The sequence below is a fragment of the Erpetoichthys calabaricus genome, chromosome 15, assembly GCF_900747795.2.
Source record: "Erpetoichthys calabaricus chromosome 15, fErpCal1.3, whole genome shotgun sequence".
Taxonomy (NCBI): domain Eukaryota; kingdom Metazoa; phylum Chordata; class Cladistia; order Polypteriformes; family Polypteridae; genus Erpetoichthys; species Erpetoichthys calabaricus.
Window position 1 is genome coordinate 1,431,923 of NC_041408.2, and position 72,089 is coordinate 1,504,011.

At 44.3% G+C, this 72,089-nt stretch overlaps 2 protein-coding genes across 2 annotated transcripts in view; one reads left to right on the top strand and one right to left on the bottom strand.

Moving 5' to 3' along the window:
* Nucleotides 1-21,773, top strand: part of LOC114665877 (tyrosine-protein phosphatase non-receptor type 14-like) — an 88,328-nt gene extending 66,555 nt beyond the window's left edge. Inside the window, exons 10-19 of the mRNA XM_028820526.2 lie at nt 555-637; nt 1,539-1,596; nt 2,928-3,006; nt 3,897-5,374; nt 8,053-8,196; nt 8,572-8,790; nt 10,849-10,977; nt 11,909-12,143; nt 12,471-12,634; nt 13,552-21,773. Coding sequence (XP_028676359.2) covers nt 555-637; nt 1,539-1,596; nt 2,928-3,006; nt 3,897-5,374; nt 8,053-8,196; nt 8,572-8,790; nt 10,849-10,977; nt 11,909-12,143; nt 12,471-12,634; nt 13,552-13,680 — 2,718 coding nt within the window. The 3' untranslated portion in view covers nt 13,681-21,773. The remainder of the gene's footprint in view (nt 1-554; nt 638-1,538; nt 1,597-2,927; nt 3,007-3,896; nt 5,375-8,052; nt 8,197-8,571; nt 8,791-10,848; nt 10,978-11,908; nt 12,144-12,470; nt 12,635-13,551) is intronic.
* A 5,496-nt stretch (nt 21,774-27,269) lies between these two features.
* LOC114665878 (N-lysine methyltransferase SMYD2-like) lies at nt 27,270-57,295 on the bottom strand. Its single transcript, XM_028820527.2, has 12 exons — nt 56,887-57,295; nt 49,721-49,784; nt 45,830-45,940; nt 43,762-43,822; nt 43,390-43,514; nt 42,582-42,649; nt 40,582-40,684; nt 38,935-39,045; nt 37,882-38,002; nt 29,928-30,102; nt 28,843-28,951; nt 27,270-28,670 (listed from the first exon to the last, which is right to left on the bottom strand). Exons 1-12 carry the CDS (start codon nt 57,060-57,062, stop codon nt 28,590-28,592), a joined length of 1,305 nt encoding a protein of 434 aa, XP_028676360.1. The 5' UTR covers nt 57,063-57,295; the 3' UTR covers nt 27,270-28,589.
* Between the last annotated feature and the right edge of the window lie 14,794 nt (nt 57,296-72,089).

The window sequence follows — 72,089 nt, forward strand, 5'->3', positions numbered from 1 at the left end:
ATCATGAATTTTGTGATTGCCATGAATACGAGGTGTTAAAATTTTTGGTTCAGCCATTACAGATGCAAACATAATCATTTTTAGGTACAGTATTCGTTTAAGGTGGAAAAAAAAAGGTCACTAAGTTTATTTTGTTTTTAGTGCAGAAAATGCAGAAAACCGCCAAGTAAGGTAGCATGAGAAAATAAGACTGCGTTCTCAGTTTGGAAAATTGAATTATTTCAAATAACAGCACCAGTTTACACACAATCTCAGTTTTGTGTCGTCATCACTGACATGACGCCAACTCCTTATACTTCTTCCACAAGTCTGACTTGTGATATTCTCAATTATTAAATGTGATGATCTTAAGATTTACAGAATCAAGTGTTGCATTAAATTAACAGCAGTAACGTACCGATTGATCGAGTCATTTTTTTTTTTTTTATGTCATGGCTGGGATGCAGTATCATATTTATGACTTGCTTGTTAATGTGTATTTATTTGTTTTTTAATCTTTTACTTTTGGCCTACCTTATCCTACTTATTTCTGTCTTTCTCTTTTTTTCCTTTAGGAAGACATTGAAATGGCAAAATACCTGTCAAGGTTGTTTGCAGCACGACAAAAATTTGTCAAAGAGAACAAAATTTGCACCGAGTGAGTATCGGTCAGTGTGTATGGAGCATTGTAACGAGTCAGACCCAATACGTTGAAAGTGGGCCGCTTCACCGCCGCTCACCTTCCTAAAATGTTGGGCAACTCATAGGAGAATAGGGCAATATCGCTGTACACCCCCTTTCAATGTCATCAATTTTAAACGGTCAAAGTCTTTATAATGTGTGTGTATATATTGCATAAATTTGGAGGATAAAGATGTTCACGGACCCAGACACGACCACTCGAACATCCTGCATATTGTCTTTTGCTCCTTTCAGCAATACCAGCGCACCAAAGCTGCCGTTGTCCAATAGTGGAGCACTACCTCGGCTGCTGGGAATTGACGTCCATACTAAGTAGCACTGCTACGCACTCCTGATTTTGTTGCCTCTTTACCTCTTGTTCCCCTCTCCTTTTTCAAACTTGACGTCCTGGTGATTATCCACTCCTTCTTGAATTGGACTGATTATTAATCGGTTCTTTCCCATCCTACATCCTTTTTAATAAAATCAAACATTTGCCACAGATACAATTTAACGAAACATAAAAGTTAGAGTAAAGTGAAGACAACATCAGCACTTGTGACCTGCAACATCAACATTCCTCCCTTTGTTCCCCTCAGCCTGTGGTTAGGCCCCACACCGGAGTGCTGCCAGGATTTGACAGCAGAACGCGCTCCATGACAGCAACGCAATGGCAATAGTTTTGCACAGTTCCCTACAGCCTGCCGTTCTGGGGCTCCTGTACACGACTCCATGAGATAAGGTGCTCCTTACAACCTGGGGGTCCACTGCCATCACTAGATGTCATCAAAGCAAGTTTGTTTAGTGCATTAAAACAGGTACAAGTGTGGACGATTTGAAGAGGCTCAGTGTGACTGCTTTCTTTTGTTTCTTTGCAGACTCTCCCATTCGCCTGTGCCGATCAGAAGAAGGCCGACTTGCAGCAGGTCTTCCTTGGTAAGTGCAAAGCCGTGGATGGGGACAAAATATTTTGAAACTGGATTCTCTGTCAGGTGGCATGTTCAGGCAGGAGACGTTGAATTATTGCACATTTTTCTGCACAGCTCATGTCTTTTGTTCATTGTCCCGCTTCTTACAGCACAGCCCCCCCCCCCCCCCCCCTTCTTCTATTGTCCAACGCAAAAGCCTGGCTTCTTGCTTCAGCTGTAAATGGCCTGCTTTGTACGAGCAAGACGGAAGGTCATAGATGCCCAGAGCCAAACTTATCTGAATGAAAATCGGATTCTAAAAATTGAAAGCTTTGCTGTTTTGCTAGAACAATGGATCTAAATGTGGAACAATCCTGCATTTGAGTGTAGACGTCATGAAAAAAGAACATTTATGGGAATGATATTTTTAACTGTGCTTGCAGGGGTGGTGTGTTGGCCACAATGCTCGTGAGCAGTGGGTTTAAATCCTGGTCTTGTCCCTTTTGGTGGGCTGGTCTGGTTTCCCCTCTCATATCCCAAAGATGTGCTTCTAAGTTTAACTCTCAATTAGCCTTTAAATGAGTACATGAGTGTGTCATGCAATGGTCTAGAGCCCCCTCCAGGATTATATTCCTGCTTGTAGAAGTAAGAAGGGGTGACCAGCCATGCATTAAAATTAGAAAGGTAATCTCCTCCTCCTTCTTTATCCTTTTCTTTATGTCCCACAGTGTGGGCACTTCAGACTGAACCTCTTTTATGCCATCTGTGCAATGGCAGACGCCCCAGTGGTTTCTTTCCCTCACTGCCTGTATGTTTATCCCTTTAGTTAGGGGTGGTCTGATTGCTACACCAGATCTATCCCCCTCAAAGGCACAGAAGGGGGCTTTGCTGTCAGAACTCTCTGATGCTCGCCAGTATTTCCAAAGAAGGCCTATCAGCCTCGGCCTTCTTCCTGCTGCTGGTTCAGTCAGTTACCTAAAAGATAACATGTTCCCTAAAAACACAAGCTGTTAAATGCATTAACTTTGTTGGTGTTAACCCTGAGTGTCTCTCGGGCTGGGACTTGTGTAAATATTGTTAAGCCCGACTCACGTGAAACTCTTATAATCTGATCCGATATTCAGCGTTAACCCAGAATAATGCTTGGGACGGTATTCTGCTGCCATCTAGTGGATAAAATAACATCATGCTCCAAAAATGCATGAATATTTCTGTGTGTTTTGTCACTTTTTGGTAACTCATCAATATTCATGAGAGGTGTGAAACCTTCAAAAACAAAAAGGCGTGTAAACGAGGAGCTGTGACTCCACTTCTAGAGCTCTCACCACCAGATTGACAGCTTTTTATTTTTTCTTGTAGTCAAGGCATCAGCCATTCATTGTGACGTCGATGCATTCCCAGTATGGAGATCATCACCAAGAAACTCACACTTCACAAGGTATGCTTTCATTTTGCTTAATTTATGTCTCTAAATTACGCATTTAATTTATTGAACAAACTTCCAATTCTGTAAAGTACGCTTTCTCCCTCATTGTATTTGTATCGAGGCATAGTGGCTCAGTGGATAGAACTGATGCCACACCGCTCCAGAGTCCTGGATTGCATTCTGGGCTGACGGCTCTTAATATATGATGATCTTCATATGGTCATGTGGGCAGGCAGCCTTTAAAGCCCAATATTAGGGTTCAGGCTTGGGGGACAGCAGCAGCCACTAGGTGGAGCTCCAGTTGTCCCAAAAATGGGTGCCATAGGGTGGGCGTACACCATGCGATTTTCTTATGTGTTACAACATTGGGAGACTGGGTGCCCACTCCCATTTAAGGGAGTTAGTGGCAGGTGTGCAGTTATTTCATTGTTCACGTCAGAAGCGTTCGGAACGATCCCTTGGTCACTGGGCGAGACTTTAAGTAACTTTTGCAACTTGACAGCATGAAGAAGCGCTGTCATAATTGGCAAAGTGGGCACCATACCCATAGATCAACCACAATGCACAGCTCTCCAGAATGTCCCATACGGAGCAGGAAGCGAGTTTGGTCATTTTTGATTTTTAACTACGGAACTTTAAATAGTAAATGTCAGGCAGTCACATGCAGACTCAGCACAAGGAAGAACAGTTCCAGGCAGGAGCAAAGTGCCTTTCTTCCTGTGGCAATAGCTCACTTTTTTTTTTTTTTGGATTATAAAATGCCATTTGTTTTGTGAATTTGTTTGTAAAATTGAAACTCTCCGGTTTGTTGTGAATTCAACTCTTTGCAAATCGCTGGTTTGTTACTAATCATGGACATCACAGAAAGTGATACTAACTATGTTCCTCTTTTCCTTTTGCAGACAGTATTTATCATGAAGATGGCAGCTTGTACTACAGATCTCAAACGAGCCTTGACCGATGCCCAGTTGACTATAACCACATCAATGGAAAAGTTCCCAACGGCAGCGTGTACAGCGCGTCAAGTATGAACTCGCTCAATCACTCTCATAACTTCATGCAGGCCTCTCCGGTGTCGTCGAATCTCAGCATACCTGGCAGCGACATCATGAGGCAGGACTACATTCCAAGTCACCGCCACAGCGCTATCATCGTACCCTCCTACCGGCCAACTCCAGAGTACGAAACTGTCATGCGACAGAAGAGGGGCATCGTAGCCATGGACTGTCACAGTCAGTCGCTGAGGAACCTCAACATCGGCAACACCTGTGCTTACAGCCAACCGGAGGAAATGGTGTACAGTCAGCCGGAAATGAGAGACCGCCAACCTTACTTCAATCACTATGGGGTCCCAGTTAACTACAGTAAACCTGTGGTACCTTCAGCGCAGACAACTCCCGGCGGCTCCTCTCAGGGCTATTCGGCCGCCAGTGCCATTTCTCACACGGTCAGCACTCCTGAACTGGCCAATATGCAACAACAAGGAACTCAGAAGTACAGCACAACTCACATGCTCAGGAACCATTTCTTCCGACCGCCGCCTCCCTACCCGCGTTTCCGCCCTGCTACCAGTACCCCTGATCTGGCTAGCCACCGACACAGATACGTTAGCGGGAGCAGTCCAGAACTGATCACTCGCAAAGTTCAGCTGTCTGTGAAGACGTTTCAGCAGGACAGCTCACCCGTTGTGCATCAGTCCTTACAAGAGGTCAGTGAGCCGCTCACTGCTGTCAAACATCATCAAGTTGCGCAAAAAAGGCATAGCCTGGAGGTTATTAGCAGTATGGTTCGCGGAATGGAGGCCATGGCTCTAAAGACGCTAAACGCGCCACTGCCTCGCAGGAATACGCTCAGAGAGCAGGTCCAAGCAGGAGATCCTATTCAGAAGGTCCAAGAGGCCCCCCAGCATTCCCAGTATCAGCACTCCAAGACCTTTTCTGATGCCACCATGGTGATACATGGCAGTGAAAGTGAAGAGGAGGACTATGCTCCCGACTATGATGTACTGATACCAGCGTTCAATGAAAATATTGCTATTCACATGCAAACAGCTTGGCCAAAAATGCCCAATAAGCCTCCACCCGAGTACCCTGGGCCAAGAAAGACTGTGAGCAATGGGGCCATAAGACAAGAACAGCTGACTCTCGTTCCAGTGGACACCATCCAAGCCAGAATGGTGGGAGCAGGGCCCAATCATGCAGCCAACCCCTCTCGCAGTGAGCAAGTTTCCCTCAATGGACCCTCACTGGGACCCTCCCTATCAGAGCCCGATCTGACAAGCGTGAAGGAGCGTGTAAAGAAGGAGCCCGTCAAGGAGCGTCCCGTATCTGAACTCTTCTCCATAGAGGACAGCATCGTGGAGCGAGAGATCGTGCTAAGGGTAAACTCTCATTTTGCAATTTGCCAGTTGTTTGCCGATTTGTACTTTTATGTTGTTGTCTGGTGGGCTTATAATCATTTAGGACAATGACAACTAAAGTGTTTTTGCAGCCCGTTTCATTCGTATAAAGTAGGATGCAGTCGAGGGGGCCGTGCTGATGTGACTCTCCATTTGATGAGAAGCCTTAACTAAGACCTTTAGAGAAGGTTGGATCACGTAATGAAAAGACAGTTCTGTTCAGACGGGGCAACGCAAAACCGTAGTCCGATTATCAGGCAGACATTCAGTAAGCGACTGTCGAGAGCAACAGTTGGCCCCAAATGACTGAAATCTCTGTTACTCCATAAAACGTTTTCCTCGAGGTTTTTTTTTACCCAAGTCCCCTCCTGAACCACGGTCTCCATAAATGACAGTCTGAATACGGTAACTGGACCGGTGGTGATATTCACAGGAAACAAATACACCTTCTCGTTTAATAAATACACACAGTATAAAGTTACATTACACATAAGAAAATGTCTGCGACAATACGGAACAATAAATTGTTCAGTTCTGTCACTGCCTTATTCACCTTAATGAAAGGATACGCGTCTGTCTGTGTCTCCGTCACTCCAAAAATCACAAACATTTGTAGTAATCAAATGCACTGTATTTGGCATTCCAACAGTTGATGCATCAGAAACCTTAACACTACTTTTACAATTCCCATACCAAATGGCATTTAACAGAGACGTGCATTGAATTTGTCATTCGAACAGTTGGTGCATCACAAGCATCAACACTGCTTTTATGACTCCCATTAGAAATGGTGTATTAACTGTGACGTATGCATCGCCAAGGTCGATGTTGATGACTTGGATGTTGTTTTAGAAGAATTAAGTGGATAGGACTGGCGGGCTTTGTTGGGCTGAATGGCCCGTTCTCATCTGGATTGCTCCAATTTTCTTAGATTTCAAACCATCATCAAGGGGTAGCACAGCTCAAGGAAAGGTGATTTTGTGAACTTACTGGCCAAAAGTAAATAAAACATCAGGATCCCAAAATTAAGAATCTTTATAGCTCACTAGTCCACCAGGCAGATGTACCTTAGATTATTACCCAGTGACTACTGAACGACCAATTGTTGTGATCCTTAGAAATGAGACATTTTTTTTTGTTCGGCTCCTAATGAAATTTGTGATTTGTTGTATGCAGCGTATGGGGTTTCAACGCACAGAGAACCTGAATTTAAGGTTTGTTTTTATTGTATCTTACTCTGTTAAAACGTTTAGAACTTGTTGGCAAACTGAGCCCACCATTTTAGGCTTTTATTATGACAGTCTCTATAGAAGACGAGTTCCCCACAGTGTGCTCATCAGCTAGTTGACAGGTTAATTCTCATAATTCTCGGCTGTTCTGGGGTATCCACGCCTGATGGATTACTCCGAGATCACAATTTAAAAAAACTGACTTCCTAACCCCTGAACCTCTTGCTCTTTTTTTTTTTGGATTGTGTCACCGGCTTTGACAAACGATGTATCGGACTCTCAGTTTGGACTTTAACTGCCACATCTTGGAGCCTACAGTTTTTCTGCTACTGTCTCTCGTATACGTATTTAAGGAACCCTCCGCACGTACTGTAATGTTCACAGGCAAAGTCAATCCACATCTGAAATTGGCCGCCGCCACCATTTCTCCTCAAAGGGCTCAAATACCATTTGTCTGCCAGCCCGTATTTAAGTGAATTGTGTGTGATGGAAAACTTCAGTGGCCCTTTGCAACCAAACCTCGTTAGGAGACCCTGACTGAAGACTTGCTATACACTTAAAACAAGCATAACGTCCTAAAAGACAAAACTGCTACATGCAACAAGTAAACGTATACTAAAGCGATCGAAAGATATGAACTAAGATACGGAAACTAAGTTTAAAATCGTAGTGACAAGTAAAAGAGGCAAGTTTAGGTTTGCCTATGAAACTGACGCTAAAAATCAAATTGTGAAATATGAAACACATCAAGAATGCCCTAACTAAAATACACTGAAGCACAAGCAAAAGTTCATTTTTTAAAAGAATATTCAAAAGCTAGGATAGGCAAAGTGCCAGGACTCAAATAGTCATTTTGTGATGACGTCATACCAATCATGGCATAGCAACGAGGACACAATTGTCAGAAAATACTGAAAAATACCGCAGGAAACAGTAAAAAAAACAAAAAAAAACTGCCATTGCAGTGACATCCTCATCTTAATGATAAAAAGAAGTAAACGAGACAAAAAATAAATGAAAATAAAACAATGATACGTGGGATTTACACAGTTAATCAAACGGATAAGATTCCCCAAAATATAATGTATACAAAAAATGTAAGAAAAGGCAGAAATAAAAAGTTTCATAGCACTGCTGTTGGATGGATGGATGGAAGCTGCTGGAAGTAACAGCACCTCTGTGTGGTGGCTCCTCCCCTCAGTGTCACAGCTCCTCCCCTTGGTATTGAGGCTCCTCCCTTCAGTGTCACACTTGTCTGTGCACCTTGTTATGGTGGGGCCAATATAAAGACTGCTTGGTGGACCTCACAACCTGCTCTTTTGAATTCCATTTCTTGAAATTTGTTTTTAGATGTTTATGACTTTTCTCCTGCCATTTCATTTTCAATTTCAGTTTAACAGAGTTTTTTTTTTTTTTTCTTTTTCTTCTTAGAATTTAGAGAAGCAAAAGCTGGCAGCTATGGACTCCCTCAAGAGGCCACTGATGTTGGCGGCACTCAGTGGACTTTACACAACAAGGGTCCCGTCTCCTCGGGACAAGGAGGACGATGCCATCAAGATGTCAACAGATGAGAGGGTGAGAAATGCTAACATTTTTACTTCCATGGATCCCCGAATAGGCCTGCTGGGGTCCAAAGGTCAGAGAAAATTAAACCAAGTTTCACAACCCTGCACTATCCATACATTCAAAACTCCTGAAGAAGTTTGGGGTGGGGGGCTCAGCCCCTTTTCTCCCTCATGTGGCTTTTTTGCCATATGAACCCCTGCTGTAGCCTTCAATGCTGAATTCTCCTTGATAATCAACTTGCATGTAAGAATTCTGTTACAAGCCACCCAAGGGACAATACTGACCCTCTAAACCTCTAATGTGGCGTTCCCTCTAAGGTGGGCCTCCCATTTAACACAAGCTGGTCTTACTTTAATGAAATGTTTAAATTTGGCTCTTTTGTAGTGCAAGGCTTTAGAAAGAAAGCTGGAAGAAGAAATGGTGTTTACGGAATACGAGCAGATCCTCAAGAAGAAGACTGACGGTGACTTCTCCACAGCCCTGCTGCAGGATAATGTCGAACGAAACCGCTTCCGGGACGTTATTCCCTATGACGAGAACCGAGTGGAGTTGGTTCCCACCAAAGAAAACAATACGGGATACATCAACGCCTCACATATCAAGGTGATGAGGAAACTGCACGCTTTACAAGGTGCCGGACTTGATAGCATGAGGTTGCTGCTCCGGACTCCACATTGGATGTCCTGGAGTGGTTTATTTAACCCACCTGTACTCCAGATTTTAAAGATCAGGATAATGTAATACTTCCCCCCCAAAAAATGCCCCCGTTATTTGTAGTGATGGACAAAAAAAAGTTTTAATTGCATGTTTTCATGATATAAAAAGTTTAGGAGATAACGCGAGCCAATGGCGACCAGTGCTGTATGTCGGCAAACGATATAAAAAACGCATATATTTGAAATCTCGTGTTAGTTGTGGCCCATAATCCACATGTTGGTTATCCAGTCGAAACTTCACACATGCATTTTTTAACTAATAATATATCATCAAATTGGTACTTCTGGAAATCTCTGCGCACTTTATAAACAGGGAATACAAGTCACGTGGCGGCAGGGGGGGAGATAAAGTTGTAGTGATGGCACATAAAAGGTTTATTTTTGATTTTTGTACATCCTGTGTAAAGTTTATTTTCACTTAAACTGAATTAACCCCAAATTATTTTAGAAATCTAGTTCTTTAAGCAGGGCATTGTGGGTATTGTAGTTTGGTAGGTTTATTGGTTCAGCAGTATAAATTCCTGGGGAGGGCTGCCGGGGACATCTTTATTTATTTATTTAGTTTAAATTTTCAATGCACCCATTTAGAAATAGTAAGAAGAAATTTCTAGCTAGAAAACAAACCGACAAAGTGAGCATCAGTGAAGGACGGTGGAGTGCATTTCATCGTACTTACCTGTTCACCGCTGCTCATCCTCCAGAGGAGGCGCGCCTGCCGAGCTTTCATACACTTTGGGATTTTCCAGTTGGACTGTTGATTTGTTTCTTTTAGGGGAAGCTGTTTTGGCAGAGGAATGCTAACCGCCATCCATCCACAAGTGTTCTTCATTTACATCTAAATTACACGTCACAGCTGCTGTCCTGGACTTGTTTGGGGACGTAAAGCTTGATGTTTGCGTTTGTCTTGTCATTGTTTGTTGTAAATATTTTGTGTTCCTGTGATATCATCATCATCCAGGGTTGAGTATTGTTCTTCTGTATTATTCCGTTTTCTTGATTGGCACTCGGTTCATCATGGCCTTCAATGTCGGTCCTTTTCAATTCAGTGACACAAACCTGTGGCTTTCTCAGTACTTCTAGAATTCTCGAGGTCCGTTAACGGGGTTTTTGAACTGAAGACGAGACTCTTGACCAATGAATGAGGGGAGCGGCAGAACTTCAGTTCAAACAGTCAATCCCAAGTGACTTGCGTTTGCAGTTTCTGAAATGTGTGGACATTTCCGGAAGTATCTGACAATATTTTAGTTTAAATAAAAAAATGCAGGTGTTTTGCATGTTGTGAACAAGCGACTGAATAACGGACTTGTGGCTTATGACGCAAGAAACAGGTGGTTTTTTTTTTTGTTTTTTTTTAATGGAAGTCTTTTTCATTGGTTTCCATTGTACTGTGTTGGTCACCATTGGCTTGCATTCTATCAAACTTATTTAATCTCAGGTTTTATTCAAAATGGAGATACAATTTTTCTTGACCACCACTACATATTACATGGGTTAAGTAACTAATACAAAAGTGTTTATTTTAGGAGGACTCTTCCTTTAAGTTTTCTTAGATGAACGCATATAGTAGTAGTAGTAGTACTAATTTCTCTAACTTCTGTCCCCCCTGGCCATCAGACCTTACTCCTTTCTATGTTAACTAATGTTGTCTTACTTTAATTTCTTATTTTGTCTTTTATTTTTCTTCTCTTCATTATGTAAAGCACTTTGAGCTACTTTTTGTATGAAAATGTGCTATATAAATAAATGTTGTTGTTGTAATTATTCAGTCAGTACTCTGCTTCCTCTGTGTACAGCTATGACTGGCACTCTTTCCAGGGATGGTTCCTACCTTGCACCGAGGCCACTTGGATGGGCTGAAGCCCCCTGAAATTCAGTGCGTTTGGAGTGTTCTTTTATTTTATTGCTTTACAGCTCAAACGCCCCACACTCTCTCTTTATATTTTAGGTCAATGTTGGAAATGAGGACTGGCACTACATCGCCACCCAGGGGCCACTCGCTAACACATGCCAAGATTTTTGGCAGATGGTCTGGGAGCAGGGAGTGAACGTCATTGCCATGGTCACGGCCGAGGAGGTAAGGCTTATTTTTGCAGTAGACTTTCTAACTCCTCTGGACTGTTTCTAGATACGCTTTCTGAGTCTTTGCTTGACGGCACATATTCACCTTTCATCCTAAGGACTTACAATAAACTCTACACCCAATGCCGACGGCACCCACATTGTATGCATTGTACTTCAGATCACACATTTATCGGTAGTCGGATCTCTCACACACACACACACACACACACACCAGCCTGTCCCAACAACTTAAGACAAAATCAAATCTGTTTGACAAGATGCGGCCTTATCCTGTCCTCTCAATTCTCTGCATTTCAATATGGACACACTGTCAAACTGCACAGCACCATGGGAAATATTCTGAAAAGCATTTCCTTGCTTATCACACAGATACGTACAAATCTAAAGACATTACCTTCAAGGTACTAACACCCCAACATAAATCCACAGTTCCTGTTTTGTATGCATTGATTTTCACGTCTTTTATGTTAATCGTTAGCATATCGTTCATTTTTTTTTATCAGAACAATAACACAATTAGGATCTCCTCTGGCATTCCGGCTCAACTGGTACAATGCCAACTCCTAATTTGAGGCATTCTAGAATGCACAGAAAATCACCCAAGTGTGGCCTTTGTAAAGACGACGTGAACAGGAATCATTCCACCTGGAAATCGTGAATAAAAGGGCACTGGACGAGGGCTGGTGTGCTTGGGAATTTTTCCTTATGGATGGGCAAAGGCTCTGAAACAAACATGAAAGGGCACCAGCCGGAATGAGAGTTTTACCATTCCAGAAAATATGGCCTCTCTTTCTGTCAGTATACTGTATTTTAACACCCTTCCTCATGAGGAGCAGACACAATAGAAGTCATAAAGGAAAGCAATGTCCATGTGTCACGTGTGGCAGGCCATTTCAGACCCCAATGTTTCTCTTTGCTTGCAGGAGGGAGGCAGGACAAAGAGTCACAGGTACTGGCCGAAACTGGGATCGAAGCACACCTCGGCCAACTACGGCAAGTTCAAAGTGACAACCAAATTCCGCACGGATTCGGGCTGCTATGCAACCACGGGGTTAAAGGTCAAGCATCTCCTCCTCGGGCAGGAGAGAACGGTTTGGCACCTGCAGTACACCGACTGGCAGGACCAGCGTATTCCTGAGGACGTGCAGGGATTCTTGTGTAAGAGGAGGTTTTCTGTTTTTCTGCTTTGATTGTGTTTTTAGGTATCGCTTGATGTCATGTCATCCTTCATTCGTATGAATCTTGGATCTGTGAAACGATTGCAATTTCCTGACTAAACTAAAAAGGCTGGAGTGTTAATTGGTATTGGAAATGTGAATTGACCAAATAGAAGACATTTGCAGCATTTTTGATGTGAACGTATTGTTCCCCGTGCTTCAGCACCGTAGAGGATTGAAAGCAAGTTCAAAAAATGAATGCACTGATGAATACGTTGTTATCTTCAGCGTGCTAACCACGATTTTTTTTTTTTTTTTGGCACTTCAGCATACCTTGAAGAGATTCAGTCAGTACGACGACACACCAACAGCATGCTGGAACCTTCCAAAGGCAGAAACCCACCTGTGGTGGTGCACTGCAGTGCTGGGGTAGGCAGGACCGGGGTTGTCATCCTAGCAGAACTGATGATTAGCTGCCTTGAGCACAACGAGGTAAGTAGAGGCTTAAAAAGTGGGAAGAGTTCTGCTGGGTTCTGTTCGGGACTCCAACTTATTTCTTCCTAGTGCCTTAACGTCCTCGGTTGGATGTTCCTCAGCCTGTGTCAGATTCTGTTAGCTCCGAGAGACGGCGTCACTCCGATTCTCTTCTCATTCCCATTCCACTTGATCTTCTTACTTCTCACTTTCTGATACTCTCGGGCTGCTGTCCATGTTACGTCGTGTTGGCATCATCAGCAGTTCATCTTCTGTGGTAGAATTTGTAGGCCCAGGCCATTTAGATGGAGGCTGAAAACGCTCCATTTTAACACTGAACTAAGTGAAGCTGGACGTTCCCAGGTAGATCATTTTGCATGATCTCGCTTTGTAAAGTTAATAGTTTTAGAACTGATTGGTCCTTCAGCTACTTCTTACAAAGTTTAGATGTGCACCATGTGAACACAACAAAGTACCACCGTTGTGGAAGCTGTGCAGATTTACAATTAAATTGTAACAAACATTTATTTTTTGGAGATTGTTGGCCAATTATTGCAGGTGATTGAGCATCGCAAAAAGCAGTGCCCATTTTTGAAAGGGTTACCGGGAGATATTCTTTTTGAAAGTTGGTCACTGCAACTGGCGTCTAAGGAGAAGTAAAGCACAAGTTTATGTAAGGTAAGGTGGTACGGACATCTTGATCCTCGGTTCATGGTGTGCCTTTACCACTGGGTTTGACCACCACATGTGGAAATGCTACAGTCCGTCATTGGGTGTCTTTTTAACGTTTGGTTGGATATTTAAGGCAAGTGAACAATTTGGCCAAAATTCATTTTGAAAATGGAGACCAAAACATCCTGAACTTTTAATTCGTTGAGACGTGAGGTTACCTAATCAAACTGACATTTTCCTTTTTTTCCTCCTCGCCCTTACAGAAAACAGATGTTCCCATGATGCTCCAAAGCCTCCGACAGCAGCGTATGCTCATGGTCCAGACTGTGGCTCAGTACAAGTTTGTCTACCAGGTCCTGATTCAGTTTCTGAAGAACTCCAGACTGATTTAACCGTTGGATCCAATACTGCGATCCATAAAGACCACCTGGAACTCTGCATGTCCGGGTCTGTGATGGACAGCGAGGATGTCATCCAAGTTGTCAGTGAGGTGGGCCCCTAAGCCTCATTTTGGTTAAATCTTTCCATCGTTACGTCAGTAGACCTTTGTGATCGTGTGCTTTACAAGTAGTAAGGGCAAATCCGTGAAGTCGACTGTAACATTTGTGTAAATTCAATGTAACAAGCCATAGCATGGAAATGACTTGTTTTCGTGTTTTAGGACATGCTGCTGGCCTTGTCTTGGTATTTTGGCCACATGGTTTATATTTTCATGTGCGTCGTCTTATTTTGTTGACACTTACATTTCACGCTTATATTTCAAACTGCCGCTTTTGTTTTTTTTTTTGTTTGTTTTGTTACGAAGTTTACATCTTGATATTGACTGTAATTCACTGCTTATGTGCTCTTGCTCTGTTGACTTGTCTGAGCCGATGACGGCGATGATTTAAAGCGTCATCACTGGCTGAAAATCTGACCGATGTTTGACATCACTATGTGATCTTCTGGTGTAAGACGAGTCCTGTGGTCACAAGTAAGAGGAGAAGCAAAATCTCATTTCATGTTGAGGAATCCCATTGCATAAATTACGTGTGCTACCCGGTGGAACACAGTTGACGGTCCTTTGTGTTTGAGGCCTTTTGGGACAGGATGGTGTAAACAAGTTTTGTTCATTAAATAGTACAGTCACATTTTCCACTTCTACAAGCATAATGTGGTTGCCTTACGACAGTCAATAACGTCAATCTTTAATTTATCACTGCCTTCTCAAGTGCCTTATTTTTATTTTTTTAAAGAACAGAGAAACTTATACTTTGATAGATTGCTTTAAAGCTAAATAAGTGTAAATATTCCTGTACAGTGCCTGCCACTAATGTGCACCGTTATACGTGAACGCGCCATCGCTCTGGCGCGCTTAGGAAACTTTTAGCGTGTTATTCGTTTCTCCCCTTTTAAAAACCTCATTTGAAGTAGCAAGATACTAAGTGAGCCGTGGCCAGTCGGTGAATCGTTTCACTACGAGCATCGAAATTGTCCTGACAGAACCACAGTGTTTAGACCAGGAACCAAACGTGCCTTATATGTTCTCATTGTTTTAAGACTATATATATATATATATTTATTTAAGTGTATTTAAGAGCTGGCTCTTTTTAATGCTCATTTCCGAGCATAACTGTGTGACACCTCCGACAGACTGTGACCTTCATGGATTTCCCTTCTCATCTAACACAACCCTCTCTGTCCAAGTAAATGTAAAAATATATATTCACTTTTTGTATGTGCTGCTTTGACTTAACAACTTTTTAACATTTTTATTTTTATAATAATGCCCTGTGTTTTAGAAAAAGTCAAGTTTAAGGCAGACAGTGTTGTAAATATAAACTCGGACAGCAGTTGGGGGGCATGAATATACAGTTTATATATATATATATATATATATTTTATTTTTTTTTTATTTTTTTGCTGACATTATTTGTGTAAGTGGTCACGTTACACATTTCTAATTGCTGTATAATGTTTATTTGATACACTGTAGCTTTTATATTTAGAGAAGTGCGCCTCATTTTTATACTTTTGCTGAAATCGATTATTTATTGTTGAGTAAAGAGTTACGACGTGTGACCGCTTTCACTTTTAGCATCTTGTCCATCATATTTTTTTTTTTATGAGACTTGACCAAAATGTTCTCTCCACATGTCTAAAATGCAGCAGCACAGGTGGTATACAACCTGCAGGTTTGAGAACAAGCAACTCCCGACTCGCTGGGTGACCTGCGGCCCTTCCGAATTCACGGCAACCTTAACGGATGATGTTCAGTGCGTCTCGCTATGTTTTAAAATTATGAGACTTGACTGAGCTTTAAAGAAATACAGTGGACCCTTGACTTACAACCAGCCCTCGTGAACGAATTGAGTTCGTAACTCAAGTTGGTTGTAAGTCAAGACTAATTTTCCTATAAGAAATAATGGAAATACCCATAATGTGTTCCGAACTGCCCACAGCAACACTTACTTAACTTTTTTTAATAGAAAAGGGTTTTATAATGTGCATAATGTACCAAAAACACCAATAATTTTTCTAATGTACTAACCAAAAAGTGCCTAGCCTACCAGAAACAACAATTTCATACTGTACTCACCATTTAAGTTGACATCTTTGGCTTGCAGGAATGGAGAAGGAGGAGGAGAATGAAATGGAAGGTGGTTATTGTTTGGAAGGAGTTTCCTTATACAAATGTTTTCTTTGTAAAATTGTCGAGATGGTGGATTTCGACATGCTGTACATATTAGCAAGATTGGTCACACAAACACCACTCTCATATTTCCACACAATTTCCTTCTTCGTTTCGATTATGATCACTTTCTTTACCTTCATTACCTTCTCTTCCTTCCTTAGCAATTATCGAAATAAATTATATAAATCACTGCACTGACCAAAATTATGTCCACAAACACATGTATCTGGGCTTCGACTGACGCTTACAAACGCTCTCGGCTGTTTGTTTACAATCGCACAAGTGGATACACGTGACCGCATTCGGGTCGTAACGCAATACGTTGGTTGCAATTCAAAACAAAAATTTTGGTCGTAAACCAAGTTGCTCGCATGTCAGGCCGGTCGTATATCAAGGGTCGACTGTACTCCACTCAAAAGTGATATACGTATTTTAATATATGACATTCCCCATACGCTTTATTGTGACGGCTGACAAAATTTTTATCAAAACCCAAGATAAAATTTCTGATAGAATGGCTGCCTATGGAGAGCATCACTGGATTACAAGCAAACAAACAATTTAAAAAACATCCACGGGAAAAAAAATCTTGTTACTGTTGTCACGTAATCGGTGTGTCTAGTTATCCAGTCGTATGCTCACAATGACAAAAACGTATGCAATATTTCTGAAAAATGAGAGCAGCACACACCGAGACATCGCATTCACCAGGGCTCAAGCTTTTGAATCGAAGACAAGACCAGTGAGTGAGGCAAAGAGACGGGTCTGCAACTGAAAAGCGTTGTACCTGTTTTAACAGCTGTGTAGCCTGGCATGACACAGGCTGTAATCAGATGATTCTATCTGTTAAACGTATAAACGTGCAATCCTACCAGGAATTTGTAGCACACCTGATCCCGTTTGAAACGTTCTACGTCTCTTGCTACAACTTGACCGGACTGTCCGCCTTCCACAAAGGCAGACAGCATAAACACGGATTTGCTTCCTGTTTGGTCAGTGGGAATTGAAATGTAGAATTGACCAACAAGATTCCACATACTAACCAACAAAAAAAAAAAAAGATCATCAAGAGCCCATTAGCCTTTTAAATCAGGTCAGACTAACTCTTACGAGTGGCGACATTACAACCTTTAACAACTTTCCTGCAGTTTTGTATGGATTTGAAAAAGCTTGCAAGTCAGGTTAAATGTCACAGGGTGTAGGAACCACTGTGAGAAAAGGCTTTGCAAAGAAAGGCCAATTGTTGTTACAGGAGCGCCGACTGACTCTAGTTTGAAAAATGTCGTTAACGGCACCCGTGCCTTGAGCGGCGCACATAGCTGACACACAACGGAGACAAACGGGCGACTTTCTAAGGTGTTTCTATGTCCCGTTGAGATACCACAGCTGTTCCATCAAGTCAAACAATGCTGTATTTTTAGGGGATCAGCTCCTGAACATTTTGGTCACACCACACCTGGTGTCGTTAAGTCATTTCATATTCTGTAGCATTCAGGATTGCTGTATGTTGATAAGGAGAAACGCCTGCACGTAAAAAGCAGCTGCCTCTCTTTTTTTTTTTTTTTTTTAATTTTTCAAATCTAAGGTCTTATCAAGTACATATTTACAGTAGCAGTCAACACTTTTAAAATATTACAAGTTTGTAGTGATTGCTTTATTTTTGTTTATCTTGTACAGCCTTGTGTGTTTAGGCAGTAAATGGAATAGGAAATTACACCAGCGTGCGCCGACGACGTCGTCCTATAGTCGGAGTCGACGTGTCAAATTACAAATGCATATTCTACCATGCTTATACATACAAGAGGGTCAGTCAATCATTACCTGCACTTTGGTGATCATTGGCTGTACAGCGTTCCTCACACACTTGTGGAAACCTGGTGTGTCTGTGGCCACAGTGGTCAAGTTTCTACCTCGATCCGTCCGTTTCTCTCATTGTTTTTTTAGCAGTCAACATGGCTGTTCCGCCCTCTGTTTGCACCAAAGAAGAAGAGCAAGCAGTGATCAACTTTTTCTGGACTGAAAGCGTATCGGGAGGGAAATCCTTGTTACTTCATCAGAATCGTGGTACAGACTTACCTCAATGGTGTCCTCATTAGTGAACATGGACAAGCGTCCTGCTCCTCCTTTGTGCGTAACACTTGTCCCACCACTTTTGAACTTCTCAAAACTATTCATAAGAGACCCGGCTGTGGTAAAACCCTGCACATGTTGTGCGGAAAGCCTCCTGTGGACCTTGGCTCTGGGTACACCTTCAGGCCATAAAAAGTGGATCACTGCTGGCTGTTGTTCTCTGGTGCACACAAAGAGCGGAGCGGCCATCTTTACTCCTAGAAACAACACGAGCAACTGACTGATTACGGTCAAAAATTTACCATTGTGACAACAGCCACACCAGGTTTCCATAAGTGCACAGGGAGGGCACATCTACACTGTATATACTCATTTATTTATTGTCTTTGCTGAATTAAACTAGATTAGTAAAACTTTCACTTTTTGGCACCAATAGTATTCTTCAAATTAGTTTTGCTGACGCATCTGTTCCCAGGTTTTCCAATGCGAAACACTATTGCAGCATTAACATGTTATCGAAATTGGTGGAGATGCCACTCGCGACGTTTCATGTTACCATGTCATTGCACGTATGTGAATATCTGGTTGGCATTTAGAGAGAAACGTAAGGTCATTACTGATTTGCTACAAGGCCTGTACAAAAATCAATTTAAAAGATATGCAAACTACAGTCCAACCTTTTCTACTTGGACAAACTTGTAGCGGATGATTAAATAAAGAAACTGTCGTGGTGCAGGGCGATGGTCTATTTTCATGTACCGTCGATCTCTCTCTCTCTGCTGCAGCATGAGGGTCTCTTGTATTCTTGCAATTTCAGGCCACTCTTATCCTTTTATATCTGCACCAGTGTTAGGAAACCCAGATACCCTCACCATGGGATGACCAAGTGTTACCATATACGGTATGATGGTAGAAGTGTTTGCTACTAAAGATATCGTTTATTTATTAAATTTGGTAGTAATAACATTATTTATATCTCACACTACAAGGTACTTACTCAACCAGAATGGAGTGGTAGGCCTTGTGATATCCTAACAGTCTGACTTCTGTCCCATTCCATATATGGTAACACTTGGACATCTGACCATGTCCAATCCGGCATCCCGTAGTGTGGACCCTGTCAAAAAAAAATCCAACATACCATGCTATGCCTCACTCACCTGGCATCTGGTGGCATAATGACGACTAGCTGCACTCACCGTCTGTCACAGTCACTGCTATGCATGGACGAGAAGAGAGGCGTGCTTGATTAACTCTGTCGGTCTCTCCTCTACTGTGGGATGAGAACAGGTGAGATGCACTCCTTTCCGTACTCCGTCTCATGCTGCCTAGTGTGTAGTGGTTTGAAAAATGAGGGAATCAAGGTCTGTATGAGGCGTTTTGGGGAAGAACAAGACGCAGCACAGTCACGCTCTCAGACGTCTTGCACCGTGCGACATGTGCAGTATCTCCACCATTGTGTATCTTCTCAGGTGTTGATGTCAAGTGGCTAAGTGTCACGATCTCTTGTAACTCGAACGGTATGGAACTAAAACGAGATACGGTGTTTGCCTCAGCTATAGCCCGAGGCCGAACTCACCCATAACATAATATTACTGTACCCCGGTATGCTGTATTTAAAGCTACTGATGCACATCACAGATGTCTGTACACACTGTACAAATGAATGCAAACAAGTTCAGCCATGTTTGCTGTTCTTTTAGGGTCATCACAAGGGGCTGTCCAAGGTCATGTCACTAAAAGCAAATTTCCACTCTACGCAGTGTTTCAGGATACATCACTTATGTCAGACGAGCAATACGTTGAGCGCGTATCACATCGCTCCAAATACAATTTGACCGGAATAGGTTATGGTTTTTTAATTTCACATTTTTAAATGAGGTGAAACATCAACTTTATTTTACAACAAAATTGTTTTCTCTCAATTGTCCTACTGGGTGCTACCAGCCTGAAGGACATTCCTATGACCTTTCTAATGGGAAAACTCGAATATTCCATTTGTCCCATAGCATGTGAACACAGTGCACATGCATCACTATTTTATAATCTGCACTTTCAAGATGGGAACAAACACTAATAATGTGGAGGCCAGGTTAAAGAGCTATTACAGTGTATATTTTGTTTTAAATAATTGGGGTAATATAAAAATACTTTACAGTTCAAATTTAAAAATCAAAAGTGCACAGTGTAATAATAGGTGCCACCAAGTGGTTGGAGATATTTAAAAGGTAATTTCAAATTATGACTTTACTAATGCAGGAAATCCATCACCGCCAAATTGTTAATCCGATGGACCCTTCATCCCATTTCACTAGCCTTCATGGCTGAAGTGTGACCATGTAGGTCTTTACGTAACACAGAGGTGGCCTTTACGTTGACGCACAAAGTGCAGTCCACACTGTGAAGGTCAGCTTTATGTTGACACCCCCTTTTTGGTGACCTTGTACCCTCTTCCATATTGGGGGGACGGGGACACGCACTAACTTTCATCAACGTCTGTCCTGCACCCCTACAATTCAATTAAAGCCACACTTGTACTGCATTGAATTAAGTTCTTACTGTTTTAGGACAGATTTATGTTACTTAATTAAAATAACAAAGCCATATGCATGGAATTCCATATTACAAAGACAATATGAGGATGACAGTAATCACGACTCTCGCAACGGTCTCAAACGACCAACTTAACAAATTCACGCTTCGACAATTCAACCGAATTCGTGTAGGATTCTCCTGTGGTACAGATGGTAAGTTCATGCGTTCACAGCTCAGGTTCTTGCTTGCTTTAAGAAAGCTCTCAAAGAGCACAATCTCAATATTTCTTCATTTATTGAAATTCATATACAAAAGAAACATCTGACTAAAAAAAAATTAAAAAAAACTAGCAGCCGCCACTAAAAAGTGAATTACTGAAATGTACAGAACGCAGCACTCTGAAGGTGCCCGATTTGGGTTTCTCTCAGAGGGCCACCTGTAGATAACACAAGAGACGACCTATGAATTCTGATCTTTTGCAAATCGAAGAGGTGCGCCTTACAGCTCATCGGTTTCAGTTTCCAGCGGCACGTAGTGTGACCTCACAGGTGGGGTGCAGAGACAACACAATTGAATTTAGTTGTACTGTTCAATATGCTTTGTGTACACAGCGGCATTGAATTTGGGGACGGCGCGGGATGCTGCTTTTCATACTTAAAATACAAAATCGCACTACTAAAGTGTGTTTGCCAGAGCACAAAATTCACAAGAGCTGCTCCGACTCGCACTTCTAGAAACATTCAAAGCCATACACTGCAGGCCATTAATCAGACGCATGCTGCTTTCAATTCTAAATGAGGTCTTGAACGGCACAAGCTGTAAACAAATAATTTGATCGAGACACGAGAAGATTTTTTTATGTGAAATGTTTTATGTATTTTTGTATTGTCGAGAGATGACCAAGAAGGAATGGCTGGCTGGCTCTCACGGGGTTTTGTACGGTACATCAGGTCTCCTAATCCACGCGCGTTGCCCCTCAAAGACGTCTGACAGTATTCTGTACCACTGCAGTTTGTCTTTCAACATTCCGTTGCTTTTGAAGTTTATTTTAAAGCAGAATAACAAATTGCAATTTGCTTATAAATGTATTTTATACATAATTATTTTTATATGTATGTGTATTGTTATTTTCATTTTTTCATCTTTTCCTGTAAAAGATTTCCAATGCTTTTATTCACTCTCAATAAACCATTTCATTTTTTCTTAGATACGCTTTTGTCTTCCTTCTGTGGCTTATCAAACATTAAAATTAAAATTAAAGCCAATGCCTAAGCACGGGAGGACAATCAGGCTGTAAATAAAACTGAATGTGCCTATTTCTACAGAAGATCGCCGATTCTCCCATAGCACCAAGTCACTCCTCTTCGCTCGACCCGACGGCTGCTCATTACTTAGAGACGCACAAAGACCCTCGGCCTACCCGCACAGAGGTAGCTGTTGCATTGGTGTCAAAGTGGACAGTGGACTCATGTGTAGATGAGGGGTCACTAATAGTACGTCTTTAATCCAACTCAATTTCTTAATTAGAAGCCCATTATTACTCAAGTAACATTTCTGTGCTTTATTTTCAGTAAGACTCCCAGTTTTTAATTGAATCTTAAACAGCTCTCTTCAGTTTACTGTGAGCAAATGGAGAGCAGGAGATAACGGTGCAGAAAGATGAGGTCAAAGCCAGAAAGACAAAATCCAAAGTCAGAAACAGAGCTGCAGTCAGATCCAAAAATTCTCACGCTAGGGCCAAAAGAAGCTAACTACCGGTAAAGATCTCCATTGTATAGAACATCCACTGAGGGATATCGAACCTGGCGTGATAACAAAGATAAAGATGACATCGCCGACAATGCAGACGTTATGATGGTGCACAAGAATAAGAACGTCGAGTAAACAAGAAATACGCAACAGTGGTGAAAAACAACATCCTTAAAAATGGAAAATGTGACCAGAAATGACATCCTCACTTAACAAACACACAGAACAGTAAAATTACAGCTCCCATCTTTTTTGAATTGCTTTTTATTTTAAAAAAGATGAGATGCAAATAACAATGGAGCCAGCAGTTCACCATCTTACTTGGTCCTATTTGTCGTGGAAAGTACAATACTTCCAAAATTGCCCACATGGTTGGCAATTTACCATCAAATCCCGGCTAGGTATACAGGCAAGCACAAGCCACATAAAACACAAACTTTATTATCACAAAAATGTTCTGTTTCACGATGAAGCTCTGCACAAAGACATAAAGAAGTTGCCAGCAAGGCAATCCCAGGAGAACAAAATCCTAATCCTGAATCCAAAGCAAAGTCAACACACTCCGAAATCACAAAGCACAGACAAGGCAAGTAAGCCCCAAAGCCCTGTCGAAATGAGCGGCCGGGAATTGTGGGAGACCGAGACCCAAAAAGAGAGCACTTCCTGGTAGGTAGCCTTGCCTCCTGGGAGGACCACCCACAATCCAATAGCATTCATAAACACAAAAGAATCGAAAATGAACAAAGGCAACCTACAGCTGAACACCAGCAAAACCAAGGAGCTGGTGGTGGATTTTAGGAGGCACAGACCCCTCCTGGACCTCGTGATCATCAGAGGCGACTCTGTGCAGAGGGTGCAGGCCTATAAATACCTGGGAGTGCAGCTGGATGATAAATTGGACTGGACTGCCAATACTGATGGTCTGTGTAAGAAAGGACAGAGCCGACTATACTTCCTTAGAAGGCTGGCGTCCTTCAACATCTGCAATAAGATGCTGCAGATGTTCTATCAGACGTTTGTGGCGAGCGCCCTCTTCTACGCCGTGGTGTGCTGGGGAGGCAGCATAAAGAAGAGGGACGCCTCACGTCTGGACAAACTGGTGAGGAAGGCAGGCTCTATTGTAGGCACGGAGCTGGACAGTTTGACATCTGTGGCAGAGCGACGGGCGCTGAGCAGACTCCTGTCAATCATGGAGAATCCACTGAACAGGATCATCTCCAGACAGAGGAGCAGCTTCAGTGACAGACTGCTGTCACCATCCTGCTCCACTGACAGACTGAGGAGATAGTTCCTCCATCACATTATGTGACTCTTCAATTCCACCCGGGGGGGTAAACGTTAACATTATACAAAGTTATTGTCTGTCTGTATACCTGCATTGTTATCACTCTTTAATTTAATATTGTTTTTATCAGTATGCTGCTGCTGGAGTATGGGAATTTCACCTTGGGATTAATAAAGTATCTATCTATCTATCTATCTATCTATCTATCTATCTATCGATTAAATATGAACTTGAGTCCCAGCTGGTAGAGGAACGCTGGCCGAGTTAAACTGATGTGTGTTCATCATGAAAGATCGTTTTTGAATACAACTTTTTGGACAGAAAGGGAAGAGAAAAAATGAAGCATTAATAATCAGTTCAAGCCATTTGAGAGACATTCTCAGAAATGAAACCCTGCAATGTAAGAATGACGCCGCTTGTGAGTTATTTTGCAAACCATCTTCAAGACGACATGTCTGTGGCTAACAGATGTAAATGGAGGATTGTGGACGTCTGAAGAAAGAATCAAAAATCATTGTGACATCACACAGCGCAATATTTCACTTTCACTGAGTTTGTTCTTATTAGCTGCATTTTAGAAAAGACTTTTTTTAAGTAATGAGCATATGTAGAAACACAACCATCTGAAGAGCTCTCACCGATTATCACCTCAGCCGTACAACACTCAAATGGAAACTGTGACATTCGATGGTAACAAAGCATGTGAGATGTCACTTATTAGACTTGAATTATCGAACTACAGCTCACAAAGACATTTTGCACACCGTACACGACCCATTCTCATTAAATAGAACGGCAAATGGCGACCCAACGGTGCCACCCACAACTCAATGCCATAAGGCATAGCAAACCATGTGTAACTTGTCTCAGTGCCACTTTACTCATTTTAACGAAAGACTGCCAGTCCCCAACTCTTTGCATTAGTGAGAAGCCAGCTTTTCTTGCACATGTTCACTGCTTATATAAACCGCTGCTGATGTGTCACTTCTTTAACGTCTTGTCTGCCTTCCTAGGAGGGACGAACTGCGCAGCGCCAGGTGTAAAGAACAATCAACTGCAGAAGCTTGCTTTTCCCCCAACAGTGCTGTCACTAATTTGTAAGAGTAGTGAAACTTGAAGTCATCTTTGAACAATCAATACTCCCTGTAATTGCCCCCAACAGTATGTAGAATCAAATGGGCGTTGTGTGCCGCCAACCCCCCAATCAACATGAACATTTAAATGAGCCGACCAATCATTACATGCAATACATTCACCGATATCTCAAAAGTCTTCCACTCACCCATAAAGACGTTTCTTCCGGCTCAATCCATTTGCCCTTCCTGAATATTCCAAAGCTGGCAACGACTCCATGACAGGTCTCTAGACTTTGTGTTGCGTGGTCCTCATTCTCCTTTTGTGGTTGGACCCATCTACACAAGCTTCCCGTGTCCTGTAATTGTCTGTTGTGTAGTTGATGGAAGCCCCACTCGGATTCAAACAAGGCAGTAAGTGACCCCACAGTCCCGTGTTAACAGGTGATGGCACTCTAAATCAAGGATTGACACACGAGGGGCAATAAAAGGCTCTCCCACGTCTGTGCCATCACTGCCAAGAACACAGTGGAATTTGGACTTAAATGACTGATGAACATATACATGTGACCATAGCCCGGCGTCCATGTGGACATTACCTCAAAACCTCAGCGTTCTTCCTTAACCAAATGCCCCTTTACAAATAAAATGGACAGTTTTAGTAAATAAGTTTCAAATGGAAAAACAACACGACAAAAACTCAACCCAAAAAAAAACACATAGAATGCAAAGCCAGTGTGGACAGCACAGCCTAGTGGTGAGTACAAGTACTGCAAGGCTACAAATGCATACGCGTGCTGCATAAACGAGTACACAACTGGACTGAGCAATGGAAGAGGGGACTGCAGGTGGGAACACCTCGCACACCTGTGGTACTAGTGGCAGCAGCAGGCGTCAGATCATCTCGTATAAAGAGTCCACTGAAATTCTCACTTGCATGGACCACATCACCACTCTCCAGCACCATAAGAAACCAGAATGGATCAATAATTAAGTTCTCTGTTTTAATAAAATGTATTAAATTATTAGAAAACACAAAACCCACTAACCTGATGGGCCCCTTACTCCTGTTCTTATTCTTCTCCTTTAAATGGAAAAAGTACAGAAAGTGCATTGTGGATAGCACAGTCCAGTGGTGAACACAAGTACTGCAAGACTACAAATGCATACCTGTGCTGTGTGATGGGCAGGCAGCTGAAAATGAGGAATGCGGGTAATAAAAGTCCAGCAGTACAAGAAAGCCCAACCTGTAGCCGTAGCCATATTGTCCCGTCTCCAGACTTCAGGGAATTTCCTGCTTGCCTATCTGACCAACAAGCAACACTTCATCACTCCCTGGCACTTTGAGAAATAAGAACACATTAGCATACAAAATTTCACTTCCTAGTCTTCACTAACATTTCAGCCGTATGGCAGACATACACACAATATATAGATGGTGGCTTGAACATCCTTTTCCAATCTCTACCCAACTTCTGCTTTTCTACTGTACATTCATTACTGTACAACAAACAAACAAAAAAAACAATTGCATTTGTTCTTGTCAAAAACTGTAAATTTCCTTTACAGATCTACAGAATTGCTCAAACACATGACGACAGTTTTTGGAGACATGAAGTCATGGCCTCCTTAGCGTTAGAAAAAAGAACCAAAAATGTTGGACTTGTTTTCAAAAAAAGTCGCACTGCTCAATCAACAAGTGGCGTGAGGGTCTCCCATGAAGCCTTGAGCGCACAACACACTTGCATCAAGGAGTGCCGTCTTTGTGAAACCTCGAGCGCGGCGAGACACACACTGCAATTCGATCGTAGCATTTGGTCTTTGTGAAACTTCGATCACTGGTACTCACTGGAATGCTAACAAAAAATGGTGGTACTCACGGTACAAATTCAAAGAGGTGCTGGTACTGCATACTGGTGGGTGCCGGCCCACTTCAAGCACTGGTCATTCGTTCAGAAGGTCTATGAGATGCACAACCAATGGCAGAAGAGAAAGGAAGGCATGGTGCTTGTTCTAAGTCCCCTAGAGGAAGGAGTTTGTTAGGGTTAAGCTGGTGAGACGGCCATCGGATTTTTATTTACTATTTTTTTGATAGATCTTTTTAAAATAAATAAATAAATAACTTCTTTCCTTGATCAGCATTTTCTTATGAAAGGAAAAAAGATTTCCTTATTTTCTTTACTTTTCCTTTTTTTGAGTGTTACTTTTAATGACCAGTTTCACTAAATGACTGCATGACACTACACTTGAATTTTCGCCATTTTTACACAATATTTTTGCCCGTCTCTCTCATCCTCACACTGCTCTGGCTCAGGTTATGAACAACAAGATGCCAAGTGACAAGGTATGTGCAAGTGTTCAAAGACACGGGGCTTCAAATTTACATGGATCCTTCAAGATGAGCAAGAAATGGCGGTGCGAGGCGGCCTCACTGCCCTGCCATTCCAGCCTCTTCCCATCTGGCCTGAGCGAGTGTGGGTGTGTGTGTGACCTGCTGGCATCTTCCGCGGGGTCGGTACCAGTTCTGGAAAAAGTGGCTTCCAATGGATAGACTAAACTCGGCCACGCTGGATAGAAAGAAAAGAGAAAGTCAACTTTCCAACATGGACATAATTTATTTCTTAAAAAGCAACCAAGTCATAACCATAGCACACAAAATCATTTTGAGGGGGGATAACAAATTACAATTTTCAAAACAAAAATGGCACACAGGAGGATTTATTCTGCATAATGATCCAGTCACTTACGTTATTCCAGCATTTTAATGTGGTGGTGCTCACAACGAACACACAGAAAAAAGGACAAGAAACAAAGAGTCCGTGCAAAACTTCTGATGGCATGCCTGTGTATCCTTGGGATCCCGGTGTGCGGACAAATGCAGACAGCCAAGTGGGATTATTCACTACATTTCAGCATCAAATCATTTCAACAAGCCCTCTGGCGTGCATTTAGGTGAAACCAAAAAATACATAAAAGAGCTAACCCCCCCCAAGCAAACCCTTCTGGTTTTGAGAAAGTCTTAAACTTAAGAAAATGTTACCCTGCTGTCAGCTAGAAAAGTGGCAATGTCGAGATGCGGCCCGTAGCGTACTAGCAGTGCAGCCATGTGAACAAGGGTCTAATTCAGTAAAATGGTGACACAGGACAATACACAACAACATTGGATAAAAAGGCCTCAGATGGTCCATTAGCTTACCATCCAACTCGGACCGCAGCGCCTAATCCACTATAAATACCCACACAAGAGGAGCCTTCACTGTACGCCCAGGCAGTCATTCAAGAGACGGTAAAGCTGCTGCTGGTAATGGTTACCTCAGTCACTTAAATCATTTTCTAAAACGCGTGGCTTTGGTCAGTTGTACCGTTGCATAAAATCATACAATAACATGCAAGCTGATTCTACCGATTCACTCGTGTAAACTTTACCAAAACAAAAATGGCCGACTCACAGTCCGTTAAAATAAAGAGGATGGTGTACATATATGGCCACATTTTCTTATAGCCACATATTTTTTGTTTTCACTTTGACATGACATTCTATGTGACCAAAAAAAAAAAAAGCCCAGTGTGGGTTGATTGCCACCTCGATGCAAGGAGACTCATTTGTGGGTTTCTTCCAACTTCGTTTGCGGCCTTTGTGTGCCATAACTGGTCATTACCATATACTCTGCAAAGCAAGTCTCTATTAACCGTCAGCAATGATCGGCATCGGGTTATTCAAAATGTCAAATGGATAAACAGTCAGTGGGAGGAAATAAAGGCCACTGCGTTTTCATTTTCACGCAAACACTGTAACCATCGTAAGTTACAAATAAGTGTTCGGCCCCTACTCTCTTGTTGTGCAGATGAGGAAAGGGTTAATAAGTGACCAGGTTATGGGTGTGGCTAAAAGAAATAAGAAATCCAAACTGCTTTTTAATGTTCATCCAGCTCCTTCTTGATCTCTGCAATGTAGTGGTGATCCTTCCCATGAGCCACCTCCATAATCGCTATGGCCTGGAAACAGGAAAGTGTGAAAGTCACAAACCAAATATCTGCAAACAAGTGTCAGGCAACTCGCCCATCTCTCCTCTGGCAGTAGATGCCCGGGTTGGGTTACATTTCTCCAACCCCTGTACCACACAGACCACCACAGGTGAGGAATGAGAACACACTAAAAACTACTCACCTTCTTTAAGGCCTTCACTCCAAGAGACTTCTTCTCCAGGCCGATATAGAGTCTTCCTAACTTCAGCCACATCGAGGCCACATTTAGAGAGTATGCTGGATAATGCTTACTGAAAACAAAAAAAGGCAAAATGGCATCTTAATGTCAATCCAAGAGACTTCCTTGAGAATGGGAAAGGTGCTATATAAATAAAATGTATTGCTATTATTATTTGCATTATTTCTGGAGAATAGCCTGCAATGCTCATCTAGCACAGAACTACCATGACATTCTCTTTTTACTATAACGTTAACAGTCAAAAAGACTACTGGGACCTCACATAATGTCACAGTGAGACAATTTAATTAATTACACTTCAAAAGTCTTAAAAGGTGGCACGGTGGCGCAGTGGGTAGCGCTGCTGCCTCGCAGTTGGGAGACCTGGGTTCACTTCCCGGGTCCTCCCTGCGTGGAGTTTGCATGTTCTCCCAGTGTCTGCGTGGGTTTCCTCCCACAGTCCAAAGACATGCAGGTTAGGTGGATTGGCGATTCTAAATTGGCCCTAGTGTGTGCTTGGTGTGTGGGTGTGTTTGTGTGTGTCCTGCGGTGGGTTGGCACCCTGCCCGGGATTGGTTCCCTGCCTTGTGCCCTGTGTTGGTTGGGATTGGCTCCAGCAGACCCCCGTGACCCTGTGTTCGGATTCAGCGGGTTGGAAAATGGATGGATGGAAGTCTTAAAATGAAAGAAATACTAAATGAATTAATTCAAACCAGCAGATCAGACCTAAATGGAAGGCACTTGGATTAATCCAGTTCTCTTCAACTGGGCAAAGAGCCCCTCGGGTGCTGAGTGATCAGTCAGTTTGGGATAGTGTAACCTTCCGGAAAAGTGTGGAGGAGCCAAGGCCTGGGACACTGGGAGCCAACCTGATGTCACGTATACAGGAGCGACACTTACTGCTAAGAAGCTGTCCTGTCCACAGAGTGCCTGACACTTCTCATTTGCCTCTCTACGATATTTAAGGTCTTTGTAACTTGAAGGTGGCTGGTCGAGGAGCCACAAAGTGAATTCTCAGGGTGAACTGGAGGATTATAGACCTCCCATACCTGTAAGGTTTGATGATCTTCTCCCCATATCGCATCGCTCCTTCCCAGTCCTGCATGTACAGACAGACTCCCATCGCTTGGTACATCATATGCAACATATAGACATTGCTGTCCTCAAACACAGCGCCCATCTTGTCCAGGCTGAGTTCGCAGATTTCCAGAAGCTCACTAGGAGGTTCATCGGAGTAAAGGAGCATAGGAATATGGTAAAGATGTCATCAGGCACTACATTTAACTAAATTAACCCCAAAAAGAAACCACACAAAGAGAGATGTTAATAAAAAGGATACCTTTTAAAACAATAAAATTAACTTCAAACTGTACAGCAGGTGTAATAAAAGGTAGATCATGAAAATGAATTTGAAACGTTAACCGCAATACACTTGAATGCACAAGATACGGTAGACTAGGAGTGGCCGATTGGCAATTGGGATGATGTTGATGTTGTTATGCTGGCAAAAGGCCTCCTTGCATTTCACAAAAGCCAGTCAGTAACTTTCATGGTACACCAAGGCCTGCCAGGATGTAGTGCCTGTGATATGAATGTCACGTTAGCAGCATTTGAACTAGAAACATGTTGGGTAAATGAGTGACGAAAGATCAGAGGAAGACACAGAGACGCCTCACATTCTGAACCTTCAACTGTAGATGGCTCAGCTCTGTTCACAAGGAGGTTGCCTGGTTGTCACATTAAACAAGAACAACAATTTACAAAATATGTCAAAGGTCAATGTTGGTTAAAGAGAGTTCAACAACCCATCTTTTTCCTTATCTTCGTGTTGATCACCGGAAAGAATATGAAAAATATAAAAGGCTTTGCAAGTCGTCGCAGCACATGAAGAACCACAAATTGACCATACAAGAACCTTGCACAGGGCACAATGAAATCTTTAAAGGAGACACAAGATAAGCAACTGGTGACAGGACATCACAAACACCGTCCTTCAAAAGACATGGTATACTGTCACAAGTGCAAGTCTGGAGAGTCTCTCAAGGGAAATTCTTGGGAGAGGGTATAAGGGGAGTTGCACCAGTTCTACCTCAACATTTCTGTTTTCGTCCTCCAGCAGCTAAAGTCCTGCCCAACACCAAGTCACATCACGTCTGATCCCACTAAGCTCCACACATTCTGCTCTTCTAGATATAAAGATGCCCAGGTCTTGGTCATTTGACCAGCACACTCCTGAACTGCAGGGACTCTGAATTGTGAAGACGGAACATCCTTGGATTCGTCAAGTTTATTTCAGTCTTGAACAACCGTGCATTTAAATTGGAATTTTGCAAGCTGGGGACACACCACTCTTTAGGCCATTGTGTTTACGTACGCGCACGACGTACGTACGCACGCACGCACACATACGAACACACATACGTACGTACGTACACACATACGTACATACACACATACGTACGTACACACATACGTACATACGTTCGTACACACTGTGAAGGACAGCCAGGTCCCATGCCCGGCAGGGACGCCCCTACTGCATCTGTTCCGGGGGAGCCTCCATGGACAGCTCAATACCTCCCCCGGGACGCTTGGTGGCAGCCTCCATGGCGGACGATGATTCCCCAACAGGACGCATAGCTCCATGGGAGATGGAATCCTCCACAGCCTGGTTGGGGGCTCGGATGGCTGCCAGGGTGAGCTGCATGGACTTGGCAGCTCGGCTGGTCAATTCCTCAGCCCCACCTAGAAATGCAAATAGGCCCAGGTGATCAAGCACCTGGAATACTTCCGGGTGGGTTATAAAAAAGGCCAGCCACCACCACTCGAGAGAGCCAGAGTCGGGAGGAGGAGGACTAAGCCTGAGGAGGAGTGGTGATACAGGGAGAAGAGAGAGAGAGAGAGAGAGAGAGAGAGAGTGTTTGTTGTGCTATATTTAACCCCTTAACCGCCCTCTGCCGGATATATCCGGCATCGTAGCTTTATTGCTGACGCCTTACTGCCAGAATTATCCGGCACATTTGCCTGTGGTTATATGAATGCCTGGCGCGTAGTATAACTGACAGTTTGGCGTGGGTATTATTACTACGTTGTATTTCGACAACTCTGCGCTTGTATTGACCGCTCACGTGATATGATTCGAAAGTGAAAGCTGTGAATATGGCGAAACGTAAACTGACTTCAAGTGAGGTTTTGCAGGCGATTTTGGACAATAATTCTGATCATGATTGTAGCAGTTCTGAAGAATGACGACGCATCGGATGATGGCGATGAGTGGGTGTATCCCCAGCATCTCAACTGGACTGCTGCCCGTTGTCTGAGCCAGATATGAAAGATCCAAACCGTGACCGCTTGTTCAAGCTACGTCCTTTGATTGACCATTTATTTGAAACATTTCAGCAGGTATTTCAGCAGGTAAATACTGCTTGAATAAATGTAAAGTAAAAAAACGAAAATTGTTCAGATTTCTCCTGGCATGGGGAATATTTAGGAAGTTGGCGGTTAAAAGGTTAAGTGCTTTTGGCACTGTGTTGGGCCTGTGGGACACGGGGAAGGCGTGCCCCACGGCTGAAGAGAAAATAAAAGCTGTTTTAATTAAGTACGTGCCTCTGCCTGAGTCTGTGCCGGGTCGGGCGCTATATAGCGCCGTTCACAACACATACATACGTACTACGTACATACACACACACACATACGTACTACGTACGCACACACATACATACGTACTACTTACGTGCGTACGCACACACACACACATACACAAATACATACGTACGTGCGTACGAACACACGCACATACGTACGTGCGTACGAACACACGCACATACGTACGTGCGTACGAACACACGCACATACGTACGTGTGTACGCACACACATACACACACACACATACGTACGTGTACGCACACACACACATACGTACGTGCGTAAGCACACACATACACACACACACATACGTACGTGTACGCACACACACACATACGTACGTGCGTAAGCACACACACTCACACGTACTACGTGCGTACGCACACACTCGCACACGTACTACGTGCGTACGCACACACTCGCACACGTACTACGTGCGTACGTACACACACACGCACACGTACTACGTGCGTACGTACACACACACGCACACGTACTACGTGCGTACGTACACACACACGCACACGTACTACGTGCGTACGTACACACACACGCACACGTACTACGTGCGTACGTACACACACACGCACACGTACTACGTGCGTACGTACACACACACGCACACGTACTACGTGCGTACGTACACACACACACACGTACTACGCACGTGCGTACGCACACACATACACACATACATACGTACACACACACGTACGTACACACATACGTACGCACACACACTACGTGCGTACGCACACACTCGCACACGTACTACGTGCGTACGCACACACTCGCACACGTACTACGTGCGTACGCACACACTCGCACACGTACTACGTGCGTACGTACACACACACACACATACGTACTACGCACGTGCGTACGCACACACATACACACGTACACACACACGTACGTACACACATACGTACGTATACACATACGTACGCACACACATACGTACGCACACACACACACACACACACACACATACGTACTACGTGCGTACGCACACACACACATACGTACTACGTGCGTACGCGCACACACACACACACGTACTACGTGCGTACGCGCACACACACACATACGTACTACGTGCGTACGCGCACACACACACATACGTACTACGTGCGTACGCGCACACACACACACACGTACTACGTGCGTACGCGGACACACACACACGTACTACGTGCGTACACACACACACACACGTACTACGTACGCACACACACACACGTACTACGTACGCACACACACGTACTACGTACGCACACACACACATACGTACTACGCACGTGCGTGCGTACGCACACACACACATACGTACTACGCACGTGCGTGCGTACGCACACACACACATACGTACTACGCACGTGCGTGCGTACGCACACACACACATACATACTACGCACGTGCGTGCGTACGCACACACACACACACATACGTACTACGCACACACACACATACGTACTACGTACGTACGCACACACACACACACATACGTACTTTGTACGTACGCACACACATACATACGTACTACGTACTGTGAAGGATTGCCGGCTTTTTACTCCGGCCCTCATCCCCAGGTTGCCAGGAGGAGCTCTCCCGACAGCATGAACGTGCCCCGGATACCATGGGGGCCTCCAGGAGTCGCTGTAGGGAGGCTGTCGGACTCTAACCTCCATGTACAGACGATCGCTCTAAGGTACGTGCCGGGAATTTAACAAATAATCCATTTAAAATAACTCACTTTGTCCCGTGCATGTACCTCGGAAAAGATCACTTGGAGGCTCCACAGGAAAACGGGGATATTTCAGAAGATAGTGACACGCTCCTGTTCGAGCCAACGAGCAGTAAAGGCAACTTCCGCAGGTCGGGTGCTGGCGAGGGACACGTGATCAACCCCGGTGTGTTCTCGGAAGGAGGAGGTCCGCGTCCCGCTGTTTGCGCCTCCGTCTCTGAAGAGACGGACTTGGACTTTCCGAAGGGAATGGGGGAGGCGAGCGAAGCACTGCTCACCCCGCAAGAAGGTAAGGAGGGCCGGGAAATGGCTGATCGGTCTGCCGACAAATTAAAAAAGACAGACCGCAGTCCGCCGAAGAAGGCAACCCGGTCCTCAGACGAAAAGAACTCCAATTCCCAGAAGCCTCCGCGAGACCCGTCAGAGCACGTGCCGGCAGCGGACGTGCTCATTGGCTCCCGACCGGCAGGTAAGGCTAACAAGGAAATAAGCTTGCCTCCGGCCAAAATAAATAACTTTATAGACGTGCGGGAACTCGAGAAATTAATCGAACCCGTACGAAATATTTTACAGATGCTACAGGCAATAAAGAAGATCATCGGAGACTTGGGAGCGACGGGCAAATCGCCGGTAAAGAAGGTGGATGACTACCTACGGCGACTAGGACGTGAGCATCCCGTCTTATATGATTTGGCGGTACAGGTTAGTAAAGACGGTACCGTATATAATAATATAGGGACGCAGTGTGAAACGGGCCCGTGTTTAATAAGTACCGGGTGCCAAGTCACTGCGCGCCCTACAAAAGATTGTGGTACAATGACGGAAGGGGCGGTGGAAGCGCCGGTTGAACTGGGGCAGCTGAAAAGTGCTGGCTCTTGGAACGATGCGGGGCTGAAGACGCCGCCTCGGGTTAATTTAAAATCAAAGGGTGTTCAGAGAGTAAAGGGGCTTTCTCATACACATAGAGAGACCCAAACTGTGGATATGCCCCAGATTAAAAGAGTGGTTCAGATAAATAAAACCTGTGCCGTACAGTATACAGGGACGCAGTGTGATCCGGCGCCGCAGTTAATAAGTAGCGGGTGCCAAAGCACTGCGTGCCTATCAAAAGAGAGCGGAACGATAACCAAGTGGTCGGGGGAAGGGCCAATAGAGCCGGGGCAGCTGTATGAGACGGCTCCTCGGAGCGACGCAGACCTCAAAACCCCAACCCGCATAGTAAGGGAGTTGTCGTTGGTAACGAAAGGGGCGGGCGAAGTGCCGATCTCCCCGGTACAGCTAAACAGTGCTGTTACCCGGAGCGATGTGTTACTAATGACGCCGCCTCCGAAACAACATAGGACAACGGGCGTACAAACAGCAAAGAGGCTCTCTCTTTTCCATAGAGAGCCTCACGCTGTACACAAGCCCCAGAGAAAGCAGGAGATCCCCAAAATAAAACGCAGGTCTCCTGACAAAGTAAAGGAACGGGCAGAGAGCAGCAAAGCGGCCATAAACCCCTCGTTAGCGGAGGAAAGGGTGGAGCTGACCGAATTCCCGAGATGTTTCAAGTCTCGGGAAGAGAGGCAACCAGGAGGACGTCGGTGGTGCTACAACTGTCGGCAACCGGGCCACGTGTGGCGAAGTTGTCCCCAGAGGACAGGGGAGCGGTGGAACAGAAGATACACCGTTCCCCCAAGGTTCGCTGGGGAGCCTAGACAACGTCACCAATGTTCGGCTAACGCGTCCTCCTGGAGGAGGACGTCCCTCGCGGGGCTGGTCGCTTCGCCCCAGTTGGCTTCGCTAAGGGGGGGGGGGGGGAATTGTGAAGGATTGCCGGCTTTTTACTCTGGCCCTCACCCCCAGGAGGAGCTCTCCCGACAGCATGAACGTGCCCCGAATTCCAGCAGGGCATCATGGACTCTGTAGTTTATATGCACAGCCCTGCTGGATACCATGGGGGCCTCCAGGAGTCGCTGTAGGGAGGCTGTCGGACACTTATGTGCCCTATAACCCGGAGGTGCGTCATGATCACAAGACAGGAAGAAACGACGTGCCTCCGGGGTGAAGAAGAGTATTGTGGAGAGGAGGGTGCTTTGTGCACATTTATTATTATTATTAATAATAAACTATTATTTGGACTTTTATCTGGTGTCTGACGTCTAGTCTGAGGGTTCAAGGGGTCACAGAGACCTTAATCTGTCACAGTACACACACACATACATGCGTACTACGTACGTGCGTACGCACACACATACATGCGTACTACGTACGTGCGTACGCACACACATACATGCGTACTACGTACGTGCGTTCGCACACACATACATGCACACATACATACGTGCGTACGCACACACATACATGCACACATACATACGTACTACGTACGTACACACATACATGCACACATTCATACGTACTACGTACGTACACACATACATGCGTACTACGTACGTGCGTACGCACACACATACATGCACACATACATACATACGTACGCACACACATACATGCGTACTACGTACGTGCGTACGCACACACATACATGCACACATACATACATACGTACGCACACACATACATGCGTACTACGTACGTGCGTACGCACACACATACATGCGTACTACGTACGTGCGTACGCACACACATACATGCGTACTACGTACATGCGTACGCACACACATACATGCGTACTATGTACGTACGTACGTACGCATAAAGCTCAGTATTGGTGGAGTGCTGCAGTGGCAATTGTCCTTCTGAAAGGTCCTACAGTCTCCACACAGGTTCTCTGCAGGTCAGTCAGAGTGACCATTGGGTTCTGCGTCACCTCTCTTACTAAGGCCCCTGTCCCACAACACCTCATGTTTGTCATGGCAGAGTCAAACTTGTTCCATATCAGAATCATGGAAGCCACTGTGCTCCTTCAATGCTGCTGAAGCCTTTCCCAGATCCACACCCTGACACAATCCGGTCTCTGTGCTCTGTTAGTAATCTTTTCGACCTCATGACTTAGTTTTTGCTCATTTATCGCACCTTCTCTTGACATCCGTGTGCCTCTCCTAATCAATCCAATCACGTGAACTGAGCACTGGTAGACTCCAAACATCTGTGATGATCAAAAGAATGGGATGCACCTCAGCCAGATTTTAAGGGTCATAGCAAAATGTCTGAATACTTGGGTCCATATGATGTTTCAGTTTTTTATTTTTAACAAAACTGCAAACATTCCTAAAATTCTGCTTTGACCTTGTCATTCCTGGGTATTGAGTGATGGTTGAGGACAAAAAAAAATGAATTTAAATAATTTTAGCACAAGGCTGCAACAGAACAAAATGTGAAAAGTAGAGGGGTCTGAAGACCTTGTGAATCCCCTGTATATATGTAAACACACATATGGTGCAAAATACAGGGGGTCAATACTGTCACACGTACCTGGCCCAAATTAAATTCTTACTTGTATGTGCTAGTCCACATGCAACATCCTACCAGTCTCTGGCGCCATACCTGGACATAGAGAAGGCCCCATATTTTAACTGTATCCCTTTCCTAAGCATTACATAAATTAAGAGTTTTAGAAATAAAAAGCAAAGAAAACTGAGTCCATTCACACAATATAAAAGGATATTTTTGTAGTGCTTGGCCCTTCGGAATTCCTCAATGACATTTCTGGCATATTTGATCATCTCCTTCACAGCTTCCTGCTTGGGTGGTTCATTCATTTTTCTAATTTCCAGTTTGGCCTTATCCTAAAGAAGAGCAAAGTTTTTAACAAGATTGTCACCACAAGAGAGTCAATGTTTTATTTTATAAAACTACAATCTTTTATTAAATAACCGTGTGTGTCATATGGAATGAACCTGCAAACGGAAACCAAAAAAAAAAAATTAAGATGTTATGGAGCCATATCGCTGTGGCACCAACTGTTATGATCTCAAGAAGATCAAGTCGCAGGTCGGGACTAAGAAATTAACAAATGCTGAGGATTTGCCAAAACGGAGATGGAAAACAAGTAAGCCTCAAAATATTTGGAGAGCAAAACATTAAGAACGAACAAACCAAAAGCACTGAGCCAGGGGCTCTCAGGTTCAGTTCTGACGCCTCCTAATGGCTACAGATTTTACTTCCCCAAGTATCACAGTCGTCAGGCAGGCAGGCGGGCTTTTTTCCTTCTACCTGATCTCATTGTTTAAATTTGTTTATCTTTTTCTTACATTATTCAGTATTTCGTAAAAACTAACACTCTTAAGAAATGTAGAACTCTTAAGTATTTTTATGTATAGTTGTGGTTTCTTAATTGTCTTTTGTCATTTTTCTAATAATTCACATTTAAATTTTAAAAATGAACCAAACAAAAAAATTAATGTTTTATGTTAATCACATCATGATGTTTTGTCAACTCTGCTTTTTACTACATTATAATAAGAGTAGGTTAAAAAAATATATAAAAAGGCCCACTGATTACACAATCAAATCATTTTAAGGTAAAACGACAATACAAAACTGAACTTAGAAACCACTGGTACAGCCTCTTCCCTACAAATTAATAACGTTTAGTTTTTAAAAGACCCCTAGTCTAAAGGCACCCACTGATTGTATGATTTGGGGCAGGGGGTCTTAAATTGGAAGGTGTGAAGATCAGACTCATGAACAACAGAAAAAGTTTGTCCGAGTATATTACCTTTTCTTTAGTCGTGCACTCCTTACACTCACAACTAAAAAAGTAGGAATCTTTCAGCCTGTCATTTCGGTCTTCGGTGGGATACAGCAGATCAATATAGCTGGTAAATATCTATAGACGACAGGATAAGAACACATTAAAGGTGGCTCTAAGCAGAACAACACACACAGATGAGTCTAAAATTCTGAGGTTTGTACATTTAGGTACTGCCATAATGGATGAGAGGTGGTAATTAAAGCATTACAGTGACCTACGCCAAAAACCACACCAATGTCGTAACAAAGAATCAACCCTATGTTTCATCTTTACTAGAATCAGAAACTTTTCAAGCAATCACGAGCGAGACACACAAACTAAATTTGTCCTCGAAGTTCAATCTGTAACCTTGGATTGCCTCAGAGGGGCATCTATTTAGCGCACTTCCCTCTGTGATGAAGCAATCACAACTGCAGTCACCTGAGGGGGATTTAAGAACTGGTCTTTGTCCCTGTGGCAGTTACCGTCAGCCCCCACTAACCCCCCCACCCCCCATATCATTGATTTGGCCCCCAAGGCTACTACCACACTGCAGCACTCAACACAACTTCTAATTATTCAGCATGTCAGATTGCCTCGGAGGTTTCAAATTCTAGAACTTGGATGGCTGGTTCCACAATTCCTTCAAGCCTTTTTAGAACTGTTCCAAAGCGAGTATTGCACTGTGAAAGTGGCTTCTCATTTTGATGGCCGTTCAACATGGAGTGTACAGAAGTGAATGCCGCTGATATTTGTAAAGTTACAATGAAGACATCACATGCCACACATTCCAACACCATATCAGCTGCACACTAAGAATGCGTTGCTCATAGGAAACAACGGTGTCATAGCAAGACCTGAAATGTATTCAATCCACAGAAAAACTCTCCATAGGTGGAAACAAATGTGGGTTCTCCACTGTGAAAAATATTAAAACACAAGCCCACCATAAAAAGGTAAAGAAAAAGCCAGGAAAAGTCTGCAAAGGACACAAATCATAAATTCTTCTTCCCAAGTCTCTCTCTGTCAGTCTAGAGGTCACTACTCTGGCGCTGATGACCCTCCTGGCAGTGCACAAGGTGCTAACAAATTATAACCTGTCAAACCATTTTCACCAGTTTGTGTTCATCCCATTGACGACAATGGTTTACCTCTCTAAAGTGTAAACCAGTGGAATGAGATGTTCACAAATGCTTGGACAAATGGGATGAATGCAGAGCTCTTGTGATGGCCACTCATGAGGGGTGGGAAGAAAGGGAGGTCATCATTTTCACCAAAAGAAAACTAACGATCTAGGAAATTGGATTATAACAACAAGAAGAGGTTGTCATGATGGTGAAAGAAAAGCGTACAGAGCTGGCTTGGGACTCCAAGATTTTGTTCTTTCTCTGAAGGAATTCAAAAGCTCATAGGCCAATAAAGAACAGGGATGCTACTGCCTCACACACACACACACACACACACACACAAGCCTCAAAGTCCAGCAATGTTGACAATGGCAGGCCGGTGAAGGTGGCCAAACTGAATTATTATTATTTATCTTGCAGCCTATGATTTTTGCAAGTCATTGTCTACAGAATACACTTCTGGGTAGCGGGAGTCCAGGAAAGCCCGTGCTCTTTTGGGTTTTACCTCGTCTCCTGGGTTGATTGGCTGGACAGCTCTGACCTCTGCAAGGGTCCCTCTATAAGTGACAATCACATTGGGGCAGCAGCTGTGGTTCATTAGGGCAACACTAAATTACAGAGAACAGAAACAGAGGGAGGTCAACTCAAGTGAGTAACAGAAAACATCTTTAAAGAAATTTAAATCATCATCATCATATGAATAAAAGAGGAAAAAAATAATTCAGTTATAATAAAGCAGACCAAATGAATGTCTTGTAATGGAGTTGTAAATGTTCCAAGTGCTTGTCCCTGTGACGTTATGATTATTATTTGATACACACACACACAACATTTACAAGAGTTTAATGGAAATGGGAGAAAAACAATTTGATTTTCATGACTTGGCTCCAGCTCTCCATGGGACTTAAATGGAATAAGAAGATTCAATAACTAATAGATGGATGAAACATGAGGAACAGAAATCATTCATTAATTTACTACCCCAGGTGAAACAATGGCCAGTTATTCCCCATAGTACTGAGTTTAAGGCAGAGAAGGGGAGCACCGGAGGGCTTACCCCACCACACCGAGCCAACACTGAGCCTCCAGTTAACCTGACCTGAACATCTTTGGGATGGAGAAGGGAAATCCACAATGACACAGGGTAGGCATGTTAACTCCACACAGACAGTGACCTGGCCTGACATTTGAACCCAGGTCTCCGGTTTTCTGTTTTCAAAGTTATGAACTATACTTACTTTACAGCAAGGGTTTACATTGACGGATTTTCTTACATTTGAAAGGAGCATAAGACCCTGTTATGCACTGTTGTGCACAGTTACTTTGTCAGTTTCTTAATCTTGTTCCACTCTGAAAGCTGCCCTTTTTTTCCATTTGTTTACTTCTGACTCATTCATTTCAGTTGCCCTAACCCCCTTGTTTAGTTAAAATTACTAAGCAGTAGGGGCATCTATTTGGGTTTTTTTAACTCTTTTAAGGCGGATGTCGACTTTTGTCGACAGGAGGGGTTGAAGGCGAATGTCGACAAAAGTCGGCATCCAGGGATAGGGGGCGACAATCAGCTGTTAATGGCGACAAATCTCACTGTCACGTCACAGGCATTCCCTCTGTCATCCAAACAGGCACAAAATGTAAAGCTAATAACTTTTAAAGATGAAGAGGAACCTTTTTATTATTTTGTTAGTATCTACAAAATTAAATTCCAGCAGTTTCTCAAAAGTGACCATCTCAGATATAAACACGCAGCCCAGTGGCTGTCAACACTTGTCACCAGGTGCACACCACTGAGCACAGATAGTGACATCGCATCACTGCCTTCGTGATTGGTTAACAGGCCAGCTGGGAGGCTGTAAAGAATCTACAGGAAGGAGACGGAGTAGTGATAAGGTAGACGTCTCAACTCCACTCCACGGTCAGGTCGCCCCTAACCTTTTCCATACAACCTGTAATGGGGCAGGGTTTTTTTTAATCATGTTTTATTTACTTACTTTATCTAAATTAATAGCAGTTTTAATTTGTACATTATGTATTTGTAACAGCAGGTTATTAGCTAATCTATCAAAATGCATCTCCTGCTCATATCATATTATGAAAAATGGTTTATTCTTCTTCTGCTGGAATCAAATTATGTTGTGTATTCTCTTCTTTTAAAAACCGTCCTTCACATTGATTTCTCTTGATATGATCCTAAGTGCGAGCAACTCCTCGATAAGCTACAGGCCAGCCTTGGTCATGGTAAGCCACAGGGATGAACAGGAAACTGAAACGTCTGCGCAGGGAAGCAAGAAACAATTTTCTGACTCCTCAAAAAAAAAAAAAAGGGCCTTGAGGTAGGAAGGCTGCAGTGTCCTGAATAATAAACAGCATTACAAAATATTCTCTTCTAGAACTTCAAGGAAAATGTCATTAATTATTTTTGGGCAAAAAACATGAACAGCTACACATAATTATGAATAAAGTACTATCTGTATGTTTACGTGATCAATTAATGAACAAAGGACTTACTCTGGGAAAATGGCGGAGCCCAAATGGGACAGCTCTTCATCTTCTATTGTAAAGCCATTGCAATTGACCTAGAATTAGGGGTAGAAAATGAAGTGCATTAGCCATGTGTTCAAAAGAGCCGCAACACAACAGGAGTTTCTGAGCTGTCATCCTGCTGAGACCCAGATGGACAGTCCTTACGTGGACAAGAATTCCTGGGCTGCCACATTCACATTGGTGCTAAATTTTGTTTCATATGTGATTTTGCAATCGCTAGAAAAATTAATGGCAATAAAAAAACCTTCCCAGCAGAAACAGTGTGCAGAGGCACGAAAGCCAAATGTGCAAAAAAACTGTTGTGTTAAAAACAAACAACACATTAGCTCTTAAAAGGGCTGCTTGGGTCCATGGGGGCACAGCAGCCACCATTACCAACACTGCAAACTACAGCGTGGCACAATTCAATCCACTGTCTCTGCCTGCAACACTGATCTCTTCCAATAGCTACTTGGAGAAGGCCTCATGTGACAGGGGGCGGGGTCTTATCTACCTCACCCTTGCCGATTGGCTGCTGGGTGGGGTATCGGGCATCATCCTGCAGCAAGGCTACATAATAATATATGACCTGGTTTTCTACTTTCTGGCCGTCATATCCACGTTGAATAGTTATCTGTGTGGCATAAAGCATAAAGCAAAACAACCCGTCTTAATGCCTTTTGTGGAATTCCAGTCCAAATCAGATGACTCCTCTCTGCAAAAGGACAAGACGACAAACCACTACATACAGCCCAGGTGGTGAAACCCTGATGGGTTATTCTGTAGGACATACCTGTGCAAAGAGCGTCACCAGTGATGCATTATCTGGGTACTCCAGGTGTTTGGAATAAAAGTGATGGAGAGCAGCAATGTCATTCTGGATCAGATCTTTCTTCTCGTTGTCTAATTTATCCAAATCTAAAAAGCAAAAGTGAACAGTGACCTGAACATTACAGTGGACAGGAGACTCGAGCCTCATTCTAAAGCCAAACTACACAACAGTCAGCTGTCATTCATTTTAATAGAGAACGTGAAATAAAGAAGACACAAGAACATGGGGTGAATAATTGAACTACAGACACCAGTGCCCAGAGTTGGCAGCAGTAATCACCACCAGAAGGACGTCACCATTCCGATCCCCATAGTACTGGACGGCATAACTCACGTGATTCAAATTCGGTCACCTCTAAGAGCTTTTCCGAGTCTGTTTTCTCAGTTTGCGTTCTCTGTTGGCAGAAGAGAAAAATAAATACATTTATTGAGACTCGCCACAGTGACTACGGAAAAGAGAAGGAAGTTCTACTGAAAATGTCAGAATGTTTACTGGCACAGTGAATAACCAAGAAGCCTACCACTGAGCAGGGCATCAGACATTTAGAAGAGTGGCTAACAGCGGGCACCACTTCATCAAGCCATCTTTACCCCATTCAGGGTGAATTAGCTCGAGACCCATCTCCAGGTCATGCTCACAGTCAGCACTTCAGCTACAAGGCTGTGAAAAAGTACATGCCCCTTCGATATCTCATATTTTTGCATAATTTTACAAAATAAAAAGGATTTTAGACAAAACGGAATATTAAAGAATGGGAATCTGAGTTACTACACAATACAGTTTTTAAAAGCAGGACTTTCTCTAATCAAAGGACAAAGTTGTTAAACACCTCTGCGCCCATGTACTGTATAAAAGTAATTGCCCTTGGTTGGGGAACCTTTAGTAGCAGAAATTCAGCCGAGTGCTTCCTAGAACTTGACGTCAGCCTTTCAAATCGCCGTTGAGGAATTTCCGCTGACTCTTCTTTGCGTAGCTGCTTTAGTTCAGACTCACCAGTAGACTTATGAGAGTCAACTGCTCGTCTCAGCATCTCTGCAGGGTTCAAGTCAGGACTTTGACTACGCCACTCCAAATCTTCTCCGAAGAAAAGCAGGTTCCAACATTTGCTCTTTTGTCTACCTGTATGTATTTAATTGTGTTTTTACCATTTGAAGGCTGCATACACATGCAAAAAGACAACGATTTACCGGTTGTTAAAGTTTTGTGATTAATCCCGTTGCTAGCGATGTAATCATCCCTTCGAGGAGGACACTTCTTCCCGTTTCCACCAACACCTGCGTTCTCATTGTAGGCAAACGATTAAGTCTTATGTGTTTTTGGTTGTTTTATTGTGGGCAGAGATGCTTTTGTAGGTTATGTGAAAACTTTAGTGTGTTTTTTTCCCTAAAATGCATTTTTGTATTGAAAAAATAGTGGATATAGTCAAAGATGAACGGGGCTGGCTACCAAAGAAGTCTGGTCAGCTGTTTGAGTGAGGACCTAAGGAGGCAATTACCTTTTCACAAGGACAATACAGGTGTTGGGTAACTTTACTACTTAAAACTACTGAGTGACAAATTCATTTTTGTTTTTATGTTTCCTCCGGTTCCCCTTTATCTAGTATTTCATTTTGTCTAAAGATCTGAAAACATACATTGTGACAAATATTCAAAAGGAGAGATCATCAGGAAGGGGGCACAGTTGTCTCAGACCCCTCGTTTTTTTTTTTTCTTACAGTAACGAGGCACAAAGCAAGCCAACACAGGACAAGCCGACCCGATCCCATTTGCACCTCACACAAGATCCGCCTTAGGCCAGAGAATTATGAAAATACCCAATAAAGAAAATCAACACGTCTGGAAATTTCTGCAGCGGCAGGAGGAGAGCTCATGGAGGCCACCGAATTAGGAAGAAGAACAGGCTTTAAATGACGATACTAACTGGACTCAACATGCTGGCCCTGCAGACCCCCGTGTCGGCTGGTCATCTGCTGGCCGTCTTTGCGTCTCGGTGGGCATTTCACTCCTAAGGGTCACGCGACTCAAACACACATTCATTTTTCACACACTATAATTTAAACACATATCAATATTTCAAATAGAATGGCGTCTTTGTGCTTGTCTCTGTCCATATGATGCCGCCACCCCCTGCCCACCCCCCCAGTGTAAGAGAGTTAATGGCACTTCAAGAAGTCCGTGCAGACAAAGGACACAGGTGTACGGCACGCCATTCCAGCCACATCTTACGCTTGGAAAAAGCAGAGTAATTAACAAAATAAAAATGTCCCTGCAAGCAGAAAATTATACAAAAGGCGGTATAATTTTCTCATCTTGGCAGTGCCAGCCCATCGTACTCTGTGCCATTTGACTGCCCGTCTTCTTTTCTTGGCAGACGTCGCTCCTCATCATCCCCCCCCTCGCACCTGTTTGACGATGATTCTGGCCGTTAGCCGGACGGTCTCTGATGGATTCCAGTTCTCCCCAAAAGCACACATGGATGAACATTCAAGTTTGTGCATCGGCCAGTCGCCTCGCTGAAAATACACACACACACACAAAAAAAAAAGAGCTTAAGACTTGAAAACGGCTCAGGGAGAGAAGAAAAGACAGAATCACAAATGAAAGAAAAACTAAAAAGGCAGACAATCTCATTGAAGAGGAAAAGGACAGAATGCATCATAAGACAGATATGAAAGGCACTATATAACAGATCATAAAAGGAAATACGTAATAGATTACTACACAGTACCTGTCTTATCAAATGGCACTATATAATACAGAGATGTGAAGAGAGAGACACAGACAGATATGAAAGGCACTATATAACAGATAGATCGCTAAAGGAACTACATAACAAACTGATAAAACAGGTATTGTAGAGTGAATGGCACTATATAATCTATAGCTGTGAAAGGCAGTAAATAAAAGACAAAACGGATACTATACAAGAGTCAGACAAGGTGCTATATGACAAGATAGATATGAAAGGCAGTATATAACAGATATGATAGATGAGGAATAGAATAAAAACATAGAAAATGAAAGTACTATTTAATAAATGTAAGATAAGAAAGGCACTATACATTAGACAGTAAAAGGAACTACATAATAGACTGATAAAACTGGTATTGTACAGTAAATGGCGCTATATAATACACATAGGTGAAAGGAAGTAAATAATAGAGAGGCAGACAGATATGAAAGTAATATATGATAGACAGACAGGCAGGTATGAAAGGCACTATATAATAATGAAAAGCACAATATGCCAACAGACCAATAACTAGAAGAAATGCTATATAAAAGGTCTAAATCTAATCCAAACTATGCAACTCTTCAATTCCACCCGGGGGGGGGTAAACGTTAACATTTAACATTATACAAAGTTATTGTCTGTTCTTTACCTGCATTATCATCAATCTTTAATTTAATATTGTTTATTGTATCGGTATGCTGCTGCTGGAGTATGTGAATTTCCCATTGGGATTAATAAAGTATCTATCTATCTATCTAATTAAAATGACAAAGGTCTTGAGCCCCGGGGGCTACCGTGCTGCCCGAGCTTCCCTGATCTTACACCGAAATCGCTCGGTACGACTTTAAAACGCTGGGAAGCAGGAGTGAGCTCAGGAGGGCTGCGGCACGGCAGTCTACTCTCCTCACCAAGGAGGCCACCATTGTCATGGCAACTGTGAGAGCAACAAGACAAGACTGTAATTTACACGACGAGGAGATCAATGAGCAGGCGGGCACAAATGACAAAGAGACGTCTTACAAACTCAGGGCGGCAAGTTTCAGGGAAGACATCACTACAAGAAAAAATAATCCTGAAATGTACCCCTGTGACCTGGGGTTAGAATAAGGGTGGCAACCCGCAGATAAAGGGAACTGAAGGAAGATGGCATCAGGCCATAAAAATGTCAGCTCCAATGCCCCCTCTGTGTTTCACTAGCCAACCCTTTACAGGGAGACCTCAGAATTAAACTGGATGGAGGATACTCGTACTCTTGTACTCACTCTACAATACTACCGTACATCACACTCTACTCTGCCATACTACAGCGGCTCCAGGCGTCTCATCAGTAAGCAGCGTGGCCCCCTACCAATTTCTTTTTAATTAACTAAAACAATGTTTCGTACTTTGTCCTGGTGTCGGAGTGTAACGACGTACTGCATTTGCCACTTTTGCCCGATGGTTGCTATGCAGCTGCAAGCCTACGTGCTATGCTATGGCAAACAAAGTCAATGAAGAATAGTTAGGAGGTCTGGTCTCTTGTCAGTGGGGCCCCCCAGTGGCTACGCACTGAACTGATAATGAGTGTTGAGTTGTACCAGCAGCTTTCTGTCTGTGTGTGTGTATGTGTGTGTGTGTGTGTGTGTGTGCGCGCGCACAAGTTGCCAGTTGATGAATGCTCAGCTGGAAGTACACAGCAGACCCCTGCAAAGTTGCGGTTCAGAATTCACGGCCTCAGTCATCACAGAATTTTCCTTAGAACCTAACTAATAATTGTTGGCAGAAACCACAAAAATCCTACGCAATTTTTATGGCTTTTTCCATGGCAATATCATATTGTAGAGAGAACACAAAGCAACCGCAGAGGAAAACGCAGCTTCGGATGGTGAAAGTAGCCAATCTGAGGGCGTTATTCATTTCTCCTGGCTGCTGATTGGCTGCTGCCCTGTGACACATCTCTGGCATTTCCACATCACAACAGTTTACCGCATGTCGCTATCTCGAGTGTTTCGCCGAGCGTTCTTGTGTTTTTCGTTTTGTTCGTCCTAAAGCCCTAAGATGACGCCCAAACGCCCTGCACCTTCTAAGGCTTCTGGAAATTAACCAAAGAAGTTTAAGACACTCCAGGAGAAGGTTGAACTACTGGATTTGCTCCGGGAACTAAAAAGTTATGCCGCAGCAGCCACCCGAGGAGCTGAAAATCCTCCACTTTGCTGTGCAGTCATTATCTTCATTACATACCTTCATCATACTGTACAGCTAATTCATCATCATCTTCAAACAGTATCATTCATTATTGGTGAGTACCCATACATTTTACTGTATTTTTATTAAATTATTACGTGGATATGGGAGAAACTTTCAGAAGGACAACCACCAATGTGCAACACTCCACTCATCTGGGCTTTATGGCAGATGACACATGAAAGCCCACTTGAAGTTTACAAAAATAACCAAAAGAATCTGTCAGTCTACAAGTTTTTCTGGTCTGATGAAACCAGGACTGGATTCTAATCCTCGTGCACCTGCACAGTACCATTCTGATGGTGAAGCGTGGTGGTAGCAACAACAGGAACTGGGAGTCTAGTCAGGGCGAGGGGAAAGCCGAACAGAACAAAGTACCGAGATCTCCTTCATCAGAACCTGCTCAGAGCGCTCTGGACCTCCAGTGGGACCGAAGGGTCACAAAGCAACAGACAGGGTTAACTCTGGGAATGTCCTTGAGTGGCCCAGACCTGAACCCAATTGGACAGCTCCGGAGAGACCTGAAAACAGCCGCCCACCGAGTGTCTCCATCCAACCCGACAGACGTTAAAGAGGATGTGCAGAGAAGAAAATGTGGGCCTGAAGACTTCTCGAATCCACACACAGTTTAAAAAAGCATTCGCGGTGCGACAACTGAATCCTCAGAACGACCGTGTAGTGACGTTCACCATCACAGATTCACCAGACACGGACAAACACTCACCCAACAGGACTATTCAGGAGGGAGTGCTGAAAAGGTTACGGGATTCTTTTTGGAATGAAAAGGCCAAGCTGACACACCTGGTGTCGAACTGTGGATGTTTCATTCCACGTATTCTGCCTTCTAATTTATGCACAGCAATTAAGTTGGCCAATCAGAAGGTATCTGCCAATCCTGGCATCCAAGCCCTAAACAACACTCATGAGGCGTGTGTTCGAACTGACGGTGGCTTTGCCTCCTGAGTGGTATGCAGCTCTCCGCCATAAGCCACTTGTGTGAGGCTGCCCAAAGACACATGGCTCATCCTAAAATAGCAGGGCACGTGGGCCAAGTGCCACACAGTTGGGGCCACTCCGTGAATACACAGTTTGTCGGTAGTCAGCCCAACTGCTGAAAATAGCACGAGAGGCAGCCATATGTGCTCGATGTCATGCAACATGTCAGACTGGAACACACCAAATGGCTATTTGTCATCTGCCAGGCTGTCGCTCATGCAAACGGATTGCAATTTGTGCCATATAATACAACATGGCACTCGCAAACCAGGTTAGTCCAATCCAGGATCAGAAGGTCCACTTAAAGTCTAACTGAACGCTGGAGTGTCGGCTCTCTTACCTGACAGTTGACGTTGCAGTAGAAGGCTTGCTTGCACTTGCCACACTTGGAAAGACCCTCCTTTCTGCAAATCAAAAAATAAGAATAAAAGTGAAAGAGTCCATGTTTACAGTTTACGATTAACAAACGGGTACAGCAGGCAACCCTCACATTACCGCTAAGACCCAAATTTTTAAAAGACAAAGTCATTCTGCTCACACCTTTTGTGATGATGCTTGCCATCGGGTCACACCATTCAGATTCAGTCGATTCTGAAACCAAATTGTCGCACGATTCTCGAACTGAGAAGTCGCCCAATTCTCGCTCATGGAAATCTCTGGCGGAGCCATTACCTGTAAACCAGTCGCTCGATTCTTGTTCCCTTTCTTCTCTTTTGGGGTCGCATGTTTTTCATGCACTTCATTCTCAAACCAAATCATCACTCTGGAACGAGTCACACGATTCCCTCATTCATGGATTCCTTCGGGTACGAACTTCTTCATTACCAGCCAGCGAGTTGCACGATTCTCGTTCACTCGCTTCTCAGACTGTGACAGTTTGTGAAATACGTCGCGTTGTACTCACTCAACACAAAGGCAGAACCTTCTCCACTAGGATCCCGCACTCGCGTTTTTACTTGAAGAGCGCCATCAAAGACAACATGGTGGGCGCTTTGCCATTTAAGTGGACTGTGATTTGTAGCCTGGCCAAGATTTTTTCATCATAGACTTGGAACATCTTTTGCTGCCATAAAGACAAGACAACGTGGAATTGTGGAAGTCTCCTCATCCCAGGGTTCCGCCCCAGGGGTAGGTTTTGGGGAGGAAGGGGGTATCACAGCTCATCTGAAGTGCACCCCCTGTATATGCAATTTATCATTAAAACTTCAGTTTGGCGGCTCTACAATTTATTTACATCACTGTGACTCTTCCAGGGGGGGCTATCCCATCCCACCATGGCTGAAAGACTCTCACCTGCCACCAGCTCTGGAACCTATGGGTGAATCAAAAGAATCGACTCACTTAGACGGGCAGTTTGAAAGAATCAAATCATCACTGAACACTATCAGACATTGGCACCTTTGAAAAGCTTCATTCTTGCCCATCCTCACTGCCATGTGAGACGTGGAGTTTCCAAACTTCACCACTTTGGAGATCAGCTTTGACTACTCGACAGGACCACTTCAGTGTGGATGGAAGGCTACTATGAATAAAAGAAGGGCTGTTTCGGTATTACTGTGGTCCCAGCCAAAGCTGCTGTGAAAATGGTGGCACTGGCCAGGTTCACTTGTAGGTCATGCATCAATCACAACGATGAAGCTGAACCTGCCCTCGGCCCCCTTCACCGAGGCACCCTTACAAAGAAGCATTTGCAGTTTGCCTTCAGGCTCAGGTCCCACACCTTGTGAACTCGTTCAACGCAACGCCATTTGGAGCAAACAGGTGAGGGGGCCGGAGCCGCTGAGAACCCTCATGCTGCTTCCATGAGACGGCCAGGCGGCTATTTTAGTAACAATCCACGAGGACAGCTGCAAAGAGAGCGGGGTGGGGGGGCACAGAGATGTTTGTGTCCTCAGCTGCTGCCCTTGTGTTAAAAGGGGGCCCACCACCTGAATACGGATTGACGTCTCCGACTGTGTGATTTCAGCTTCCAGTCAGCGCAAGCCGCCCAGAAAACAAAGCAAGAGTCTACAATTAAATAAGGATCATTTTCGGAGATAATTATCACTTCCTGCTGATTAACTTATCCCAGCGCTGGAAGACTTGGTATCCAGGGAAACGAAGCAAGGACGCCTGTTTGGAAGCGGCGCACATCCCAGCGGTAACAGTATGGCGTCACGGCCGCTGGGATCTGGGGACAACAAAACCTGGTCTTCATATGGAGCTTGTGATCATAAATGACAACCCATCCTGTTAAACAAGTGAATTATGGGTGTGCGTTTAAGGTGGAATCAGGCTGGCAGGATCAAAAGCAAAATTCACTCATCTCTTCCACAAACTGGAATTAAAAGAAAGGAGGCAAGGGGAGCCAAAATGACGAACAGGGGGTCTTCCACCCATTTTCAGTACCAGCTGGATCCAATGCAATGCAGAGTTCACGTGCACAACCAGACCCAACCCTGGGTGGGATGCAAAGAACACTTCTGCCCACCACAGTATCATTTTCAAGTGCTATGTGGCATCTTTTTGGGATGGCAGAAAACACTGGAGCACCCAGAAAGGGCCCACGGGGCACAAGGAAAAGGGGCAAACTCCAAGTTTGAAGACAGGACTCGAGAGGTGTGGGAATCCTACCTTGATGCATCCACCGAAGTCCAGCTATCTCAGCAGTACCGAGTGTAAGGTAGGAGCCGAACCTGGACGGCCCACCAGTCCATTCAGCATTCACGCTCACTCACTATTAGCCTTCTTCATCAATTCTGCCCACCACCTGGATATAGAAGGTGAATGGTGCAAACTCCGCACACTCAGTGCCCCCGCTGCAATTCAAACCTCATCTCATCCAGATGTGAGGCCACCATTAAAAAGAAGTTTAGGAATATGGGGCCCAGAGCCAGTCCTACAAGAACCAAGCAACACCTGCACCTGGTCGTGAATCACAAAGTCGCTGTGGATCCTCTCCAGGTGCTCCACTGCATTCCCACAGCCCCAGAAACGGGCCATACAGCGATCAGGTGGCACCTCCAAGTGTAAACCATGGCAGTCATGCCTGGCCGTATGCTACGGGATTTCAGCCCGACTTGCAAGCTTCCCATGTGGTTTGTCAAAACGGACTCAAAAATTGTGAGTACATCACTCGGTGGCGTGTTTTCCAGCCTGCTGCCAGGGAGTGGGATGGTCCCAAAGTTTATTGACATGTCGAAAAATGCAGACTTTGAGGCTCAAGTTTGTCAGGCGTGAGGGATCATGTGAGCTGATTCTTCAGAGACTGACAGACGGACCGCAACTCCCAACATGCCTGAACAGAATTAGGCTGCCTTGACGATGGACAGGTCAGCCAGGCCATCGGAGGGTACGGAAAAACAATGAACTCTGGGCCAGCAATGGGCACGCTGTATGAACGAGGGCTGTAGAAATCACATAAACCCCCCGACTTCTTCCTAAATTGGTGGCCTTGCTGCTTTTGTCAATTTCTGCTTCTTTGTTTTTCGTTTTTACATTGAAATCTCCTCTTTAGCGTCCATTTGTGAGCTCAAGTGGACCGGAGGCTCTGCCTACGTGACAAAGCCGAGGCACGTCTCGCTGACGTCTTTCTAATCACGCATTCCCCAATGGGCCTGGCAGGAAAAGACGTGCCACAGTCATGCCCAGTCAAACCTACGGGGTAATCTCATATTCATGTCTGAACAAACACGGACGAGCAAAATGCCAGGATCTGCTGCCTCAGCCCTTTGGAGACCCTGCCTGGTGCGCCGACATTTTATAAATATAACTTTAACCTTTTTTTCCCAAGATTGTGACCACATCAGGACAATATGGCTCCTGCCCTTAAGCTCATTTCTTCCTGGTCTGTGCCCCACTTTGCCCGTTATGCACTGAAATTGCCTTCAACACACGAATGAACTTCCAGCCACCAGCCCTGCCACTTCTTAAACGACTTTCTGCTTTGCACTGAAGGGTTGTCAGTTGCTGCAAGGTCCGTCAGTGGCCTTGGTTCAGGGAAGGAGCCCACCCTGGAGGGGATGCCAGTCTACCACGGGTCCCACAGCTACTACATCTACACACCTGCTGATGAAAACAAAGAAGAAATACAAAGTGCACACGGACGGGACCAGGCCGGTATTTAAACCCGGGTCCCTGAAGTGTGAGACAATTGCAGTAGCAGCTACACCAATGTGCCAACCTTCCTTAACATGTCTAACAACCATCTGCAATAGCGACTGATGGCCCCGGCTGGGTATCTTTAGGATTTGCACACTCGCTTGCTCTCCCAGTGTCCATGTGAGCTTTTCTCCAAATGCCAAAGACACACTTGATGGGTTAGCTGGTGACTTTAAACTCTGTGTGTGACTGGGCCCTCCAGTAGACTTGCAGCCCACCCAGAGTTGGCTCCTGCACTGTGCCCAAGGCTGGCGCTGGCCAATGCAACCCCAAATTGTGTTAGGTGCCTTTGGTTTAAATTAGGCTGTTTGACAGATTCAGATGAATTTTAAAATATTAAAGAGCCCCTTCTTACATTACAAAAAAAAAAAAAGATTCCACTGAAAATGATGAGTTGACACAAGCAGGTGGTCAAGGCGTCTGTGGACAAGTCGCGCCTAATCCAAGCGCCTTACACTACAGCTGGCATGCATCCACTAGAATAACGAAGTCTGGGCACCATTTTGAGAAATTCCGCTCAGGTGACAACTCAATCATACACATGCCCGTTCAGTCTGGCACTCGCGCCACACGTGTTCCACCCACTGACATTTGACATAATAAAGCTGTACCCACTTAGAAAACAAAATGTCGTCCTGTGCTCTGAAAGAGAAAGGCGTAACGGGACACGTGGGAGGCTGGGAAGGCGCGGACAATGCGGCCCGACTGTTTTACAGTGAGAGCTGGGGGTGCGTTATTACACCACCCTTTGTGGTGTCATGATCCAGTTTTTCACATGCCAGTGTGTTTGTGACCCATTGTCCTGCCCCTCAGTGAATCACACGCGATAGTCAAACCTGGGGGGTACCCGTGTGATCACCAGAGTGTTAGCGGCGAGGACTTTCAGGATTGGTCGCCATCCTTTTGCGACGCTGCCGCTGTGAATCGAGTGCAATCGTCAGAGCCGTTGGGGTTGGTGGTCAGACTTTCATCCGGGGGTCAGCTGTGGCTGGGAAATACTGATCTATACGACTGCCTTTTATTTTGGGGGGGTTCTTCCAGTATTCTGGGGTACTTTTACCATTCAGATGCCACATGACAGTTTTTGAAACCAAAAGGTTGCAAATGAGGATTCCCGATGTCCGGCCACTTTACTGTCCTTGCTATTGTTGTCGTCGTCACACGCACACTCACTGCGGTCACCACACAATGTGTTTTGGGTCATTTGTAGTCCTCTGCACAATTTCAATAAACACAAATGTTGCATGTGTGTGTGTGTGTGTGTGTGTGAAGGCCTCCATTTCTCGCTACCTTAAATACCACAAATCAGAATCAGGTGCCAATGACAACAACCTCAGCAGAGAGGATCGTGTCTGAACCTCTGCTCTTATTTAAGCATGAAGTTTGTAGCATGTCGATAACGCACCCCTCAAACCAATCAAAGGACCTCTTGGAGGCCTTCAGAAAGAAGGCTAAAGATGCCTACGAGTCTCAGAAGGGATTTCCAAAGATCTCCCCACCCTACTGTCCAGAAGATCATCTGCAAGTAGAGAGGAATTCACTCAGTCGCCAACTTGTCCTGGCCAAGTAACCGAGAAAGCCGAGCCAGAGGTCAAGCTACTGAAAGATGTCTCCAAGAAGCCCAGAATTTCATCTTGGGACCTCCAGGTAGCTCTTGCCACTGTTGCTGTCAAAGTGCAGGGGTCTACCATTAGCTGCATAAGTGAGGCACATGGGAGGAGTGCAAGGAGAAAACCAGAAAGAACATCAGGGTAGGACTAAAGTGTGCTTAAGGACATCTAGGAAGGAGCCAGGACTTGTGGAACAGACGAGGAAATGATTTCCTGTAGATAAGTACTGTAGTTGATTGTTGCCCAGTAACTAAGTGGAAGACCCTGATAGTAACTGGAAGGGCCGGTGGTGGAAGTGTGCTGCTTTGGGGCTTCTTCACTGCATCATGACTCCCCATCATAGAACTCACTAGGAATTCTTCATGGTCTCACACCGTTTGATGCAACCTGTCAGAAGACCAAAACGCAACTAAACGTGGGTCTTACATCCCTGAACGTGGCAGTAAACCCACCAAGGATTGAATGAACAGGAAGAAAAGGGGGCTCAGGAATGGCCAGGACAAAGCTCAGACGTGAGATGCTGTTGGCAGGAGGGATTTGTGACAAGCTGTGCACGCAAGACGCCCCTCAAACATCACAGGATACATTGACGATGTCAGAGACAGCCGACGGTACAAGGGGAGCCCCACCTGCGGTTAGAGCCAAGGGTGGACTTGTGATTTCCACAGACAGAAATGGCACATCTGTTCACCTTTCATTAAATAAATTACTGCAAAGTCCATTTCTCTTTTTCTCCCCCATAACTATAACTTATTATGAATTTTAATTTGGGTGACATCGTAATCCAAGGTGTACTTGAGACATCTGACATAAACACTCAGTAACATTTACCTCGGTATCTCCAGTTGGAGCACGGGCAGGTGACGGGACCTACTCAGGGTCACACAGTGGTGTCAGCGGTGGGATTTCAACCCACAAAGTCCAAAGTTTTAAGCACTATGTCGGTCGCTGTGCCTGCCGGCCTGTGACATCACCTTTACTTATTGATAATGTTCAACTATATGAAGATCAAATTTGGATACAAGACGCATATTATAATACAAAAGAAAAGACGACTGTGGAGTGCATTTACTTTTTCAAAAGGCCTGTAGTGTCCAGTGGAGAATGTAGCCATGAATGCCACCACTGGTTGCTGTCCTGTGTGTACTCGGCCTCTACTCCTCAGGTTCTTGTGTGTCTCCCACCCACAGAGTGCCACTGTCTTTAAATGGCCACGTGCGCCCCGTCCAGGGTTGGCCCTGGCCTGGCACCCAAACCGACGCCATCAGTGGACGTTTGTGATGTTTTACGTTACAAGTAGCCTTAGCACCGTTTGTGTTTTTGGGGTATCTGACGGCCCCCCGCAGACCGATGACAGCCACTTCTTGCGTAGCCCACCTCACACCCCGTCTCGTCGCATTTTTATTTTGTTTCTTCTGTCAGATTAAGCAGCAGCAGCTGCCTCTCGCTGCAGACCCCAATGTGTGAATCCACGTTTCATTTGGACCCCCGCCACTGGCCGGTCCCCGAGCAGGTGGCTCAGCCGACTTGCTCAACAGCGCGACAAGCAATAACTCACACAGCAAAGTAACATTAAAAAAATAAAAGAAGAAAGAAAAAAGTTTGACTCGACGAAAACAGTCGCCGCCGCATCTCGGGTCCCCACACAGGAAGCCCATCCCTCCCCGGCCGATGACTTCCTCCAGCCCAGCGAGCACCTCCGCAGTATGCGGCATGGCAGAGCAGAGCAGAGCGGAGCGGACGGAAAGTTACGTACCTGGCGAAGCAGAATTCGCAGTGGTTGCCCCGCTCGTTGACAGTCAACACGTACGTGTACGCCGGGCACGCGAAGACGAGATCTCCAACTTTAAACTCCTTCAGCGCCCGCAGCCCCCTGCCTTTGCCCGGGCTGATGAATCTCTCGATGCCCTCCGCTTTGCCGTCCGCCTTCATGACTGCCGAGGCTCAGCTTCCACGGACAGACTCACTCACTCGCTCGCTCGTTCGCTCCGACCTCCGCCGCAGCCTCTCGGGGAGCTCCCACGTTTTACTCAAAGCGACGCCGGATTGGCAGCTCCGTCCCTCGCCTGTTTGCTATTAATGGAGCGGCGCTGGTTCATCCTCCCGAAACTACATAAATGGAAGCAGCAGACGGCCCTGCCGCGCGGGGCCTGCGTGGACGACGGGTCGTCTGCTGGGTCTTAAAGAGAGCCGCTTTAGAGGGCGCGTCACCTTCCTGTCACTCGGCGGTGCGCGGGATTCTGAGGGGAGGGCGAGCGGAGATTTGGGATTGGCTTAAAACAGGAGGCCGGTGAAGTGCGAGCAGTTTCATTAGAGATCGCCATCTCGATTAGAACGTAATAAAAATAGATGAAATAAACGGAAATTCTTGTCAAGGCCCGAGAATCACACGTAAATCCATTCGGTTTATTCATTCTTGTACAGTACAAGCGTTTGTTTTAATTACTCAAGTTTTCAGTTTAGTTTATCATTTAAAAGTAAGATAAATGAGCTTTTAAAACTGAGTTTAGTAATCCTGTATTTTTATGGTAAAGTCTGTAATCGCCTTTTCTCGAGCCTGCGCTCAGTGAAGGGCGCTATACAAGAATGAACCAAATCGGATAGGAATTACAGGGCGACGGGCTCCGTTTCAGCACCAGCGGTCCTCAGGCCTGCGCCCAAATTCACAAGAAGTGCTTCATGCGGGCTTTAAACTGAGCTCATTGTTTAGTGAGTTGTTGTTGTTTATGCTCTCAGTCCATGACATTTGAAAGTATAAGAGGATTTGATCTGTTCTGTGTCTTGTCTTGTATTGACCCCCTTCTTTTTGACACCCACTGCACGCCCAGCCTACCTGGAAAGGGGTCTCTCTCTGAACTGCCTTTCCTGAGCTTTCTGCCATTTTTTCCCTACAAGGATTTTTTGGGAGTTTTTTTTTTTTTTTGTCTTCTTAGAGAGTCGAGGCTGGGGGGCTGTCAAGAGGCGGGGCCTATTAAAGCCCATTGCGGCACTTCTTATGTGATTTTGGGCTGTCCAAAAATAAATTGTATTGTATATGTGTCTTTTTAAATTATCTTTAATTGTTTTAATTAATTGTCTTAAGTATTGTTTCTTTGCTATTTTATTTTTAATTCACCCTTTTCTGTAGAGTTTGCCCTTTAAATTGTACCCCAAAGCTGACAACAGTGAATGCTAAAAGGGGGCTGTGACAGGAAGGCTAATATATATATAGTGCCTTGCTTCTTCGGCAAGAGCAGACCAGTAAAGTTCTATCCAACTATTTATCGCATATATTGTGCTTTATCTATCTATCTATCTATCTATCTATCTATCTATCTATCTATCTATCTAGGTACTGGGTGCCACCTCCTCCTCTTCCTCCTCCTCCTCATCATCATCAGGTGAGCCACGGCCTCTACTCCTCTTCCAGATCTCCTGATTGTCTGCTTCTTCTTCTTCTTCTTCTTCTTCTTGTGTTTATGGTAGCTGGCATCCCACAGGAAGTGGCACTACTGCCCCCTGCTGTGCCGGAGTGTATGCCAGACAGACGCAGCATTTTAAGATTGGACCTTCTAAACCTGTTTAAATGAAAATTATACACACTATGTGATTCCTACTTTACTCCTAAAATCATGTGCTCTGATTATTTCTGTTCTTCCCATTATATTCTTTAGCACTCCTACCTGTTCCACACAATCTGTAGGACCACCCACTCACACACGTCTCACCATTTCACGTTCCATTATCCTTTTCTCCCAGGAGAGCTAAAGCTGAGTTTGAACCAGCAGGCCTCAGCCTTGTTGGCCACGCTTCCTTCATTTTACTTCTTTATGCCTAATGCTCATCTTGGACTGGTTGACACAGACCATAATAACATCGACCCTTTGAACTTTCATGCTCACCCAAGCCCAACCACCCTTCAAGTAACTTTCATTCCACCTTTCCTCACAAGATCTGCCATGTCCACCCTAACCTTTTAATCACCTTTTCAGCTCATGGAGGCTCTCGTAAGTCCTTTAATGAAGAGCACTGTTGGATCACAGCTAAAACTACAACTCCCATGAGCCCTTGCAGTAACCTGCATACCGGCAGCAGGTCTCTCCTGCTGCCAGCTAGTGGCCTGGGGGATTTACAGCACTTTTATAGTACATCCCAAACCCCAAGGATCCACAATTGTGCCACCCTGTAGCTATAAGTTACTTGAAGTTACAACATTTAATACTCCTTGACACACACATGCGAGCAGAGGACGTCTTTGTGGCTCACATCAGGTAAGCAATACCACCCTGAGACAAGAGGAGGTGCCATTGCTACTTTTAATCTCCTTTTCCCTCTGCAGCTCTATGAGATGACAGCTGGAATTTCCGGTCCAGAATGAAAAGCCCCTCCCTGAAGACCACCGGAATTGGAAGCACTAATCAGGCCGACGACCATCAGAGACAGAACTCCTAATCAGAAGTCTTTGCTGACGTCTTGTGAATGGCTGTGGCCGCGATTTTGCATCATTGCCTTGTTTTTCCATTTTCATCTCATTTTTGTCTTCATTAAATGGCGTCTGCCGGGTTGGCACCCCAATTCTTTGTGCTGAGGATCTCTCTTATCTATTACAATAAGTTTAATACACATATATGTATAGATATTTACAGTCGTACACCAATGTACAGCCGACTGAGTTGAGGCAATTTGTACTTAGGGCTGAGGTTCAGAGGAAAGCCACAGATGATAAACTTGTAGAAACTGCCAAAGCAGCCACAGTCAGACAATTGTGATGATGATGATGATGATCGTATTACATAGGGTCTCTGACTCTTGGGTGACCCTTTCAGGTTTGTTCTCATCAGCGCTGCTCTGACATATTTGGGCAGTGCCACATTCCTTACACCTTTGTGGTCCTGCACCCCAGTTTTGCTTTTTTAAATTCATTGACGACCCACTGGCAGCGATTGCAAAGCACCCCTTTGGTGATTACAAGCTCACTTAGAAATGGAGAAACACATTGCACAGCACAGCCGATCACTTAGGTGACCAACTGCGGCCCACTCTCGAACCAACGACCTCATCACAAGACCCACTGGTGGCACGATCTCGTGGTAGAGAAACACTGCCTTACGCAGACCTGACATGTGGCCGGTTTGTGGCCCTCCATAGCAGCAGTTAAACTGTGTGTGGCACACACCAGGCCCCGCGGGCCTCAATCGAAGTGACCTGCACTCTTTGTGACCGACACACGGCCAATTTGAGATATGGCCGGTCCCTAACAAGGCCAGCGCAGGACTGGATATACTCTCTCTCTCCATATATACTGAAGGAGACCCTGGTGGGCACTTAGGGTACCTGAGAGCTCCAGCTGCAGACAGAAGTGGCGTCCAGTTGTGATGAGGTGTGGCTCTGCTGCCCCAGCCAATCGATAATCATAATGGAAGGAAAGGACTGGTCATTGTCTGGTCACAAGCCATTATGATGACAAGCTCAAAAAGTGGGTCTGCTCCTCGGGATGTTGGGCTTATTCTCCATCTTCATGCCCTCATCTGCACACGCTCACCTCCAAGACACTTTACAGAAGGAGTGTATTTTGTATTCCAAAATGAATCGTCGTGACATCTCAGTAGAGTTGTGTCTGTAATTAAATATGCCAGGATAAACTAGTGAAGCTATACATAGCCGCAAATTGTACGCGCCGCGCTCTCATGCTGGGCCTCCAGATGTGAATCAGAGCCGAGTGCCGAGCCCGTGGGCCTCACTTCTGCCATCAGCTGTAGTGTGATGGGAGTGCAGCTGGAAGCGTCTGTCAAACGACCTAAAATACGGTAAAGGGCACAGGCGGGACCGGGACACAAAATGAAATTTATGATTGATCAAAGACACAATTATCATCGCCATTAACTGTCTCATCCCCCTGAAATGACCACGTCCCTGACACACAAGTAGAGGATGGCTAGTGAAGCTTGACAGCATCTGCCAAGGAGAACGGGATCCACTGGCCAACCCCAAGTGTGCAAAGCTTGTAGATCCCTGCCAAGAAGACTCAAAGATGGAATTGCTGGTGCAGGGGCTTCAGTACAGTGCTGAATGAAGAGTCAGGAGCAATCAGAACTGAGTTCAGTTCCAAACCCTTCTGCTCACGCATGTGCACTTTGTTATGAAGGGTCACTGCGTGTAGATTGAGGGGTCACAATGGAACATGAGATCTACAACACAAGTAAGTGACTTTCTGGATCCCCAGCAGCTGTTGTTGGGTTATCACTGAGAAAGCCATATGAGGGATGGCTAGCCATTTACCCCGGCCAATACCCCCAGACTGCTAGATGGAGCCCTCCCTGTAGCATGGAAGTGCTCCGAAGACCAGCAGGGAATTATGGACAATGGAGTTTTTATTCCCAACCCTGCTGGACACCGTGGGGCCCACCAGAGGACGCTGCAGGGAGGCTCAAGGACTTATACGTGCCCTATAACCTGGAAGCACGTCCTAATCATATGACCAGAGGGAACGTCGTGTTTCCGGGTTGAAGAGAAGGACTTTTTATCTGACCTGGAAGTAAGATGGGAAACACTTCCGGGTCAGGGAATATAAAAGGACGATGGGAAATCCCAGATGTTGAGCTGAGCTGGGTGGAAGGGTGGCAACGCGTCTGGGAGTGGAGGATTGGTTATTGTTTATTGGAATTATTATTATTATTTGAGTATTTTGGAGTGGAGGGTGCTTTGTGCACATTTATTATTATTATTATTATTATTAATAATAATAATAAACTATTATTTGGACTTTTATCTGGTGTCTGACGTCTAGTCTGAGGGTTCAAGGGGTCACGGAGACCTTAATCTGTCACAGCCATCATATGGAATGAAGCTTCTGCTCCTTACAATAAAATGTTATTATAAAGATCGCACGGAAATCAGCACCAATCTTTCTTTCTTTCTTTCTTTCTTTCTTTCTTTCTTTCTTTCTTTCTTTCTTTCTTTCTTTCTAAGTCAAAGTGAACTTTGTTGTCATCTCAACCACATACAAGTATACAGATAGACAAAATTGCGAAGCTCAGGGTCCACAGTGTAACAACATGAAGTGCACATAAAAATTAAAATTAAAAATTTAAATTAAGATTTAAAATTAAAACACAAACAAGACAAGACAAGGAAATAGCAGCAATATTGACGTGTAGTAAGAAATATGAACATTGATGCAATGTATGGTATTATGCAATCTCGATACATAAATATAGTCAATAAATATGTAATATAATAAATAAATAATAAGTAATAAATAATAGTAATAATAATCAGTAAATAATAGATATAGATAATACAGAAATGATCAGTGTATGATAATAGTTGTTGAAGACATGTAAACAATGACAGGTCAGAATGTTTCACAGCAGAAGGATATCAAGAGTGTCAGATCCTTCAAGGTCAGTATGACAATTTCAGTTCTTCTCTCCCCGCACTCTCGTCTTTACAGGACAGTGGCCTGCATGTATAAAAGTTCTGTTTTTCGAGGTGGTTGAGGCCGTGTGGAAGATCCCAGGGGGCAGCCTGGTGTTAAGGAGTCTAACAGCTTGGGGGTAAAAACTCTCCTGCAGCCTGGCAGATCTGTCTCTGATGCTGCAGTATCTTCTCTTGGATGGCAGAAGTATGAAAAGTCCATGTGAGGGGTGTAAGGGGGTCCTGCTCAATGCTGCAGGCCTTACGGACACTGCGTTTGTAAAATATGTCCTTTAGTGAAGGGAGAGGCACCCCAGTAATGTTCTCTGCTGTCTTCACTATCCTTTGTGGTCAGATATGTTGCAGTTGCCATACCAGACAGTGATGCAGCTGGTCAGGACACTCTCAATGGTGCCTCTGTAGAACATGGTGAGGAATGGCAGGGGGAAGACTTGCTCACTTCAGCCTCCTCAGAAAGTGTAGTCTCTGCTGGGCTTTCTTGATTAGTGATGAGGTGTTATGTGTCCACGTAAGTTCCTCTGTTATGTTCACACTGAGGAACTTGGTACTCCTAACAGTCTCCACATCTAAACCATTGATGCTGAGTGGGATGTGGGCAGGATGTGATTTTCTGAAGTTCACAATTATCTCTTTTGTCTTGTTGACACTGAGAGGTAGATTGTTGTCTTCACACCATGAAGACAGCCATTCCACCTCATCTCTGTATGCTGTTTCATCCTCCCTGCTTATCAGTCCCAGCACCGTCATGTCATCCGCGAACTTGATGATGTGGTTGGTGTTGTGCGTGGCTGTGCAGTCGTGAGTCAGCAGGGTGAAGAGTAGTGGACTAAGCACACTGCCCCGTGGCGCTCCAATGCTCAGGGTGATGATGCTGGAAGTGTTGTAGCCCATCTGAACTGACTGGGGCCTCTCTGTCAAGACGTCTAGGATCCAATTGCAGAGGGTGGTGTTCAGGCCCAACCTGCTCAGTTTTACAACCAGCTTTGGAGAGATGATTGTGTTGAAGGCAGAGCTAAAGTCTATGAATAGCATCCTGACATGTGTGTCTTTTTTATCCAGATGTGTCAGGATTCTTTCTTTCTTTCTTTCTTTCTTTCTTTCTTTCTTTCTTTCTTTCTTTCTTTCTTTCTTTCTTTCTTTCTATATAGCTCCTTTCACACCGACCTCAGTGCTCCAGTGACTCCAGGAGTATCCCATTGGATAAAAGTGCTCTTCTGGGTTGGATTTCCGATGCTGACTCTGCACCCTCGTGGTCTCTTCAGCTCTCTTCCTGGCACAGTTCCCTAGTCTCTCCCCCCAAAAATGACTCTTGACCGAGTGGTTTAGGGGGTCCACGTCCAATCCTTGGCTTCTTTGAGTTAGGCCAAAATAAATGGAGGATTAGAATTTCAAACTAATGAGCTCGGCTGACCCCGCTCATGTCTACCTGCTAATCTCCCTGATCCTGTCTTTATCTGTTTCTTCCAAAAATATGAAAATTGACAGATTAAAAAAAATACTGTAATATAAAGAAATGGAAATAAAACAAACATTTGTTTATAAAATCTGAACTCGGAGGATTTGCTTTGATTTTTGACAAACAAGCCCTGCGCTCCCTTAGCTCCGTTAACAGAAGGTCTGTGGACATCCCATAATGAACAGCCAGGTATAAAGGACTGAGTGGACATCCAAAATGGAGCAAACTGCAGTAATGAATATGAGCGGGCGAGTTGTTAGAACGGGCACCTCAGTGTCTGAGCCGATTTCTAACACATCACAGCTGCCCGTGTTTGCCAGTCAGACCTGCCACGCTGTGATGGCTGGGCACCTGCTTCCTTACTTCAGTGTTTCTTATCACCTCTTGCTTGGGGAGCTGAAGCCTAGCCTAGCATCAGATTTCAGAACTCCCAGTGGCACCAGCATCACGCCTATGGACTGTGGCATGGGAGCACCTGAAGAAAATGCCAGTGCCCGATGAAGAGCCAGCACTACCTGCTGGATGTGTGTGTATTTTGGCAGTCCCAGACTTACTTGGCACTGGCACCTCACACTTCCTCAGTCCCTGCCTGTGTGGAGTATCCACATTCTACCCATATCTGGGTGGGTTTTCCTCCACACGTCCCCATTTTCTGCCAGCATTTCAAAATAGGCACGTGTGTGATTGTGTCCTGCAGTGCTTCCAGCCTTGTGCCCCGTGCTGCTCGGACTGGCATCTACTGCTAGAGACCCCAAACTGGATACACAGGTTAGAAAGAAGCAGGATTATGTCCGCAGAACTAATGTTTTTAGGATGTTTTTAGCATATTTTAAATATTATTTTTAGGTGTTTAAAATAAAAGCAAATACATAAAAAGAAAGAAAGAAAGAAAGAAAGAAAGAAAGAAAGAAAGAAAGAAAGAAAGAAAGAAAGAAAGAAAGAAAGAAAGAAAGAAAGAAAGAAAGAAAGAAGCCCCCGAGTGGTAGTGCAGCCTCTGCCTTCATCCTCGCTGGCTTCTGGTGGCTCATTTCTTTACCAATGGCTCCACCTTGTGGTCAGACGCCCGCACAACTCCAATTCCGATCTTGTTTCGCCGCATTTCTTTACTTTGGCCTTTGATTGTTTTTATTAATCTGCAAGGGGAAATTCAAACGCATATCGCAGTAAAAATAAGAACATAACAACATAAAAAACACAAATATGACTAAAAGTACATTTAAGACAATTGAATAAAAACATACGATACAATGCATATTGTGCTTAAAATCAAAACCATGAAACTGGCATTTAATGGAAATGTTTTAAAGTGTTTAAGTAAGACCAGGAACGTCATTGATGTTGTCGTAGAAATGAGGACATCAGTTATGAATGGGATAAACTGGGCAAATGTTCGTTTCTACTTGGTTTTGGTGTGGTCATGACTGAATTAAATTAGGAGAAATGCAAACTTTATAGACACCGCACGGTTGGCCTGTAGGGGGCGCCAGTCCGTCGCATTTGCTCATCCCGGACCAGCGCTCACGTTTGTTTCACGTGAGAGTAGAAGACCAAGGAACCTGATGGGAAAACTACAAGAAAATCACAGACACTCCACACAGACCATGATCAGCCTGGGGTTGAACCTGATGTCCTGGAGCGGTGAAGTGGACGCACTGCATTAATATAAGACCTAACCTTCTCAACGTTGCACTGGGTGAAAACCAGGATCAGTCCCATAGGGGGCTCCAGTCCATCACAAGCTACACTTACTAATTCTGGGCCAGTTTGGGATCAGCAATTGGCCTTAAAGTGCACTTCATTAACATGTGGGTGGAAACCAGAGGACCTGGAGTGAAGCCCACAAGGGCTCAAGGAGAACACAGAAATTCCATAAGGGAAGTAACCAAGCTGGGATTTGAACCCGATCTTCTGGAGCAGTGAGGCGACCACGCAGTATTGTCAAATACAACCTTTTTGATCCAGTCCAAGCTTTTGGGGGGGCTGCAGCCTACTTGGGCAGCAGAGGGCTTAAGACAGGAACAAACCCTGGACAAGACACCAGTCCACCAGAGGGTTTAATTTGGATCAAGAGTTTTAGTGTAGTGCATTACAGAACTGGAACCATCACAGGGCACTTAGTCCAATTAACAAGATACAATCAAAGCAGTCGAGTGCCAATGGTGACATTCCAGGGTCACAAGGTGAGAATTAGGGGGTCCTCAGCCTCGATTGAAATAATAAGACTGAAGGGGCTTCACAGGCAGTCACCACTCAGTCCACAGGTGCTCTTCTTATCCCATAACTGCTTCCTTCTGTCTATCACTTCATTCATCCATTTTTTCACCCCCTTCTCTTCTTATATCCATCCAACCTCTCATCTGTCCTTCCATCCATTCATCACTTAATCTGTTTATTTGCTCTCCTCACCTTTCCCAGCTGTGCTTGACATCTATTCATCCATCCATCCTTTAATCCAATTATTGGAGGTTAAGGAGTTGAGGTCTGTCCTCGGCAGTAAGGCAGTAATCAGCCCTGTAGGGGGCGCCAGTCCACCACAGGGCCCACTGTGTGTACACACAGACACGGACTGTTTAAGCCAACTTGTCAGTGTGAGAGCCCATAGCAAGCTTCATCTTTATGTCTTCTTCTTCTTCTTGTTTTGCTGCCGTTTCCAGGACTCACTACTGAAGTGCCAGCAGGTGGCACACATGCCACTCCACTTGTCAGACGGCTGAGTGAGTGTAGCACATCAGACGGCGTTGGACCATGGAAGAGGCCGACAGACTGGTGAGGACTGAGGAATAAATAAAATGTGTTCAATGAGCAGACTTCAACCAGCGATAATAATTATAATGCATTTATTTATAATAATAATAATAATAATAATAATAATAATAATGTGTCAACGCCTACCAAATACCTGCACAGGCATCACAAAGTGGCTAACAATCTGCACTGGTAGATGTGCCATGAAGTACCTGATCTCTGGGACGAGTACAAGCCACAAGGTGTCACGTCCATCGGTGACGTGACCATCATGTGTGACGTGGCTGTCAACGCAGACCGGTCCCTGACCAGATCTAGTGCTCCACAACAGAAAGGTGAAGACCTGCCTTCTCGCTGATGTTGCTAAACCAGGACATGCTAACCTTCTCACAAAGGAAGCGGAGAAGATGTGGAGACAGACATCAACTGGATGTTGAACACAAAGGCCAGAACTGTGCCAGTTGTCATTGGAGCGCTTGGCACCCATAACATGAGATTCAACAACTATCCTGAATGGCATCTAGGAAGAGCAGAAGAGCCGGAGAGGTTCAGAAGATGGTCACCCACCTGGGCACAGCACTCACTCTGAGAACGCGTCACCTTTGTGGCAGCCCGCTGGATTCTTCCTGCACCCTTGGGTGCCTGTTATTTTACCCACAGTTCATTTTCTCAAACGGCTGACTCTCCAACATTTTGTTCTTGAACCCGTGTTTTTATTCCACCACATTATTATATGCTTGAAAATGGGATAGTGGGCTAGCGGAGAAAGGCACTGTATCAGGTGTCTCAGAGTGTCACCGTGAGTGATGGACTTGACTTAGCTGTCCTCCAATTGACACAACCACACAAATGGCCATCTGCTTTCACACAGACACCTCGTACAGACGTCTTTCTTAGACAATAAACAGTAAAAAGTTGTTTCTCTTTTCTTCTTCCACTCCTGGCAGGCAAGCTTTGTCCTCCTCCACTCCTGACTCCAACTCCCTGGGCAGCAGCTACACTCCACCTGTAATAAACATCGGCCATTAAGCTGTCAAGCACACGCACATCTTCAGGGCTTCAGCTCGGTAAATTTGAGCGGCTTATGCTTATTCGTATTGCTATGATGTCATCCCAGCACCATTTTCTAATGTGATGTCACAATCCAGTCCTGTGACATCATGATGTCATCACATGAAGCTCGTGCTTGATTTTGGACTCTGAGCTCGTTGACTTCTCCCGTGGCTTTGCTCACAGTTCTCCTGGGTGAATGGTTCCTGAACACTGGCCTGAAGTTTGATGATCAGCCTTTTCTTTCCTGATCCAATCTCCTCTCAAAGGCGTTATTTATAAAAAACATAGAGACGTGTCCCACCTCCAAAAGTCTGAGGTCCAGCAGCAGTACAGAACTGCACTAAAGCGCATGGTCTATAAAGCGCCTTTACATGGGACTCCCTATGGGCAGGCTGACCCACCACTTCACCTCGTATTTCTGGGATATGAAGTGCGCTCTAAAAAGTGACAATTCGTCTCCCTTCCTGTGTCACCCTGAGCTTTTCCCAAATGTCTCCCCAGCTGTTCACCAATGAGTCCATCCTGAGTGCCTTCTCTTATCAGTCTTCTGTTCTTGTAAAGTGCATGGTGGTGACGTTCATCAGAGAAAGGCGCTCCATGCATTCAAACTTCATTCTTTGTTTTAAATACCGACTTTTACAAAGTGCCTACCCGAAAGTGGGAGTCGGGCTCGCTGTTAAGTCACAATGGTGAGTGAGTCCAGTTCAGGGATGAGGTGTTGGGCGATGGTAGATAACCAAAAACTGGGGGCCTCGTGTGAAGAACAAAATCCCAAGCAGTGGATGAACGGCACTCCGGCTCATTAGTTTCGTTTCCAGGGCTTTCAGCGCAGTTTTAATATTTATTTCTTCTGGCCCCTCAAGACTCCACTTTGAAAGCAGTTGGGAGTGTTTGAGTCCCTTTGTTTGATTAATGAAAGCCTCGCCAAGTGGCAAATTTTCTACTTCGCCTGTCTTGTCCCATCCCCAGCTAAAGAGCCCTCGATGCTGTAGTGAGGATCGTTGTGCTCAAGTGTGAATAATGGCGTCCATGACACAGCACTGCCATTCAGCCGAGTGCTCCAAACATGAAGTGTCACGGCGAAAAAGAAAGGAGGCCATTGTCGATCTCACGGGCCCAGACAGCTGGAACTCGAGGAACGTTGTGAGGATTGAGCTCGATGAACGTCAGGGGGCACTCGGCAGAGGACTTAACCGCAAGGTTAAGTGATCCCACTGGTTCAGCCTCGGATTGTAAGGTGGTGAGCCCATCCAGGGCCATAGGGAACTGGTAAAGCTGTAGACAACATGAGTGGGAGGGACACTGACGAGGGGGCCCACTTAAATGGAAAGACGTTTGGAGCTTGGCGAGCGCTCACAATCCAGGAGCTTAGAGAGCCCGAAAGGAATTTCAGAGGACTTCATCCATCATACCTGCTACGCTATCTATCTATGGAGTCCTGCCAACTACGCTGTCTATCTATCTATCTATCTATCTATCTATCTATCTATCTATCTATCTATCTATCTATCTATCTATCTATCTATCTATCTATCTATCTATCTATCTATCTATCTATCTATCTAATCCTGCCAACTACACTATCTATCTATCTATCATATAGTGCCCTTCACATTATCTATCTATCTATCTATCTATCTATCTATCTATCTATCTGTCTGTCTGTCTGTCTGTCTGTCTGTCTGTCTGTCTGTCTGTCTGTCTGTCTATCTATCTATCTATCTATCTATCTAATCCTGCCAACTACACTATCTATCTATCTATCATATAGTGCCCTTCACATTATCTATCTATCTATCTATCTATCTATCTATCTATCTATCTATCTATCTATCTATCTATCTATCTATCTATCTATCTATCTATCTATCTATCTATCTGTCTGTCTGTCTGTCTGTCTGTCTGTCTGTCTGTCTGTCTGTCTGTCTATCTATCTATCTATCTATCTATCTATCTATCTATTGCATATATAGCTCCTTTCTTACCTGTTTTTCTTATTTATTTCTCCATGTTATTTTATTTCAAAGTGTCCTCTGTGACCTCCTCTGTAATTGCCCTCCTAAATACAACAGGACTGAAGTTCTCTGGATGTCCATGCCCCAGGACGTGGTTGAAGACTCTTGATCCTTCCTCCAAGGTGCCCGGTCTATTGAGCTCGGCCCCCCAGTTAAGCTGCTCTCGTTTCATTTGATTTCTGATTTAACTGCACTGAGATGCACTCGGCGGGGATGTCATCTGCACAGATTGCTGTGTTTTTTCATAACCCCGTCTCCTTCTATATTAAATCTACTTAGGATTTTGATTCCTTGTCATATTCTTTTAATTCAGAGCTGCAATCTGCGACTTATCTTTTCTATTTTTTTATTCTTTAACATCTTTTTTTTTTTTCTTTTTTCATGTTCAACTTTTAACTTGCACAAAAACACAATGGCCAGCAAGCAGATTGGCCCCAAACAATTATATCCAGGATGTCATTTTATTAATTAGATTTGATGAGACGAGGAAAAAAAAAATCCCAAACCTTCTTTCATATGAGAGTATTAAAATATTGAGATAAATCTTTAGATTGGAAAGACTGAAAAAATTGAATTAAATAGTCCATGTAGGCCAAGAGGAATAAAGCCTTCAGATTGGGCTTTGGCTCAAATCTTTGATGTGTGTGGAAGGTGTATTATGAAACATTAATATCGTGTATTAGAAAGCAGGGAGGTGAAACGTCCAAACTCGCCGTCCGTGGGCTCGTCTTTCAGGAACGAGTCGGCTTTTTAATTTTTGACGTTGGCTCTTTGGTCTGATTTGTTGTTCATTTTTCTTATTGTTTTATCGTTTATTTCCCAGTGACATTGTCATTTTGTGTCTGTGTTTTTCTGAGGGGGCGGTCATTTTCAGCAGGTAATATCATGGGCTGTGTCACTTATTTGTCATAGAAGTGATGTGCACGACCATAGACGGTGAGTTCAGGACAGTTGCACTGTTTAAAGATGGCAGAGCTTTGGCCTAACAGAAGACAGACACCCTGCAGCCAAGATTAAGGAATGAGATATATCCGTAAATCTATCTATATATCAGTTGTGGTCGAATGGTGGTGAGACGACTTTTAACAAAAAGGTGAAACAGATGTAGAATGGTGCTTCAAAACTGAGCCTGCAGGCAGTCGCCTCCTCTCTATGAACGCCGTTGCTCGGTTGAGCGGGTCTTGGCTTCTTGTGGAAGCTCCGCCCTCTGGGTTGGCTCGTCTCAAAGTGAGATGCCCAGCTTTATAAGACCTTGTCCAGAAGGGGCGGAGTTAGTTGCTCTCACTGGGCATCTTCTTGGACCTGCGGAGGCAGAAAAATGGTGATGAGGTTAGCGACGGCGCCCCCTCTTGCTTTGGGGTGATACTACATACCTCAGCTGAGCCTGGCAGGCGACCCACTGGCACACATGCGTGATGCTATATATGCTGTAATGCTGACTGATTTACTTTTCTCTGTCGAGTCAAAAAGCTGAAATTTGGCAGGATGGCACATCTGGGGCATCCCCTAAGAAAGGACATTTGGATATTTAAACATTTAGGGGTACTTAAGGGTCCACAAGAGATAACAATCCCCCCAAAATCTCAAAATTGCTTTGACAGATTTGATTGAAATTTGGTGACATTACAGAATAATGATTATTTTTAATTGTAATAATAATAATTGTTAAATTCTTATTAAAATTAATGATTGAATTATTATTCATTTCCCACTTATCAAGAGCAGGAATGCTGGGATGCTGGAGCCAAACCCAACGGGGTTTCTGTCACCTCAAAATTGTTAATGGAACTTGTGCACTTTATCGTAAAGGTTTAAACGCGTTTCTGTTAGTGATGCTTCGCTTGTATTGTCGTCCTATGATGTGTGACTTGGGACGCGATGTAAATGTGCAGCACTGCGGCTCCCCCCCAAGCCTCCACGTCAAAGTATTGATCCAAGAATATGTTAGCGAAATGTTTTGGACGTTGTGCCCATGCGAGCGGATGACTGACTTGCGGATGACGTGACCCGAGTAGCCTAAGACTTTTTTTTCTTGGATGTTTTAAGATTATTTGCTGCTGAGCTCCACAGACTTTGTGATTTCCATTGTCCATGAGGTCATCACATTCAAAATGTTTTCTCATTATAAACAAAATGTCATCTCTGGGTGGAATATTCCTTTAAAAAGAATGTGTTTGTGTGTGGACAGCGAAAGATATCAGGACAAGAAAAGGAGAAGACTGAGGGTGGTCAGTGACACCGAGGAAATGTGAAACCTGCAGAGGAATAAGAATG

Excerpts from the sequence above, each read along its gene's own strand:
- LOC114665878 (XM_028820527.2), bottom strand. The coding sequence starts at position 57,062 with ATGAAGGCGGACGGCAAAGCGGAGGGCATCGAGAGATTCATCAGCCCG. Across the intron at positions 45,941-49,720 it reads ACTGCAACGTCAACTGTCAG|CGAGGCGACTGGCCGATGCA; the intron begins GTAAGAGAGCCG and ends GTGTATTTTCAG. Across the intron at positions 43,515-43,761 it reads GGTGACCGAATTTGAATCAC|ATTTGGATAAATTAGACAAC; the intron begins GTGAGTTATGCC and ends TTTGCTTTTTAG.